This window comes from Xiphophorus hellerii, chromosome 13, assembly GCF_003331165.1.
Source record: "Xiphophorus hellerii strain 12219 chromosome 13, Xiphophorus_hellerii-4.1, whole genome shotgun sequence".
In the NCBI taxonomy this organism is placed as follows: domain Eukaryota; kingdom Metazoa; phylum Chordata; class Actinopteri; order Cyprinodontiformes; family Poeciliidae; genus Xiphophorus; species Xiphophorus hellerii.
Window position 1 is genome coordinate 24,752,205 of NC_045684.1, and position 71,295 is coordinate 24,823,499.

General features: G+C 40.8%; 1 protein-coding gene and 1 long non-coding RNA gene across 4 annotated transcripts; one reads left to right on the plus strand and one right to left on the minus strand.

The window, feature by feature from the left end:
• Positions 1 to 32,112: 32,112 nt before the first annotated feature.
• On the minus strand, positions 32,113 to 54,384 carry khdrbs1b (KH domain containing, RNA binding, signal transduction associated 1b). 3 transcript variants are annotated; one of them, XM_032580372.1, is made up of 12 exons: positions 54,042 to 54,384; positions 50,127 to 50,248; positions 47,836 to 47,952; positions 47,382 to 47,528; positions 43,207 to 43,340; positions 41,916 to 42,156; positions 41,647 to 41,714; positions 41,312 to 41,370; positions 40,965 to 40,994; positions 39,449 to 39,642; positions 37,198 to 37,259; positions 32,113 to 33,975 (listed from the first exon to the last, which is right to left on the minus strand). In XM_032580372.1, the coding sequence occupies exons 1-10, from the start codon at positions 54,133 to 54,135 to the stop codon at positions 39,536 to 39,538; spliced, it is 1,119 nt and encodes a 372-aa protein (XP_032436263.1). In that variant the 5' UTR covers positions 54,136 to 54,384; the 3' UTR covers positions 32,113 to 33,975; positions 37,198 to 37,259; positions 39,449 to 39,535. The 3 variants fall into 3 exon arrangements, with proteins under 3 accessions (XP_032436263.1, XP_032436261.1, XP_032436264.1); XM_032580370.1 differs by having other exon boundaries at positions 32,172 to 33,975; positions 37,740 to 39,642; XM_032580373.1 differs by lacking the exon at positions 40,965 to 40,994 and having other exon boundaries at positions 32,172 to 33,975; positions 37,740 to 39,642.
• LOC116730851 (uncharacterized) lies at positions 35,084 to 46,234 on the plus strand. The gene is made up of 3 exons (XR_004341425.1): positions 35,084 to 35,206; positions 37,414 to 37,423; positions 46,222 to 46,234. It is a non-coding gene; the product is annotated as an uncharacterized LOC116730851 (long non-coding RNA).
• Positions 54,385 to 71,295: the final 16,911 nt, after the last annotated feature.

Genomic DNA, 71,295 nt, shown 5'->3' on the forward strand with positions numbered 1-71,295 from the left:
ACAAACCGTAACTGGTATCGACGAGCCGTCTTCACTTTCGAAGAGATCACAGACGTATCTACAAAATGAAATTTGAATGGCATTTCTAGGTGAATTTGTGACGACACAGAAAATCCTCAAAAATAGGGTATTTCCAGGATTTTTTCCATTGACTTATAATGGGGTTTTTTTCGTAGTTTTTTGCGAATTATGTCGCCACGTTAAGCCCAAATCCCACCAAAAGTAATAGCTGGAATGGCGTGAATTTTCTGCAGGTTTTGATACCTCATTTGTAGGTGTGCACGCAGCGGTATGAGCCGCATTAACGGTTACGGAAGAAAAATAAAGAAGAAGAAAGAAACACTTTCTCCGACAATAGTAATAGGTTCCTGCCATTGCTTTGCATGGCAGGCCCCAATGAGGTTCTTTAAAGAGAAATGACAACAAATTTTCTGTAGTTGATATTTATCAAACTGTATACCTTGTGGTTTTTCAGAAGGTCATGTAACATTAGCGGCTTTGTGAGTTTTATTCTGGTGGACTTAGGGCAAAAATGGCTTTTTGGATTGTAAAGGTCACAGATCCCTGAGCTAAATGGTGCAACGTTGTGAGCAATGAGAAAGTTTACTTAAACTACAAAGTAATTTAGCAAGGGTTAATTCAAAGTTTTTGCTCGAGTGTATATATACACACAACAGATGCTTTTCTGTTTTAAGGGAAAAACATTTTATCAAGATATACATTTTTGATTAAAACATTTGAGTTAGCACAGCAGTATTTCTACTGAAGGCTGATAAACCACTGGAATTACATGCATGCTTATGGATAGGTACAGTATAACATTAAAGTCCCTGACAGGCAAAGTGGATGACATTAGACAATCTAGTGTTCTGCTGTTTTCAGGAGAGCAACTTTGTCTTTTGTGCAATTCTTCACGACCTTCAACATGTAATTGGACGGTTCCCAACAGAGTGTAAAGTGACCAGGATGAGACATAGAACATCACCGAACGACAAGATCCCGGATACTATAAAAGTGGCGTAATCGAGTTCAAAAGATGACAGCCAGAAGCTTTTACATCCAGGGGAAAACTCGGAGAAGAGCAACTGCTCCTACACATCAGGAGTCAGTTTGAGCATCTGATCAGGATGCCTGTTGGGTCCTCCCTTTGGAGGTTATTCTTGGCCCGTCCAACCAGGAGGAGTCTCGGGGAAGATCCAAAAAAAGCTGGAGGGAATTTGGAATATAATCTTTCAGGGCTGGTAATACCTAGGAAAGTCTCATTGGGGATGACTAGGATATCATTCCTGGATTTCTTACCCTCATAACCCGATCTTGCATATGAGGAAAATGCTGGATGAACAGAAAGTAAAATCCATTGGATTCCAGTGAATGTTTCCTTGTGAAAATACTGACTGGGATGCCTCTTGGGCGACTCCCATTGGAGGCTATTCTTGGCACATCCCACCGGGAGAAAACTCTGGAGCAGATCCCAAAAAAGCAAGACAAACTGCGGAATAGAATTGTTTATGTCTTGGAAAGTGTCAGTAGTGATGTCTAGGATATTGTTTCTGGACCTCTTACCCCCCCTAACCTGATCATTCATTCATTCATGGATTGATGGATGGTGGAATGGATGTTTTCAGTGGATGTTTTCTTGTGCAACCACTTCCACAAGAGTTGATCGAACGCACACCTTTTCTCTCTGAAAACAGCCTTCTGTCCCATTCCTCCTCCACATCTCAGCAAAAGACCTTGATATTGCTTTGAGTGTTTGCCACGGCACATTTCCACGGCAAATCTACCGTGATATGCTTGTGCCAGTGTTGCCAAGTCCTCATCACTCATCGTGATGACTCACCAAGCAAGCCCGTAACACAGATGTATCTCAGCCACGGAACCCCAGGGAGTATTTTGAAAATCCTCGTGCATTTGCATCAAACAAGTGTCCCATTTAACTCACGTGCGAGGAGCAAACTAATTTCGATACCCTGGGAAATTAATTATCCTCCCTAGTTACTCATCATCCTCCCTGTGGGTCATCCTCCCTGCTAAATCAGGCAAAACAAATTGAATCCCGAGTCAAATCGTGTGGAAACATAATATGATATGCGATACCCACCAACTTTCTTGCTAACTATAATCCTCCAAATTTTTAAATTCCTCCCTCAAGGTTATTAGAATTAACACCCTGCTCATGCAAAATCAATGATCATTCGAGTTCACGGTACAAAAAAGTCGGCTCTCGTGCTCAAACAGAACGGCAACAAGTCCTTGAGGCATGCCATCTTCCACCCACATGAAAAAGTGCTCTGTGGTCCCACATATGTAAGCACGGGCACCCGAACCTTTGCAAAGCAGCTAAAAAGAAAAAAAAAAACATCCAATAGGAGGGAATGGATATGGAGGAACGCAAAATTTTAATCCTTTGACAGCAACTCAGTGGGGTCCCAGTGGTGGTGCAGCATCCGCCTGAGGGCACTGGTAAACGAATCTGTCTGCCGTCACGAAGGCAAATGAACACAGGGAGCTAAGTAAGGGAGCAGGCGGATGCGGCAGTTAATTTGTGAAATATATTAGGATTTATGAGGCAATGAAGTGTAAAGGTGTTTTATTACTCTCCCACTGCCATCAGTCCACCAGGATGGCAGAAATGACACTCGGAATGTTTCGGCTCCTTTTTTATTCGCTCCTCTCTGCTGGCAGGAAACAGGCATAATGTAGGGGGAAAAAAAGGGCGAACTGATTTTAAAAACATCTCATTTTTGTCAGATCCCAGATATTTTTCTTCCTCTTAAACTAGAAAACGTCATATTTTCTGCTTCGAGACGAGGCTCTTCTCCAGGTCAAACCGTTAGCCAGCCTGACAAAATATACCTGACGCTGTATTTGCAGAAACTTGTTTCCAATATATGCTCCACGAGTTGAAGCCACCATCAATATGCTACTCTGTGACCCCCGGCTGAACCAATCCATGGACCAAATGCTACTGATCTCCACAAGCTATCTGGAACACAGCATAAAAGGGGGATCTGATGGGTGTGTGTGACTGTGGGTGTGGACACACGTGTGTGTGCATGTCCCATGGGACTGGAATGCGAAGAGCGGTTTTACTGGTTCAGTGCATCCTGGTAGAGATCAAAATCATCTTGAAGTTGTGTGAATGAGGTCACCAAGGAGGGTAATAAAGAAAATAAGTCATCTTGGTGGTTTGAGGGGGTATATGTGTATATGTCTCTGTGTGACTCCATCTTTAAAAAATGGTTATATAGCTGGATTTGATCATTAGTGTGGTCAGGAATGGCTGACTTTGTCCCTCAGTGTGAATATTTTGGTGATGAATGAGTTGTTTATTTTGCAAAATGCAGTAATATCTTTGGCAAGAGAAGCCAAATTTGTGGAAAACGGTCAACAAGAAGGACATAAAGTGCATCAGAACATTCTTAATTGTCTCAATCTGTTGGTTAGCCATGGGATTTACTGATGGAGCTAGGAAGGGTGTATGGATATCCAGATGCTGTCTCTCAAGACTGTACTCTGATGGCCATATGTTTTATACTCACTAAACATCATTCATATGTTTCAGACTTTTACTTAGTTATTTAAACTTTTCTTTTTCAGGTTTTTACACTCAAATATAAAAATTACATTACCAAAAATATTCACATCCCATTCTTAATCTATTAGGTTTATCCAGACATTGGCCCAAAGTTTACAGCTTTAAGAGCTTCAGCTGTTCTGGACAGGTTTTCCACAAGGTTTAGGAGTGTGTTCATAAGAGTTTTATGTCTTTCTTCCAGGTGTGCACTTGAGAGGTCAGACACGGTTGTTGGACAAGTTGGATTTTCTCAAGGTTAACACTAAGAGTGTTTTCACATCTGATAGTCCGGTAGACTAGGTTTGACTGGGGACCAAAAATTACATTTGTTTCATTTGTGGTTGGTGTGGTTCACTTTCACACTCCATTGTGTGAAACGAACCACACCCTTAGAAAAACCTGTTTACTCCCTTGCACGTGGTCGCACCAATAACCACTGAGAAGAACGATGCGAAAACCTCAGAAGACACTGAACTCAACTGCCTTCTTTGCAAAACGTAAACAAAAACGTAGTGACATCAGATTTTAACGGTTGTAGCTATTATCTTAGACAAAAGATCACAAACCATTTCTCCCACTAGTGCTAGACTAGCACGTCTGTTTTGGTTGTATGTACCCAGAATGCCATGCGCTATAGTTCGCTTCCTACTTTTGGACTAGTCTCCGGTCTGCATATGCATTCGAACCGGGCCAGAGTTACCTTCAACCAAACAGAGTCCTAGCTTATAAGGCGGACCAGAGTTCACATTTTTGGTCCACATCAGAGTTTGATGCAAACGACTTTCTAGGCAAATGAACTAGAGTTTGATTAAAACGGAGTAATCAGGGCTGGTGTGAATGCAACCTACATCATTCCACAGGTATTCTACTGAAAATACTTTTTCGGATGACTGTGGATCAGTGGTAGTTGTTTAGAAATTGGAAGGTTATAGGTTCAATTCCACCTTACCCTTAGTCACATGTTCATGTTCTCCTGACCAAAGCACTTAACCCAAAGTTGCCCAGTGTATTTGTGAGTGTGAATGGGTGACTGTGGCTTGAGTGGTTGGTAAGACTAGAAAAGTCCTATTATGGTAGTCCTATTACTGAGGGCCTGAGCCCAACTCCTAATCAAACACCATTATCATCTCTGCACCAAACTTGACACTTGACACAGAGCAGTCAGGCTCCTAGCAACTGCCAAATTAAAACTCACTTGCACTTGATGTAAAGTTTGTATTCAAGCTGTAGGGCCATGCTATGTGTTCTTTAGCTAATCTGAAACCTGATTTAAGCTAGGAGGCTATTGCAATTAACTCCACAGAAACTAGGTGACCTCTACCTGACCCCAATTGGGGATTTCAAGAGCCCTTCCAATCTGAGGCCAAGTTGATGCCATTCCCAATCACTTCCACACAGTGAGCATTTTCTCTTCTTGTAAGTCTAAACAATGCCTGAATGGCTCACAGGCATCCAGACTGTATTTGATTGGTATTTGATTCAAAAGTTAATGTTTTTCTTTCATATCTAAGATGTTTATTAGAAGTCTAAATATAGACTTGTTTTTGTGAAGACTGACTAGCATGCAAGAAGAAAGAGAGGAACAATTCCAAGCCTAGAACTCCTGACACCTACGTCACCCATAAATAAGAAAAACAATGCAGAGGATTAATATTACTACCGCAACATAACTGAAACAAATTAATTTAGTTAGATATATTAAGTGAAGCTGCTTACTTTCAACTTGGAATTAGAAATGCTACATAGATAGCTAATGGAGGTAAGATACAGATTGTAAGATACATATTGTTTATTATATCTCAATGGAATCTCATCTCAAAAAAAAAAATGTAATAAAAAAAAATCCAAACTATATCTTTGAGGTGCTGCCAGAATATTTCACAACATTTCATTTTGTACTTTTCTTTTGATTAATAACACTAGTTTAATGTATGAAATATTTTTGTTGACCTTATCTGTAGCTAATTAGCATAGGTAGGAAAAACTATCTATGATGATGTTTCTTCATATTCTCTAATGTAAAAGCAAAGAATGCATCTTTTAACCTCAACTGCAGGTGTTTGAAAGAGCAATATCTCTTAACTTTAAACTGATGCACTTGAAGTATGGTAATAAACTTATTGATCTAAGCTATGGCGAACAGAAAACCTAAAGAAAAATCAGCTTTGTAAATATTTTATTAGGAATAAAAAGTACATTCAGAGCACTTGCCAACCCCTGCAGCGCACATCTTTTTTCTTGGGAGAGCAACATTTAATATCAACCAAAACATTTTGCTTACAAGAAAAGTAACTGTGTTACCTTTGCATTTCCTGATATATGATACTAACTGTATACAGCAAAGCTGAGCAAAAACAAGGATTTATGTTCCTCCCCTGCTGTGGCTCTTACTTCCTCCTCATACATTTCCCGTGGTCCCAAGATAGTCAGGAAGTGCTTTTTCTGACTTCACAACCAAGCAAACTTTTAGCAGTTCCTCCACTGTCCCACGCTCTGGGCCTCACTGATCCTAACTGAATTTAGAACTGAAAAATGCATATATGTACGTAAATACATATAATAAATCAATATATATACTACACCAAATTATTTTGCAAGTGATATTTTCTCAGAGTTTCTTAAATGGTCAGTGCAAATGATGGTCAGTATAATTTTCAAGCCATGAACTATTACAGTATAAATCAAATTTTACTGAACAAAATTGAGAACAGTATTTTTTTTAAAACAAAATCTAAAACTCAAAATGCACTGTTCCAAATTATTATGCACAGCAGATTTTCTAAACACTTTATGGATTATAAAGAACTGCAAACGGTCATTCTTTGAATGTGCAGCATTGAGTGTTCACATGTACTAAAATCAAAAGCTATTTCAATCAAAAACATCTTAACAGACCAACTTACAGTACATGATAACATAGGACCCCTTCTTTGATATCACCTGCACAATTCTTGATCCATTGAACTTGTGAGTTTGTGGAAAGTTTCTGCTTGAATTTCTTCGCAGGATGTCAGAATACCTTCCCAGAGCTGCTGTTTTGATATGAACTGCATTCCACCCTCAGATCTTCTGCTTGAGGAAACTCCAAAGGTTCTCAATAGGGTTGAGGTCAGAGGAGGATGGTGACCACACCATGAGTTTCTCCCCTTTTATGCCCATAGCAGCCAATGATACAGTGGTATTCCTTGCAGCATGAGATGGTGCATTGTCATGCATGAAGATGATTTTGCTACTGAAGGTACAGCTCTTCTTTTTGAACCATGAAAGAAAGTGATCAGTCAGAAAGTCCATATACTTTGCTGAGGTCATTTTCACACCTTCAGGGACTCTGAAGTGGCCGACCAATGATTATCTCCCCATGATTTCAGCCCAAATAATGACTCCACCACCTCCTTGCTGACGTCACAGCCGTGTTGGAGCATGGTGGCCATCCACCACGAATCCACTGCTGCGTCCATCTGGACCATCCAGGGTTGCACAGCAGTCATCAGTGAACAAGTCTGTTTGAAAATTAATCTTCATGTACGGCTGGGCCCACTGTGACCATTTCTGCTTGTGAGCTCTGGTTAGGGGCCCAATAGTAGGTTTATGCACCGCAAGCCTCTGGAGGATCCTCCACCTTGAGGTTCCAGAGGCACCAGCAGCTTCAAATAACTGCTTGCTGCTTTGTAAGGGCATTTTAACAGCTGCTCTCTTAATCCGATGAATGTGTCTAACAGAAACCTTCCTCATTATGACTTTATTTGTACAAACCCGTCTTTGTTCTGAATCAGTCACAAATCTCTTCACAGTACGATGATAACGCTTCAGTTTTTGTTAAATATCTTAATGTTTTCATACCTTGTCATACGGCACTACACTATCTGATGATTTTCGTCAGCAGAGATCCGTTCTCTTTCCCATATTGCTTGAAACCTGTGGCCTGCTTAATAATGTGGAACATCCTTCTTAAGTAGATTTCCTTTAACTGAGCTCAGCAGACAAACTAATCAACCAGCTCTCTGAAATTAATTACAGTGATTCAAAGAGCCTTGACACACAATGCCGTCTATAAATTTAATAGCACAACAAAAAATTTAATCTTTATGACACTTAAATCCAATTTGCATAATAATTTGGAACATGGTGTATTCTGCTTGTTTCATTTTGATTTTAAAGACAAAAACAGATACTTCTCTGTAGCAGAATGACTGTAATGTGAGCTTAGTTTTGTGTTATCTTGCATTACTGACTGCAGAATGATGCTGTGTTTTGAGGTTTGAAGGTTTGTGAAGAAATATCTCAATCCTATTTTTCATTGACCATAAAACTTGTCTTGTGTGCGGTGGACATAATGAGGATAACAATAACTCTCTCAACAGGAATTCTGGTGTTTCAGCAGTTCCCAGTTCACAGGAACTGGATCCTAAATTGGTTAGGATCCTCTGGGATCCCTGAGGATCCTAACCAATTTTCTCTCACTTGGAAGGTATTCAGCAGGGGAAAAAAAAGGGATCCCAGATTCACGTCACAAGCTGTTGGAATAATAAAAACAGACTATTTTTGAGCTTTCTGAATGACCTTCCTGAGCTCTGACTTCCACCCTGCTTAAAAATTTGTGGACTCCGCTTAAAAGTCGGGTCGATCGGACGAGTCAACTGTTAAGTCAGTGAGTAGACACGAGTATCAGGGGTGATTCATGACAGCAGAAGCAAAAGTTTAACACGATGCTAGCGGGACGTGCCGGTGCCAGGATCCGCGGTGCGAAGAAAGAGGCTCTGACTGAAGGTACAACTGAAGGTGTCAGGGAAAGATTGGGAAGATTTTTATAGAACAGACCAAAATGGGCAGAAATGAGTTTACTGACTGGCAGCTCAGGTTGACGCGGAGTTAAAAAGACGAAGCTGGGATGGTTTGGACATGCACTACAGTAGATATTTAGGATAAAGGGTGATGAATATGGAGCTGACAGAAAATGGAAATACACAGGGAACGTTGCTGCCTACGCTACATCAAGAGTGTTCGTATTCATGAATAACAATTTGCTTTTATATCTTGATAATCCACAACTTGGCTATTTTAATCTAAAAGTCATCCTCTTTGGCATGGATTATTGTTCATATCAAACCCATTGCTACATCGAACTTCTTGAGCTTTACATCACATTCTAATGTTACTCTCTCATCAAAAACGTATCTGTAGTGTTGCTTTGATTCTTTCATGCATGTTTGAGAAATCCATTAATGTCCCATGGCAACCATTCAGCTGTCCAAAACGGCTGGTTGGACCTAGCCCCGCCTTCGAGGTGCAGCTCCTCCTTAGAGCTCCTTCAGACTAGCCAGCAGCAATTAGCAAACACCTGCTGGAACTGCGCATCTGTTGCACCACATGATACGAGCTACTTCTCAGAGCAACGCCTATTGAAAACGTTGCTAACGGATTAATAGAGGAGTCATGTTGTGATGATTTCCTGAAGGTGGAGTTAGGAGTTTCTTAAAGAGACCGAGGTCAAATTTCGAGGTGTTAAATTAAAAATAAAAGTTTCTTTTAAGTCATTTTTTTAACAGGTTTTTAATTGTGTAATAAAATGGCATTGTGTGGCTGGAAAACACATAATACTGCCTCTTTAAAGAAAAAACTAAACTGATTAATACTTGTTAATCATATAAATCTAACATAAATGGCTACCACACATGTACCGTGCATATCTTTTCTGCTTGTGCAATGAGTGTTTACCAGATGTGTGTGTGTGTGTTCTCTACTGCCTCATAACTGCCAGCGCATCAGGCCTGCAAACTTCCCACCCAGTACGGAGTATTTCATTAGCGGCCAGCAGGAGACGAAGGAGGTAAGGAACTGTACCTGACCCGAGGAAATGTCGCGTCGAAGAACAGCCTCACCAGTCGGCTGGGCTGCTGTTGTTGCTCTCCAACACGCCAGCGGTTCCAAGGAAGACAGAACGGGGATGATTGTTCTCTTCGTTTATTAGGCCACCACTTAAAAACTGTGCCTCTTCGACATGCTTGATCATCTAATGACACCTAATTATGAGGCTGGCTAATGACGGGTTCTTGGAGGTCAAGGCGTTGGCTGGCCGCCGTGCTGAGAAGGATTTTTTAGAAATACAGAGGTAATTATTGGCAAGAGCTCCCCTCTCATTAGAAACGCTCTGTATCTGAGCAGTGCACAGAGAGTGAGAGGAGAATCTAATTATCGCCCTCTTCTCACCAACCCCTCCGCGACATCAATACTCCATTACAGCACCTTGTCCCCGGAGCGCAGACAAACTCCCGACTCCCACGCATGTGCGGCGACCGTGTGCACGTGTAGCTAAAACGCATGAAAGTCATTAAAATGACACACTTTGTGGTATTTGCCGCATGTCGGCTCTGAGCGTTAGAATCTGCAAGTTGAAGCGACGTCTTCTCGACTTCACATGACGACAAATTTTTGGGGGAATAAAATAAAACTCCCCAAAAAACTTTGTTGAACTTAGACGTTCCCCAGAGACGAATTCCGTGGGAGTTTCCGTTTGGATTTGGATTATAACGAGGTGTTCTGCTGAAAACAAATGAAAGAGCCCTGACAGGATTTCATGCGACTTCACTGGGCCAGATGGAGCTCGACATGGAACAGCAGCTCTTCATAATTGTTGCCTTGGCGCAGATTCCTCCCCCCCCCCCCCCCCGAAATGACGAAAACAGACGTGCCTGATTTCAGGCCGAATCTCCTGCAGAGTTCCAGGAAATCTACGTTATCGCAAACATCTTTTAGGAGGATGGGGCAAAATGTACTGCACTGTACAGGGAAATAGTTTTTAACAATGTTCACAAATTTCTATCTGCAAAGGAAGGACATGCATTTGCACACACACTACCTTAGTCAATGCTTCTCAGAGCCAGTTTCAATCAGAGCTGGAAGATTTTTGGGGGAATATCTCAAATTTTGCACTTGTAGATAATTTTGCTTCCCACTCAGCTTTACAGAATATCTCTACCTCAGTCAGATTGGATGAAGAACACCAGTGAACATGAATTCAGTGGGAATGGTGTGTTTAGGGTGATGTGAGGTGTTAAAGTTGTGAATGTATGTCAAAACGCTCCCGTGTCCCCTTCATAACATTTTTTCAGGATTTGGGGGTCCACCGATTCATGGGTTTTCCTATTAAACAAAACTTCTAATTATTCGTGGATAATCTGTGTATTTGCAAATTTATTCGTAGATAATATCAAATATTCAAAAGAAAACGAAGCTCGGGAAAGCGGAACTTGGAGCTACATTTAGTTTCACTGCTGGTGTTTGGCCGTACCTCCAAGAGCAGAAATGAGGAAGAACATAAGATGTTAGCTTCTGCCGTAAAACCCCCGTGAACACCACAGGCACTTGGACCATTTCTTCTTTTTCAAACTCAGTTTTATTAGTTTTGTGTTTTCACAAGACGGTACGTCACATTGCACAAGTGGAGGAGAAGAAAGAGAAAAATAAAAAATAAAATTGCCGCTGAACCGTGTCACAACAGTCTGATGACTTACCTACAGTCATAATGGTCACCAAACATTTACACACAAATTTGAAGCCAAACAAGACAAGCAAAGCTAGAAACTATAGTGATAATAAAATGCATATTGACACAGGAGGAGGATGTTCGCTAGCTAGGACCTGGTGAGATTGATCACTTTGTTAGACTCTGTCGACTCATCACAAGTGGAATCAGTTCTTTAGGTAAACAGCTGAGTACACGATGAAATATTGCTAAATATCCCTACAACCGTACATAGAGGAGCACCCTAAATAACCATTATATAGTGGTTTGTTTTCATAAAAATGCATTTCCTAGTCAATAATAACAATTTGTCACAAAGTTTGAAGTGTGATTGAGTTAGAGCGATGGAAGACCAAGGAGGAAGGAGTCCTGAGCCACTGCTGATCTTGATACAAAACACAACGTCCAACTCTTTAGAAATCGCATCCCAAAATCTTTTGATCCGTTTGCATTGTCAAAAATAGTGGTGAGAATAGGTTCTAATCTCTCTTCCACATTTACTGCATAGGGAAGAGGACTGACGATCCATCTTACTCAAGACGGTGTAATATTTTCTCTTGTCTCTTCAAAAATCCAAGTAGAGAGAAGACTTTTTGCGAGGTACTATAATTCCCACCCAGTTGACCAAAGCACCTTTTCAACCCGCGGCCCGTCTCAACATGAAGAATTTGTCACGCTCCATCTCTTGCAACATAATAGCTGACTGACTTGTAACGAGCATCCCTTAAAAAGCAGACATTGCTACAGAGGGTTGCATCAGTCTGTGTGAAGTTGACCTGCTGACTTGCAGCTGGCGGGCACGAATCTCTGCAACGGCTCTGCTTTGACGTAATTACCTGTGATCTAACCGAACGGTCTGGGAACAGCTAAAGCCAGGCTTTGTTGTGGACTAAAGTCAACTCTTGGACCAACTGTCCAAAACTGTTGAAATAAATGAAATATCTGTTGTTTCCGAGTCAGGACAGTGCGTTTTATAGGACTCTACTGGTTGCCTGGAAGGGTGAGAATACGTTAAGTTGTGTTGATGTTAGTACCTCACCACTGCAACCGATCAGCCATAAACTCAAATCAAGTGCAATACCATTTAGATATTCACAGTAGTCTTTAACAAAAGTTCGGACCAAACCTTAACTGCCTCCTAAATTTCTGTGAACATCGCTAAAGTAGCATTTCTGTCACCCTGGCAGAAAGATCGAGGCTAAGAGTAATTTGTATTGTCTTAATTACAAGAGTAAAGTAATATTACGAGAAAAAAAAGTCACATGAGAATGAAGTCATAATAATATGACAAGTAACAATAATCTGAGAATAAAGTCATAAGACAACAAAGTCAAAATGTTTCGAGAATAGATGTGATAATCCAAGAATAAAGTCACGTTACAAGAAAAAAAGTCGTTCCATTACGAGAATCAAATCGCACAACAAAAAAAGTCGGAATATTACAAGAACAATGTGAAAACATTACAAGAATAAAGTCATAGTAATATGAGAATAAAGTCATAATGTTACCAAAATAAAATCATTGTATTTGGTGAATGAAGTATTAACTTTATGGGAATATAACACAAAAAATTATTAAAAATAAAATGAGTAATGTTGAGCATCATATGAATTTAGCTTTGAAGCGTCTCATTAAAACAACTTTTTTCTAGTAATTGTATGACTTGTTTTGTTTCTATTTGCTAATGTTATGACTTTATTCTCATAATACAAGGACTTTACTCCTATAATTAAATAAGGATAATTCCAAAATTAGCTGGTGGAAATTACAAATGACGAGCTATGTTGCTTTCACAAGCGGGTGTTTATTGTGTAAGTGTAATTCAAAAAGAACATTAGCCTCGCCCTACTCCATCATACAGCAGTGATAGCGATTCCAATCACTAGACAAATCAGGCAGAAGAAAGACTTGAAGGTTGAAAAATACCAAGACCTCAATGAGGAGGATGCTGTGAAACTGAGAAGCCTCAGTTCAGCCTGCGGTCTCCTTCGCCACATGAGCAAACTTGAGATTGTGAAAATACTGAAACATTGACTTCGGCAGATTCCAGGAACAATCTCAGATTTCTCTCCAGTGGGAAACAGTTCTAGGAAGAGCGAAGGCACTGCAGAGGACCTTCAGAAATTAATAATATGGTGAATTATATGTTGTTAGATTCAATTTTTCACTTTCAAGAGCCACGTTATTGGGTCTAGTTTTTACAATTCTGGGCGCGCATTCCGAGTTACGGACCCATACTACAACAAGCTGGAATAGACTGCAAAAATAGAACCAACTAAGGATGAAAAAAAGAAACAGAGAGCAGCAAGAGCAGCTTTGACTAAACAAATAGCCATAATGTAAAATTCCTTATCTTTTTGTCTTTCCTTTGGCTTGTTGTTTGTTTGCATTTTCTTCTAATTTAATACTTGTGATTTTTGTCGTTTCTGAATGAATATGATTAATTTATGTCAAATACCACCACAGAATCTAAAACACAATAAAAACTCCTAAAGTGATTTTAAAAAGACTATCACGCTATTTAATCTGATGCTAATAAATACATTTTAGAGCTGTAGTTGTAATACCGTGATATTTTTACCTAAGATTATCATCCTGGCATAATTTCATACCAGCCCATGCCTGGCTTCCTTGTACACAGTAACATATTTCCTTAACTACATATTATTATTTAAAAGATATTCCACTTAGAGAACTTTAGAGAGCAAACGAATCCAGAAAGTTCTGGTGAAAAGCTTTTTAGCAAGTTCCGTTTTCCTAACAGGCCCCTAATGTATTCCAGCTCCAGATGGCTGCGTTGACATTTCCTCCACAGGCTTTTACAGGAGTTGTAAACAATTGATTTTTCCACCGGCTTTCCTCCAGCCCGGCAGGAATCTCTGAATGCAAAGTTGAGCAGAGGCGCAAACTTCCGGGCACATTAATTATTAAGCACTTAATTAGCGCAAGCATCCCAAAACAATGCCCAATTATAATGACAAACATAATGGAATGTTTGCTCCATTTCAGCAGTGGACAATAAGCTCAGACTCGTGAGAGTTTGGGCAAACGCACAGCCAAATGGAGGGAAAATACAGATGGAAGCGAGGAGGAAGATTTGTTGAGAAATGGAAGAAGATCAGATGGGGGTAGAAAAAGAAAAGTAAATAGCGTGCCATTAAGTTGTCTTTGGCCCTGGCTTTTAATTTCCTCTCTCAATGTCTTCTCCCTTTCATACATCTCTTTTGAAGCCTGATTCCCCGCCTCTCCGCCCCCCACTTCCAATCCTCCCTTCTTTCCCCGGTTCTCAATGTCTTCCTCTTGTAGTTCTTAACGCTGCACTGCTTGGTGAAATGGGTATTATTTATTTATGGTCAGGCATTGTCTGTGTGCGTGGGCTTAAGTAATATTCTTCTAAGCTGTGCCACTATAATAGAAAGCCTCGTTCCTTCTTATGTGCAAGGGATGAAAGACGGGCCTCGGAGCTTGCTACGGTCCCCAAGTCTGAATACTGACGATTCCAAGGCGGTAAGAGAGCGAGGCGGAAGAGCAGGGAAGCTTTGCGGAGCTCAGCGTGCTTTCTTACACTCTACAAAGAGGACAAACTCACACTGTCTCTCTTTTAAATACATGGCTTTTTTATATACATATAGAGCAGGGGGGGGGTTATTTTTTTTTATCCCACCTCTTTATCTTTGCTTGTATGGCCCTGTTCTCTTTTCTAGTCCAGTACTGTAGGAAGGGTTTGCTGCTGAAAAAGTTTTGGTGCAGCGAAGCAGAAATAATTCATTCAATACAAGGTGTCTTACCTTATTAAATCTGGCTGGTGTTTCCACCTTTCAGAGAATAGCTTCAGTTGTTTTTTTTCTTCCACAGAAGGCATTTTTCCACCTAAAGTTGCTTTTTGAAGCAAGTAACATTGTTTTGTACAAGAAGAAAAAGAGGAATTTTTAATTTTGCTAATTTGTTGTCATGCGAGTGCTCGTGTCAAATCAGAAATTCAGTTTGAAAACGGAACCTGTTTCAGCTCATTGGCAAATTTTCCATTGGCCACATAATTGAGCATATTGGAGTTACAAAAAGAAATTTGCTTAATGGGAACACTAATTTTGAAAAAAAAACAAAAAAAAACTTACCTTTTATGATAAAAGGTTGTGGTGCTAGGAGGAGTTACTTAATGGATGCATCAAAACTGGTATTTTTTGAAAACTGCAATGGTAATCCTTTGTTCGCGTCACATGATCAACAACCGGATGTTACGGATCCGGTCGTTGATCATGGTGGAAAGACAAAGAAGGTATTAGGATGACGGGGCGGCGTGTTTTTAATGAATTATCGCGAGAGCTAACTTATTTATGTGTGATCTTAACTGCATTTCTAATTTAATGGAAACACCGCAATTGCGAAATTGAGTTTTTCCAACATTAGCGCAACATCCACAAAGTTTTGCATACATTTGTAATAGAAACACTTTGGCCTTGGCTTGCAGTGCCTTGAAAAATGATTCATAGACCTTTGACTTTTTCTATATTTTGTCGCATTACGGAAAAAACTTTTTCTTTCAATTTCCAGCAGAAACGCCAAATTTTGGAGCCTCAAAGGTTTCTCTTTCAGGATTTCCCTCTTTGTAGCTCTGTCCTTCTTTCCATAATCTCAAACTGACTTCCTCGTCCTTGCTAATCAAACGCAGGTCACCACATAATGCGATACTTTTCATCTCATCCGACCAGAGAACCTTCTTTCACGTTTGCTGCGTCCAAATCTTTGAGGTGTTGGTCTACCAAATAAAAATCCAACAGAAAACACTGCGGTTCGTAGTTGTGACGTGACAAAGAAGGAAAAAATGCTCAACCGGGATGAAAGCTTCTTCCAGGCTCTGTATGACAGTAACGTTGTAAATAATAGCTGACTTCAGACAGCTTCTACAGTATTGATCTGTAGCTCTGACACCACTGACATGGACCGAGCACTTACTCAATCATCCCAAACTTGACAGTTGGGACATTTCTCATCAAACATCTGTCAACCATCACCTCTCCATCAACTGTTTGGACCACTCAAGAACACACCCTTTTTTTTTGTGCTATTTTACAAAAAAACAGAAACCGATCTCTAGTGAGTCCGGAATAAAAAAAAAAGAACGCATGAAACAAATTTATTTGAGGGATTTAAGTATATGAATTTAACCTCTATTGCTCATTTCACTGCATTGTCCATCAGCTTCTCCTGAAACAGATAGGATGATGAGACACAGACCAACGCATCTTCAGGAAACAGAAAAACAACAGAACAATAGCCGTGTCATGGTTTGGGGTTTAGCACCAACTGTAGTAAGGTTGGCAGTAGGAATGTCAGCAGTGCAAAGACTTAATATCTGGAATATTCATATTCTTCCCATACCTGCATGTGTTGTCTCAAGGTCTTCCGCTAAATACATCCACTCTGGATAAACCGGTGGTTATAAGTTGTTGTAAGTGAAGGTGCATTGTCTCATCTGTCTGTTTGTCTTGTGAAGGATCTGTCCAGGTTGTGCTCTGCCTTAGACAGAGAGATGCAACTGTATGGAGAAGCAAAGTGTGAAAATGTCTGAATTTTACAAATAGAGCTATTGTTCAGCTCCAATTTGGTTGCCACCAACATCTTTCGAGGATATTTCTGGTGGCTATTTGATGACTTTTTTGGCAGAACTGGTAAAGTTCTTTAAAAATGTCTGGTATTCTGGTCCTGTGCTCTACTTTTTTATCCGTAGATGAGGTCAGGACTTTGGGAACACTTCAGAAAGGTCAACAAAAACCTCAAAAGACATTCCCAAATAGAACAAATTTACCATTGTCTTATTTAAACTTTATTAGAGTTGAACACACTTTTCCAATTGGTCAGGGTATTGGTCAATCCGATGATTGCCAACCAACCAACCAACCAGTCTTTGTCTCTTCTCAGTGAGACATGCCTAGAAAACCTCCAGGTGTGTTGGAACGGGGACACATCTAAACGTTGCAGAACATCTGCTCAGACCTGTGCTCAAGAGAAAATGAAGGAGTGCTGTATCCAGGGTCTTATTTTTTTTGTTATGACACACATATGGCCATAACTGAGGGTTGGATCATAGACAGACCAGCAACTCAACTGCTTCACGTTTTGACTTGTGCCTTTCTTTCACCATGACAGACAGTAGCAGTGCCTCAAGTACTCCAGACCAGGTCTCCATCTAACCTGGTCAGATGGACCTCCATCCTACTCTCCTCTCAGGAACTGGTTGCAAAGGTATTTTAACTGCTCCAGTTGCAACTGAGACTGACCCTGTATCTACAGGGGTTATTCATCTTTTTCCTATGGAGAACCATCACATCCCAGCCCTTTGCCACTTAGCTGTGAACTCCTCACACCCTGAAGATTCCAACAGATCCCTTATTCACTTCTGCAAGAAACAAAGTTAAGACCCTCAGGCAGGCATGTCCAAAGTGTGGCCCGGGAACCATTTGTGACCCTTGGAGTAATTTCATGCGGCCCCTGACCGCAGTTAAGGAATGGTAAATGTAAAGGGCTTTTTCAGTAGCAATTCACAAAATGAAACACATTTTACAGACCATTAGACAAAGATTGATGTTTTTAGCATTTAGCCTTTATGTTTGTTCATTTTCTTTATGTTTTTCATTTACAACTAAAATATGACATTTAAGATTAGAATGTCACATTTCGTTTGTTATTTTTGCATTCTAAATTTCTGCATGGAGTTGTACCAAATTAAAATACCTGTTGACGACCAGATGAATTTGAAGTTGGGGGGGGATTATGATGAAACTTTCACATTCTATTCCAGTTTTTTCCGTACTTGTTATTGTTGCTCTATATAATTAGCAGGGAACATTAAGTTCCAGTCTTCTTTAGGTGCAGCCAATCGGCCCAAACTGGCATTTTGCTCCGACAAAGATGTGAGCTGTGGAACGTAGTTAGGAGCCCACAATCTGTTGCTAGAGCAATAGCAAGGCTGTGTGGGTGTGAGAGCAGAACAGAGCAAGGGAAGGAAAACTAAACTACCTAAACTTCCACTCTCATAATCAACCCCTCACTCTGAAAGCACAAGCTTCTCCTCGGAATTGCCTGAAATTTCCGTCTCTCCCCAAGCTTCCATCTTCATCCCGGTTTCTGCCACACTAGGCCTAATGACGTCCCATGTGACAAGCGCCGGTTAACCAGTCGCCATCGACACTCGCAGGCGCACAACACACACGCGCACACAATAGACTACCGCTGCGTACAAACTGTACGTACTCTTACATTTCTGGCCAGCAGCTGGCAGCTTTGCCAACTGTGTCCCCCTGAATTGAAGGAGATAGGGGCGGAGGGGAGCAGATGTGACTATTATGCCTGACAGGTCTGAAGGAAGAAAACAAAAGCCAGCAGGCTGTTGATGGTTTATGAAAAGGATAGAAGTGGCAAAACAAGTGGCTGACTCCAGCCTTTCCTCCAAGGAATCACACGGATTTATTTTTTGCCTGGCACGGCTGTGGCCACATTTTTAGCGCATACCGAGCAGGTTGCATTCCATTACCTCAACAATGCCTCACCGATCCCCTCACTGCTACCTCTCCTCTTCTCTGCAGGCGTGGCCCCTGCTGTCAAGCCAGAGGAGGAACTGCAGTGAGCTGCTTCTTTATACTCTTTGCAGAGGCTTTGTTGGAGAAAACAATGGAATTACCCTTTCTGGGAACACATGCGATAGGACAACATAAAGTACTTCTTACTGTGAAGTAGAAGGAAAATTGATGGCTTGTTAAGTGTGGGGTACTTTTGTTTCCCTTTGAGCCACTGACACTTTGAGGAACTTAGAGGGATGCACGGTGATGCAATTGCTGGCAACATTGCTTTGATGCAAGAAGGTCCTAGGTTCAGGTCTCAGCCAGTCTTTCATCCCGTTTCATTATTGGGTTCCTTTACGTCCAACAGTCCAAAAACAGAGGATGTTAGGTTGATTGGTCTCCTTTAATTGCCTTTAAGAATCTTGTTTATTCTGTGGTTTATGGAATGGTAACATGTACAGGGTGTACCTTGCCTCTCTCCTGATGATCACTGGATAAGCACAACTCCTCTCCCAGGCCCTAAAAGCTGCAAACCTTAGAAGTTTAAATTTCTGCCTATTCCAATTGCAAAATTGCTCAAGCCCAGACAGATTTGATGAAAAGCATATGTGAAAATTACATTTCAACTCTTGCCAATCTATATTTAAGTCTTTAAGTCTTTGACTTGGCGTCCAAATTCATGAATGTGCCCTGATTTATAAAGCATTCCATTGTATCTCTGAATGTATGTTTTTTACTGATGTCGTGTTGGATGAGGATCTTTTGTCAATTTTCAAGTTTCAAGTTTCCTGCAGCATGTAGCGTGTTGCCTTCGAAAGCATTGGCTTCTGTTATTTGGCCATCACCTCTCACCAGTTTCCCTATTCTTGTCCACCACAATGTGTCACAATGGGAATGATACGTCTCTTTCAACGTTGGCCAGATTGAAATTGAGCTTTGGATCTCTGCAGCTCCCCCAGACCTGCCATCCATTTATCGTCTTCTCTGAATAATTCCTTTCCTTTTTGAAAGGTAATTTTGTGTACAACGCAATTTGCTAAATTCAGCATATTTACAATATTGTACTTTCATTAATATGCACTGTCCCATTTAAATAAAACGCAAACTGAATTATGCCATTATCAATGTATTACTTGAAAATCGCCTCAAAACAACATAACTACTGGGAGAATTTATAGTCCAGCAAAATTTGTTAACTTGAAAGGCCTACAATTTCATACTACTTTGTGCTCAATGCTGCCATTAATATAAGAGCCCTTTATGCTAAGCCTATGAAATTCTGGCTATTATTTAGCTTTAACAGTGAATTTCGCTGATCTTGGTGCTAATTTAAAGAATAAAACAAACCGAGCTTGTGGGAACTCTGCAGCACCTTGCAATACTCACAGTTTGTTATGGAACTCATCCAATATATTACATTTTAACAGCATGTACCAGGAGGCAGTGTGTGCTGTAAAGCTTCATGATCCTTTGTCTTCCCCCGCCACTCATTTACAGCATCGTTGATCACGGAACGGGCTCTATTCCAACGTTACGCGACTCGCACATCTCCTCGACGACGCGGGCGCGCAGATAAAGAGGCCTGGGTTTAAATTAAAGCTGCGACTGTTTGTGCCTGCTCAGCTTGTGAATATTAAGCGTTCGAATCCAGTGCTGTGCGCGAGACGAGGTGTGAGGGCACAAGTTTAGCTGAGCTACAGCGGTTTATAATAAATTCCCCCCATGAGGCATGACGGCCAATAAACACACTGTACATGTAAATGCTAAATGATCAAGTGAGGGTATCTCTTAGTCCTTGTCATCATCCATCATATCCTGTCACTGTACTGCATTGTGTGTGTGTGCATGTGTGTGTTTTTATAGCGGGGTAATACCAGTGTTTCCTCACCGTTTCATTAATCTTTAGGTGATGGTCTTATCTGCAAGCAGGCTCATTTCCTTTATATGGAGATTAAGGCAGAGTCATTAATCTCTTATCTCATCAGATGCGCTGCTCCGACTGGAATCCGACGCCGCACTGAAGTTGCAGCTACAATCCACAATGCCATGCATGCACAAAGACACCGACACACACACGTATACTTGGCCGATTAATGGGTAATTTGCATTGTGCTAATCTGCAACAAGGCTGTAATTACATCAAGTTGCAATGGCACAGCATAGTTACTAGACTACTCTTTACAAGAGAAAGCTTGAGGGGCTGTCAGCATCTATAAACGGAGGAAAAATACTGATTTCTGCAGCAGTTTAAAGGGCCTTTTTTCTCTCATTATAACGCAGGCTAACAGTTTATACCGGACTCTATGAGCAGAATCTGACTGCAGAAGACATACACTGCCTGGCCAAAAAAAAAGTCGCCACCTGGATTTAACTAAGCAAATAGGTACAAGCCTCCTATTGGATAAGTACTGCATAGGCGATTATCTTTCAGCTGGCAACAAGTTATTTAACCCCAGCTGATGCAATGAGTAACTCCTCATTTCTTAAACAACCATGGCAAAAGACACATCCTGTGGTCGTGGAAAAGACGTTAGTCTGTTTAAGAAGGGTGAAATCATTGACATGCATCAAGCAGAGAAAACATCTAAGGAGATTGCAGAAACTACTAGAATTGGGTTAAGAACTGTCCAACGCATCATTAAAAACTGGAAGGATGGTGGGGAACCATCGTCTTCTAGGAAGAAATGTGGTCGGAAAAAAATCCTGAATGATCGTGATTGGCGATTACTTAAACGTTTGGTCAAATCAAATCGAAGAAAAACAACAGCAGAACTCAGGAGTATGTTTAATTGTGAACGCAAAAGCATTTCCACACGCACAATGCGAAGGGAACTCAAGGGGTTGGGATTGAACAGCTCTGTAGCCGTAAGAAAACCTCTAATCAGTAAGGCTAACCAGAAAAAACGGCTTCAGTTTGCTAGGGAGCATAAAGATTGGACTCTGGAGGAATGGAAGAGGGTCATGTGGTCTGATGAGTCCAGATTTACCCTGTTGCAGAGTGATGGGCGCATCAGGGTAAGAAGAGAGGCAGGTGAAGTGATTTACCCATCATGCCTGGTGCCTACTGTACAAGCCTGTGGGGGCAGTGCTATGATCTGGGGTTGCTGCAGTTGGTCAGGTCTAGGTTCAGCAACATTGTGTGCCCAAAGACTGAGGTCAGCTGACTACCTGAATATACTGAATGACCAGGTTATTCCATCAATGGATTTTGTCTTCCCAAATGGAACGGGCATATTCCAAGATGACAATGCCAGGATTCATCGGGCTCACATTGTGAAAGAGTGGTTCAGGGAGCATGAGACATCTTTTTCACACATGGATTGGCCACCACAGAGTCCAGACCTTAACCCCATTGAGAATCTTTGGGATGTGCTGGAGAAGGCTTTGTGCAGTGGTCAGACTCTCCCATCATCAATACAAGATCTTGGTGAAAGATTAATGCAACACTGGATGGAAATAAATCTTGTGACACTGCAGAAGCTTATTGAAACAATGCCATAGCGAATGCGGGCTGTAATCAAAGCTAAAGGCGGTCCAACAAAGTATTAGAGAGTGTGATCATTTTTTGGTGGCGACTTTTTTTTTGGCCAGGCAGTGTACATTACCCAACATCCACCAGCCTATTAATACCACAGCTTTTACAGTCTTCAAGTTTAACTGTGTGTCGTACATGTAACACCTCTGAATTTCATAGTTTCCAGCTAAGCCATTAAAGTCAGTGCAAAGTGCCTTTATTTGTCCTCAAATTATTTGATTAAACATTATTTATCACAAAAATGTCAGAAAATAATTTTTTTTTTTTTTTTTTACCCCTTCAGGGGGTCTTTTTTTGTGGGCTCTAGTGTCCCTTATATGATAGTAGGCTGACAGGAAACGGGGAAGGAGAGAGGGGAAGACATGCGGCAAATGTCGTCGGGTCCAGGAGTCGAACCCGCGACGGCCGCGTTGAGGACTCAAGGCCTCCAAATACGGGTCGCGCTAACCACTACGCCACCACGGCACGCCCCAGAAAATACATTTTGATAACTTTATTTTCCTGACTTACTCATATGATGTTACGATAGTGACCGGACAACAGAATGTTGATATGGACTCATGAGAGTCGGGGACAGATTATTCAATTGTGTGTAAAGTTTTTTGGCATTTATGGGTTGACTAATTTGCTCCTACAGTGTGCATGAAATGTGACTACAGCAAGAAAAAAAGATATATAAAAAAATGAAGTGGCAACTTTAAGTTATAATTAACATACAGTATTGTTTAAAAGTACAAATCCTCTTTGATATTTTACCCTTTTATTGACGCTGCAAATCAGTCAGGATGACCTAAATTTGACTTTTTATGACAAAACCTTTTTGACAAAGACAGCTAATTTCTAAAAAATAATGAATATGAATTAAAATAATTTTAAAAACATATAATTGATTGTATAAATATTCACCCCTATCTTATTATGCATTAATACACTGAGTGGAAAGAGTCCTAGCTCTACCACAGAAGAAGCCTTCCTATGCAGTTTCGCTTGATAACACATACCTCTTTACTACTCCTATACGGCTGCTATTGACAGCCGTCTGGTTTGGTTGTTTACAGCGCAGGCAATTTCCAGTAAGCTTCGTAACGTTGAACTGGCACACAACATACACCACGGCCAAACATTAGAGATAGGGTGAAATTTAAAACTTTCAACACAGTCCACTCTTCGAGGGAGCAATCGTTTCTCAGTAGCCGAGAGACCAGACCCAGTGGACAAAGCAAACACCATAAGAACAAGGAGCTGGATTTTACCACGCTACCACAGAAGCTAACATCTACAGTCTTCTTTATTCATCACAAACGAAATGGATGTAGCTCCTATATAAGCTGCTTTACAGATGCTAGCTAATACCAAGTCAACTGGCATTGCTCCCAGGTATTCCAGTTTCCCGAGCCATTTAGAGTACTTCAGATATGGGGTTGATGATTATCTTCAGCAGTGGTTGGACAAAAGCTAGGGTATACCCTATACAGATCATCAGTTTATCGCAGAACAAGCTGTGTTTCCACAGACTACATAATTACCATCAATTTGATATTTGCTTAATGGAAACACGGCAATTAAAAAAAAAAAAGGTCTTGTTCTTTGATAGAAAATTCTGGACCAAAGATAATGTTTTCTTTTTCTTTTTTTTTTGACCATATTGAAATCGGTTTATGTCGCAACACACAAGTCGTGATCAACAACAGGATGTTGCCACTGGGGCAAAAAAAACACCAAAAGATGAAGACGATAGGAAGTGGTAGGAGGACGACGGAGCTGCATGTTTTTAATAAAATAGTAGGTAAACAAACTTATTCACATGCGATTTTAATTACGTTTAATTAACGGAAACACCACAATTTCGAAATTGTGTTTTTTGACATTAGCGGAATATTCACAAAGTTTTGCCTACATTTCAAATGGAAACAGCTAAACAGACACTGGACAAACAACCATCCACAAAGACAATTTAGACAGACCAGTTAACCAAACAATCATGTTTTTGGACTGCGGGAGGAAGCTAGAGTACCTCCCAACTCAGTCCCCTGGGCAGGATTCAAACTCAAGACTTTCTTGCTGCAAAGCAACAACTACTCCACTGTATAGCTGCCTGTAGCCTCAGTCAAATAAAAATAAAATGCTGATAAATAGACTGTTTAATATGCAGAAAGCAAACATCTTAACCATGACTGTACTGGTTTTCACCTCCTCTTTATAAAACACAACACTAAGATATCGCTGACATTTATGCTCACACCTAATTCTGCCACAGCGAGCCCTTAATGTTATCTGAGGTCACCCTGGTTTTCTGTTTTTGCACTATAATAGTTTAGTTCAACCATCTAAATGACAGTTAATGACAGCGGATACTTTGTGTCCTTACATCTTAAAAGAAAAAAAAATAGACTTCTGTTACGGCCCGGCATTAAGATCCCATGGTTTTGCAGGAACAGGTTTTATAACACAGAGACTACATTTGAAGTAATCCATCAGCTCCTAGCTAAAGGGCCAAACACAGAGACGAGCGCACCCCCACACACAAACAAATGCACACACACCACCTTGTCACAAGCCTTTTTAGAGCTCTAATCTGAAATGAGAACATGCCCTGGGTCACACTGGGGGAATGGAAGTCAAAATACAGAATAAAAAAAAAGAGGAAAGATGGAGAGGGGAATGAAATGAAAGAGAAAAGCCAAAGGGGAGAACGCAGAGATAAAAGGCTGAACCAGCAGAGAGGGAGAGAGGGAGAGAGGGGGAGATGGGGCGGAGGAGCAGTGGCAGCCAGAGCAAAGCCAGTGGGGAACGTGGCGCACACGGGAGGGTCAGAGGTGTGAAAGAGTTGTGGTTGGGTGTAATGCCTCACCCTAACCGAAGCAACCCCCTCCACCCACCTTCCCTTTCCCTCCTGTCCCTCCCAGCAGCTATTTAACATAGAAATTGATTTAAACAGAGGGTGAGATATCCGCTGTGGGACCGGAGGACAGGTGCCTCCAGTCAGCAGAAGAGAAGCTAATGAGAGGTGAACGAACTGAGCGGCGCTAACAAGAACAGCAGAGGGAACGACGAGACAGGACTGTGGGGGTGGAGGGGAAGAAGTAGGGCGCTGGAATTTTTAAAGTTTGTAGTTTTTGGAGAGTATTTATCAAAGAGTCATCGAGTGGTCGGATGGTGATGTAGGTGGGAATGGATGTTGGGTAGCAGTCAGCCTCTGACTAAAGACTGTTGCTGTATGACAATCATGACATGCTAACAGCTCAATATCCTGACAGCACAGAGAATATTTAATCATTGAAGACAATGTAAGTTGTAGGTAAGTGCTGCTAATCCATCTAATTTGCTTTTGCTAAACTACTTTCTGGTCGAATGTCCAGAGGGCAAAGACGGAGTACGGGATGCGATCATTGTTCGTAAGGATTGATGGAAGAGATAGTACGAACATTTCTCCTCTCTCTGCTCTTTGGTGTAGCCCTTCAACTAGGGTAGACCAGCATATATCATGCTATATATGATAAGGCATATATAGCATGATATATGTTATATCATGCTATGACATATAGCGTAATATGTTATAGTGTCTATAACATATAACATAGGCACTTCATGTCAGTTGATGCCGATGATTATTGATTAGTTCTTTTGTTTTAAATATCTGGCACACTGCCACACCACTCCTGTTTGAGAAGTGTGCAAACGACGTTAATTTTCTGAGCCATTTTAGAATTGTAGTCTGCCCAGATAGGGTTGAAGTTCAGCAACGGCAGCGGAGGAAGTGAAGAAAGTCATTCAGTCGGTGTTGAATGACCGACTGTTTCAAATATTGAGCAATTAAGGTCGGACTAAGAGGAAGTTTTTTCTTCGCGGTGGGGGACGGTCCCCTACCGCGACCGTTTAAAGTGCACACAATTTTTGGTAAGCTTCATCAAGCTAGCATATTACATACTTACAACACAGCCAAATGTTAGCGATTGGATAAAATCAGATTCAATCGTTTACAATTTCAACAGAGTCCATGCCTCCAGGAAGCAATCGTTTCCCAACGGCCTCTGTACAAAACAAAGATTAGGACAAGGATTTGGTTTTTACCAGGCTATGATAAATTAAAAACAATAAACAATAAATCAGTGACCAAAATCTCTCGATTCAGATTAAAACATCAATAACCCCAAAAGCACTAACCAGGTCTAATTTGCCTCCTTATTTAGTAGTAGGAGGTTCCATAAAATTTTTTTTTAAAAACAGTCAAATCTCAGGTAAGTATCAATGTTAGAATCACTCTGAACTCTTTTCCTGAACCGTTGGTATTTCGCCACCATGTATCTGCACACTCGGCGCTGCCACGGCTGACATTAGAGTCAGCACCGTCAATATTTTTGACAGGTGAACCACTGCAGAGGCACGAGGAGGACGAGTAGGGCTGGCCGGAGCGCCTCTCCTTGTTTCAACCGTCGCTCTGAAGCCGAGCCGTATGTTCATTAACGAAAAGCTGGACTTCAGGAAAGGTGTGCGTCCTCATTGATCCCCTGCCTGTCACTCGAAGGACAGGAGAATTCGACACGCCGAGTTGACTCCCGTACGTGCCCGTTTGTGAATATCAACGGGATTAGTGAAAGGTCTGGCTGTCAGGAGAAGTCAGACTGGAACCTGCGCCGAAGAACGGGCCGGCTTGCTCTTTAGGAGTAATCTCACATTTTGATAAATGTTACTTAGGAAACACGACAGGTATGGCATTTTCTGGTTGGGTTTTCTAAGATCAAAAATCCTCCCCCAACCTCTCTGAATCTGATGCGTTTATGCATTTAGACTGTTTAGTTGCATCTTCAAACAACCCAAGATGGTCACACACATTACACACACGCTCCAAAGTGTCCAGTCTTGCACTGCAGCATCTTGTACATACTCCATGGCAACCGTTTCAAAATGAAGATTCGTCCACTTTATATAGTTGGCCTAGTTTGTGTGCCGCAGCCCCCGCTGAGCACTGCCATCCAGGATGACGACTGGGCCCTTTGCAGACTACACTGAGAAGGTGTGTGTGTGTGTATGTGTGTATGTACGTCTGGTAGAGTGTGGGGGAGGTGGGACAGGAAGGAGGGGAGTGGCGCAAAATCCCAATGCAAATGCCAACATTTAGTCTTAAAAGTTATGTGTTCTACTTTGCGAAGCTTTCAAGAGACCCACATAAGAATTTATAGAGGCCTGATTTTAAGCTCTGGAGTGCTGGAGTTGCAGACTTCAACAGTAGATGAGGAAACAACTGAACATGCTACATTATTCTAGTGAAACAGAATAATGGTGGTCCTTTTCTTTCCCAAAACCCCCATTTCTATATATAGAGATACGGTTTAATTTCTCCTGAAAAGTGACTCGGATAATAATAGTTGTCCAATATATACTTGTATCCCTTTAGTACAGAACAAACATACACTGCCTGGCCAAAACAAAAGTCGCCACCAAAAAATGGTCACACTCTCTAATATTTTGTTGGACCGCCTTTAGCTTTGATTACAGCCCGCATTCGCTGTGGCATTGTTTCAATAAGCTTCTGCAGTGTCACAAGATTTATTTCCATCCAGTGTTGCATTAATCTTTCACCAAGATCTTGTATTGATGATGGGAGAGTCTGACCACTGCGCAAAGCCTTCTCCAGCACATCCCAAAGATTCTCAATGGGGTTAAGGTCTGGACTCTGTGGTGGCCAATCCATGTGTGAAAAAGATGTCTCATGCTCCCTGAACCACTCTTTCACAATGTGAGCCCGATGAATCCTGGCATTGTCATCTTGGAATATGCCCGTTCCATTTGGGAAGACAAAATCCATTGATGGAATAACCTGGTCATTCAGTATATTCAGGTAGTCAGCTGACCTCATTCTTTGGGCACACAATGTTGCTGAACCTAGACCTGACCAACTGCAGCAACCCCAGATCATAGCACTGCCCCCACAGGCTTGTACAGTAGGCACTAGGCATGATGGGTGCATCACTTCACCTGCCTCTCTTCTTACCCTGATGCGCCCATCACTCTGGAACAGGGTAAATCTGGACTCATCAGACCACATGACCCTCTTCCATTCCTCCAGAGTCCAATCTTTATGCTCCCTAGCAAACTGAAGCCTTTTTTTCTGGTTAGCCTTACTGATTAGACGTTTTCTTACGGCTACACAGCTGTTCAGTCCCAACCCCTTGAGTTCCCTTCGCTCAAAAAAAAGCATTTCCACTTCGCATTGTGCGTGTGGAAATGCTTTTGCGTTCACAATTAAACATACTTCTGAGTTCTGCTGTTGTTTTTCTTCGATTTGATTTGACCAAACGTTTAAGTAATCGCCGATCACGATCATTCAGGATTTTTTTCCGACCACATTTCTTCCTAGAAGACGATGGTTCCCCACCATCCTTCCAGTTTTTAATGATGCGTTGGACAGTTCTTAACCCAATTCTAGTAGTTTCTGCAATCTCCTTAGATGTTTTCTCTGCTTGATGCATGCCAATGATTTGACCCTTCTTAAACAGACTAACGTCTTTTCCACGACCACAGGATGTGTCTTTTGTCATGGTTGTTTAAGAAATGAGGAGTTACTCATTGCATCAGCTGGGGTTAAATAACTTGTTGCCAGCTGAAAGATAATCGCCTATGCAGTACTTATCCAATAGGAGGCTTGTTCCTATTTGCTTAGCTAAATCCAGGTGGCGACTTTTTTTTTGGCCAGGCAGTGTAGTTGTTCCATTATGGATGTAATTTTTAAAGGTGATATTTGTGGTAAATCTTTTCACGCCTAATTGATTTGGATCAAAGACATTTTTGCAATTAGCCACGCCTCCTGCTTCATAGCTATATAAATAAATGCATAAATAAATGAGCCGGAAAATGGTAGAGTGCCTTCTCCTGGTCGGGTGGGATGTCCTGCCGCTAGTGGAGGAGTTTCAGTATCTGGGGATCTTGTTCACAAAAGAGGGAAAAATGAAGCAGGAGATCGACAGATGGATTGGCGCAGCGTCTGCAGTGAAGCGGGCGCTGTGTCGGTCTGTCGTGGTGAAGAGAGAGCTGAGTCACAAAGCGAAGCTCTTGATTTACGGGTCGATCTACCTACCCTCATCTATGGTCGTGAGCTTTGGGTCAAAGAAAGAGGTCATGGATACAAGTGACCTAAATTAGTTTTCTCCGTAGGGTGTCTAGGCTCTTCCTTAGAGAGAGAAGCTCAGTCATCCGGGAGGGACTAAGAGTAGAGCCACTGCTCCTTCACATTGAGAGGAGCCAGTTGAGGTGGCTCGGGCATCTGGTTAGGAGGCCCCGGGGAAGACCCAGGACAAGCTGGAGGGACTATGTTTCTCGGCTGGCCTGGGAACGCCATGGGGTTCCCCCAGAGGAGATGGCCCAAGTGGCTGGGCAGAGGGAAGTAACACACACTCATGGAAGACTACATAGTAAGTCACTCATGCATCAACCTTTTAAAACTGTTAACAGTAGTAACTTGACAGCTTATTTTCCAAAAGATATATAGCTTACAAAGTTTTTTGATGCAAAATTTGCAACAATATTGCTTATATTTCAGCTTGTTAGAAGAGATGAAAAGTAAAGCGTCACAGTAAATAGGCGCCGTCTATTTCCTGGCCCTTTTCTGCGCGCTAGTTACTTGCTCGCAGCGGAGTAGCAGGGCCAGACCAACAAGTTTTGTTTGTTTTTAATACGAGAATAAAGTCATAATTTTAGAACTATACACCGAACTGCGTTACAATGAGAAATACTGAGCATCTTGTGAAGATGTGGTAGCCATCTTCCTTACAAATACAAACGTCTCCTTAAAATGTGTTTTTAGGGAGACACTTAAAAACACATTAGCATCAAATTATCATCAGAGTAGTTCAATGACATAACCACGGACTTGCTGAGCTGGTCATGTCAGCTCTTAATAACTGTATTGAAGCCTTCCCCCCACCCCCATTAAAACAATTTTTTTCTCATAATTTTACACTTTGTTCCATCTTTAGTCTGTCAATTGTACAACTATTCTCATGATATGACTTTGTCCTTGTATTAAGAAAAATATATAAAGATTCTCGTATCTGTATGATACTTTCATTACTAACCTCTGCGGCCATTTTTCTTTTCTCTGTCACAAACTTTTCCAGCTCTCTTCTCTGGAGGTGGCTATGTTTCAAATAATTCGCGCTTGTATCTTCCTTCGTCAGCTGTTTACGCCATTGTGCTGGTTCAGGCTACTCTTTCTGCTGGCTTCAATAGGCAGCCTGTTGATTCATTCGAATACTGCTGCCACCTAGTGGCCGGAGGGTTTTTTTTTATCAGTCAAGCATGAATAGAGACAATAATAAAGTCCTGCTTCTCGTGCCTCCTTACACGTCACCTATTGACTGTCATAACCCAAGCGTGCTTGAGCTTATGCCCAAACATTATAATTTTTAAGGATGTTTTTTCAAAACGCTTGGTGACCTAGTCCTGGACGAGTCAACAATGCCTTCTTGGAGTAATTTTGATAGGCCAAGACCTTCTGGGAAGGTTCACCACAGTTTCATGTTTTCTCAATTTGTAGGCTGATATATGATTGGCTGATAGGTGCCAGCGACTTTGCTTCTCATCTGTTCTTGAATTTGGATGCCTTGTGAAGATGTGGTAGAGGAAATGCAATTCCAGGTTGATTAGCAACCCGGAGACTCAGTAGGGTTCCACTGTTGACAAGCCCCCCAAAAAAGGAGCATTTCCTTTGAACTGATTTTTTTCCCAGTCCAGATAATTTCAGATTGTTTTGTTTACTATGTTATTGGGGAAACTATTTGTATGTATATTAATAGAAGTGAACCAAGTTCTTCACAGTGAAAAGTGAGACCACCTGTCTTACCAATGAACAGCTACTGTATATGGTTGTAAATGTTGGATACCTTAAGGCAGTGGTCCCCAACCACCGGGCCACGGACCAATTGGTACCGGGCCGCGCAAGAAATACTTCCGGATCTTTTATTTATCGGAGTCGATACTTACAACGTGCGCACCCCCCCTCCGCTAAATATTAATTTAGTGCATATTTTCTTTGCAATTTTATGTTTGTTTTTGAGGTTTATCCCAAATGTTTAATCATGTTGTAGTACTGATTTCACAATTTCCTTGCACATAACAGCTCAAAAAGGAATAGGTCATAAGAGTCAGCTAGCATAAAACGTTAGCAGATGTAAAATATTACACCCTAAACGATGGGGATCAAGCAAATTTTTATTTCAGGCTGACACTTTTTAAATACAAAATGAAAATCAGTCATTTACGTTACTGTGACATCTTAGTCAGATTTAGGTCTGGACTTTTACTAGACCATTCCAATTAGCATGTATTCTGTGTTGCATACCTTATTGCAATCTCTTGTTTTACCTCCAAAAGGTCTTTGAGGTAAAAGACCTTTATCCACTTCGCTACACTAAGGATGGGTTAATTTGGGGACATTAATTTTAGAATATTGAGCATAATTTGGATTAGTACTGGACTTTGACTTGGCCATTCTACTGCATGAATAATAATCATCTTTATTGTCCACAGATATGGAAATTTGCCGTTTGCTTTATATTGCGAGTTAAAAATTCTCACACTAAAAAATAAATAAATTACAAAGTCACAATCTTTCAAACCTACAGGTAAAACTTCACATCTGAGCAATGGTCAAGTTATTACACTTGGGATAAATAATTTCTTATTATTCTCCCAGCATCCTTTGCTTTGTGCTGATATTTTAAACTTCATCAATTCCTCTCCGACTTTTGTGCTGTGCTCCTTGGTCTCCATTTGTTCTCTGATGTTCTCGAACAAACCTCTGAAATCAAACTGAAAAATACTTTGAAAAATACTCCTCCTGTAGGGGTCTGTATCACAAATAATCCAAAAGAGCCTCTGACTGAAGTAAACAGCTGGATTAATGATTTGACTCCTGAAAGCTGCTTCAGAGCACCTTTATTTAGGTACATTAGAGTAAAGTGGGGTTACCAAACACAAAGCACTTTTGAGAGTTTTATTTGTAAAAGTATACAATTTTCATTCCTCTTAGTTTTACACTTTTTGTTTAATACATAAGATACAGACATTTGCAGCTGGAATGCAAGAAAAAATATATATGAATGTTATACCAAATTGCAGGTTTGGATCTTGGCAGCACATTAAGACATGAAAATAAACTAACCTTATTTTTATTTATTAGAATTCACAATTAATAAAGCCGCTGACCTCCACCTTGTATCTTTGAGACTAGCATTTCTTTTCTCCCCATACCTGGTGTAAACAGTGCGCACACACAGACACAGTATTTATTAATAGAATCCATCCATATAAATCTTCAGAGGTTTTCCTGCAGTTCCCCTGGACCATCAAGGACACCAGGCATGAGGCGGGCATACATTAAGCCCCCCTCCTACCTCCAGATTACCGCCCGTCCTGCTGCGTCTGGAAGAGAGCTTCGCTGTCACCTTTTTTTCTTTTCTTTTTATATTTAACAGGCATCAGCATGCGATGTTCTTCTGATGGTGTGAATCCGTCAAGGCCAGGGGGAAGCGATCCAGCTGTCCGCTCTGCATTTTAACACATCCCACCCTCGGCGAGGCGCCGCCGACCCGTCGGACGTGGGCAGAGAGGAAAAGCGACGGATCCGCGGCCTGGCTCATATTCAAAAGTCTACCTTTCATCGATCGCCGCCCCGGTAACGTTTACTTTCCTCTCCGCCTTTATGCTTCCTGACAGTTTGTCGATTCCCAAACGAGACTGCCTCCACACCATCACTTATCTGGCATTAGATTATAGGAGACGCGAGGATCATTACTCGAGACGTAATAGCGCATAAAGACTGAAAAATGGTGTGTTTTGGATATGGCTCCATTGACGTTTCATCTCCAGTGATGTTTTTTTTTTTTCCTCTTCTCTCCCAGGCCTGATGTCTAACGTTCAGTAGAGGCTTTTTCCAATAAGCCGAAAGGAGCTAATGCTGCCTCTGACCAGCGGATCAGCGCCGGGAAATTTGTTTTCAATATGGGAAAGTAGAGTTTTGACCTCTGAGTGTAACTCGGCACCACGGGCTGCTGTAATGTCATGAGTGATAATGGCTGAAAACGGCAGATCGAATCAACAGAAACATGATGGAAGGATGGATGGATGAGAGGAGGATGCCGGTGATGACTGTCTTTGTTTCCCCTCCCCACCTCCTCTTTTCCATCCCGCTCGACGGCTCAGTCGTCTCGATGAATTCTAACGATCTGGATGTGAAAGTGCTGAGAACAGGACAGCGTCTGGATGCGAAACGTGCTTCTGCGTTGGCGTGGGACATCTCCGGATTCACGCCCTCCCTGTCTCAAACTGTTGAGTATCATTTCCTGCAACGATGAGGCATGAAATTTAAAAACCGATTCCCTAATAATAATGATAATAATTTTTAAAAAATGTATTCGAAGTATGACTATGTGCCTGAGTCAAAGCCAAAAAAAGCGTTTCAGGTCGGATACAGGGGGGTTCATGAAAATTAAAAACAATTTCACGGCGTTCTATATAAAGGAGCGCTCATTTTCTGCTACATTAGGCGCCAGAGGAGGGAAAATGTGAACGGAAGCATTCGAAAGTCTTCGAAGATAAGAAAATCATTACACTAATTCACCAGTACGACTCAACAGTTCACAGAAGGTTCTTCGTGTTTCTGAGGGACAGCTTCTGCCTTTGGCCCCGACTCGGCGGCCATCTTTGCGCTCTTCCCTCCCCGTCGGGATGCCCCTGAGTTTCATCTGACCACCTTCTTAACGGCGACCTGCTCCGCTTTCTCTGCTGAAAAGGGGAAAAAAATGAAATAAAAACAGGGGATTTAGAGATGGGAGGTACGAGATGCCAAGTAGGAAAAAAAAAAAAAACTTCTTTATAAGCTGCATTAATTAGAGGCATTTTTCCTGCCAACCTGCACAGCTTTTCTACAGTAGCTAAGCAACATTTTTCTTAAGCAAGTTGTGATTAAACGCAGGTCTTGGGAACTTTGAATAAACTACATTACATTACTACATTACTTTTTCAATTAACAGTAAATGTGCAGACGGAGTGCAAAACGCCAGACGTCTAGTAAATCAAGGACATATGCGTTCTATATGTTAGACATATATAACGCATGACGGCTAACCCACCTGATATGATTCATTAACAAATAGTTTTCTTAAAACATTAACCTTGAAGTCTCATTATTTTTCAAAGCAGTCGCTTTTTTGCCATTAAAACAGTATTTAGAGCTACATCTCAGACAGGAAGACATCTATTGTTGATGTAACACGTCAACTCAAGGCACTTTACAAAAAAAATAGTTCATTTGATCCAGTCTTACATTTTCCAATTGATTCTAGTTGATTCTGGTGGGTCTGCACCATGCAAAAGGCACAAAACTCAGAAAACGTTCAAAATCCGGACCTCCAGCATGTATTTTTTTGCTAGCTTGCAACCTCCACTTCCTGTTATTAGTCATACGCAGTGTCTACTCTGGGCAAAATTGCATTTTGCATAACCTGTTAGCTCAAAATCCTTACGACAATTGGATGAAGACAGTTACTGTAAAGGAAAAACTCCCCTTAAACAGGAAGAAACCTTCAGCAGAAGCAATACCGGGCTCAGTGTGAGCGTCGTCATGCTAAGACTGAATGTGGGTTTGTGAATCCCTACTTAAATTGCAAGTTGCACTAAAAAAATAAAAATAAAAAAAAGCCAGATGAACTGACCCAGTGGTCCATTCTATATTTGAGGAAGTTAATGGCAGCCTGGTTAATATCAATATCATATCACTTATTTATCATCATAGTCTGAGCCAAGTCATTCTCAGACTGTTGGTCAACAGTTTAACTTCTTTTCTAAGTGTAGCTGATGCTACACTTAGCATTAGCTTCAGGGGACCATTCAACATGTTAAAAACAAAGTACAAACACATTTATGTGCTTAGACTGCGTCCTCAGATGAAGGTATCAATAGCCTTGTTACTGTGATGCCGTGATGAGTAAGACATTGAACAACTATAAGAAGAAAAGTACAATATTCTGGTGAGATTTTTGTTGAAAGAAATGGTATTGATAAAGTCTGAACGCAGAATAGATAAAAAATGTCAAGTATCCTGACCACACACAATTTCATGTTTTGACAGAGCCATTGGCTGCAGTGGAATATACAGTAAGTGGTAGTATGCTAGGCTGGTGAAGGGCATTAATTTCTTTTTTTTTTCTGCCATATTTCTCATATCAGCCATTTTTGACAGAAATCATAGCATTCTTGAGTTACAAGCCCAAAAGCAAACACTGTAAAAACAATTCCATATACCCTTAAAGAAAACAAAAAAAAACAGGCATTCAATAACAAATCAAACTGTGAACATTGCTGCTGCTGTCTCATCTTTACGCTCCGTTCAAGGTCCAGTCTGGACATCATGAGAAATCCCATTCCCTTTCTGGACTCTGAGTCCCCCCGTTGCTCCGTTTTCCTTGCGTCGGCGAGCCTACGTCTCCCACTCCTCTCATTAGTCACCTCCCCTCATGCCATGGTGACGCCGGCGTCATGCTGCCCCTGCCTCGCTCAGGCTGGCTGAGGGGAGGAGAGCGCCCCGGCCACACACCGATTCACAACCACTGTCAGAAGCAAGGCCGCTTCCAGAAAGCTGGGCAATCATCGGAATCAGCAGAGCTTTGAAATGCTGTGAACATGGGAGATGTGGAGTAACGTTACAGTGGCTAAAAAGCCCGCGGGCGTCGGGAGCACACTCTTTTACGCGAGTCTTTAGGGGAAATGGAGATGTTAAAGGACTACACTGGCGGTTCTGATTTATTTAAACCCCTAAATTGCAAATATTATGCTTCAGAGTTTTAGATGGCCGACAGAAATATGGGTTTTGGATCCACAAGGCTATTTCAAAATTGAATTTGCTATTCTAGTTGAGTAAGAGACATAACAGAAAGCTAGTTCCTCCACGGGATGAATAGTAGACATGACTGATTTTGTTATGTTTCAACTGAGGGTGATGCCTTTACTGCATCGTTTATCATTTATTGTAAAAAACATTTCTCGCTGTGTGAAGAAGTTTGACTAATTGTTGCCATTAACTTTAGATACAGATAAAAACTGACTGAAATGTTAAGTCTTACTATTTTCTGCCATGAAAAAGTGGGGTATAATGGCACAAAAAAGTTGACCGACGAACACAAAATCCCTTTTTTTTAAAAAAAAAACATGCATCATTTCACTTAATGTTTTATTTGACTGCCATGTAAAATCCCCCCCAAAATAAATAGAAGTTTGTGGTTGTGTGACAAAGTGGTATAAATAAATCTGAAGGCCTGTGAATATATTTGCATGGCAGCCAATTTCTTGAGTGGGACCAGTGGAAATGATGAGGCCTAGCATGCTAGCATGTGCTAAAACAGCTAAAACTGAACAGTGGCCCATGGGACATTTCACATACTCTGAATGATATGGTGTTAATTTTATTCAAATGAGAAAAAGGGTTTCTAGTTTATCTATATTTACTTTAGATTTGTAGTACATATAGCCACATCTTTTCAGCTACGTTTGCTCAAAAGTACACTTTGTTACTCTAACAGCAGGAGAACGTGACCTATGACCTATTCTTCTTTTCTGAATGATGCTAATGATATTGTTGTGGGCATTTTTGTAACTCCGTGTTTAAAATGAATCATTCTCGGGACACTCTTGTACAACAGACATTTGATGTTAAGTCGTTTAATCCTGGTTAAATAAAGGTTGAATGAATGAATGCAGAGCAAAAACTACAAAAAAAAGAGAAAATCTACACCATAAAAATTAAAAATTGTAGCCCTGTCTCATAATAATGCAACAAACATTTGTTTCGTTATGATTTACATGTCCCTATACTTACAAACATCTGACTATTTTGCTCATTTCAATAAAAACTTCCATCTTTACACTATTGATACATTTTAAAAAACATGCATATACAAATACATATATATATATTTTTTTTTTACAGACAGCATGCAGCAGCAGACTAACCTGAGGGCTCTTTGGTCTCCAGCAGACCGTCTCTCTGGATGCTCAGTGACCAGTAGCCGTCCCTGAAGGAAGGACAAAGCGCTAATCAGTACCTCGTCTAAAAACGCTGGGAGAGAAATAAAAACTTGAAACATATCATGCAATGTCTACAGGAAAAAGTAAAATCATGCAACTCACTTCTTTTTTTTTTTTTTTTTGTTAAAGTTAACTCTACAGGTGAAACATTGTCAAAAAATCCTACAGTAAACAACCTTTACACAGCAAAGAAAAAGTAAACAGCAGAAGATCTGGACACAGATTTGGCTCTGTTCATTTTTAACACTACCCTGACATATTTTGATAGAAAAAAAACAAAACAAATTATTTTTGTCCATTAAAAAAAGTGTATGATGTTGGAAGTTACTTTTTTTTCTCCTCTTTACTTTTGAACTGAATTTTTTTTGTACTCATGATTGTAAGAATTTTTTTTTATGTCAAAAGGTTTATGTCAAAGGATAAAACACACTAAGAAATTAATAATTAAACATTTAGGGTTAGGTTACCTTTACAGTGGAGTTGTCTAGGTTATAAGCATCCTCTCCATTGCACTGCCATTACTCTCTACTAAAGTAGCCATCGAGCCAGCATCGTTCATGACAACGAGGCCTAGACCTGAATGGTGGTTTGAATTCAGTTAATTTTCAAGCGGCTATAAAAGCAAATTCTCATTGACGATTACGACCACAGGTATAAGGATTGAAAAAGTCTTATACATACCCAGGCATTCAATGCTTTAGAACTCTATACACATTAGGAAGCTATCCAGGTTATTTTAGAGGTCTTACCTCTGGCTCCTTTTTAAAAAGTATAGAAAGAGAGAGAGAGAATAAGTTGTGCTCTTTTGATAATCAGTCAAGACATCATTTAGTACGGTTAAAGCCTCCAGACGTCAATACATTCATTTAGATTTAAAAAGCGCTTTTGAAGAAGGAAACAAAAGGGGAAAACCAGCTACATCTGATTGCTCGTTTAAAACCATGTTGTTGATTTTTTTTTTTTTTTAACAGGACAGGAGACAAATAAAGCCAGTTAAGGTTTCATAAAAAACAAAAAACTAAGCTTTATTGACAAACTGCTGCAAAAAACATCTTTTGGACAGATTTAGTAACCTATTTAGCCAAGCTTACACATGGAGCATAATGCATTTTTAATGGAGAGGGTACAGATACTTGTGGCAGAGTAAGTACAATTAGGATATTTTTAAAATATGTACAAGAGTTCGGATTGAGCTGCAGGATCCCTTCTCTACAGGAAGAGAAGACCCATGTGGAGATTTTTGTCCCAATCCTTCTTTTTTTTTCTTTCCTTTTTTTTGGACTTTGTGCATGCAGTTTGTATAGAGTCAAATCACAATGAAGACCTGAACTGTGTTTAAATGATCATTTACCAGCCAGATTCTCATTAAAAATAATTATTTTATTTTTCTTTTTTAGATAAAAAAAAATGAGGATATGAGGACAGTCCATCTCAACAGTGTCTATTAGGGCTATATTTCAAAACTCTACGCACAATAACAAATATTGCTGCCTAAGGCTAATTGAACAATTGTTTTAGAACTATTTAAAAACAAACCATTATAGAGAATGAATTGCACCGATTCCATTAACTTTGCTTTAGCCTTAAACTTAATTTAGGATATATATTTTTTGGTATTGGTTTAGATATTACAGGATTTAAAAAGAAAGAAAGGGTTAAAAGGTCATTTAATAATGGGCTATATTAACAGAATTTTGAAATGTAGCCTAAGTGGGAATCTGCAACTGACCCTTAACAGGTGCTTTATATTTAAAACAATTAAAACTGATTCTTTAGACAATTAGTTCTTGAGCCACTAATTCTACGAGAACTAACTATTCCCAAACATTGAGAAACAGAAACAATGCAAAAAAGCCAAAGGGGGGGGAGAAAAAATATACAGCAGGAATGGGGGGAAAAAGAAGAAAATAATCAAAATGGAAGCTTCACAAGGTGCCCACGAATCCTCTCTGACCAATCGGAAAGCCACTTTGGTTGGCTGGACAGGAAGTATGACAAAAAGAGGGTGGAGAGTAGGGGATGGGGTGGCGTTTGTGGTCAAATCTGGAAAAAACAGTTCCAATTTCCAGTTCCCAATTGGCTCTGTCGGGTAGAAGTCCAGTGAAAGGGGGAAACCAAAAACAAAAAAACAAAAACAAAAATAAAAATACCAACCCAAAGACAAACGGACAATTACTTTTGTCAGGCTTGTTAAAGCGAGAGCTGCCGTGGTAACGGGCGATTTATCGGGGCAACACTAAGGGTGGAGAGGGTCCGTTTCACTTCAGTACTGTCGGTAGGGGTGCTCCCGGTAAGCCGTGCTGCCGCCTCTAGAGGCGGGAGGCGCTTTCCCTGGAGCCGTCCGCTGGGTGCCGTTCCAGTCGTCCTGGGCTGGACAGGAAGTAGATGGAAAATAAAGTCAACATCAAATGGTTCAAGCACACAAATGGCCCTTTAACACGGGCATGGCTCCACTCTACACGGCTACAAGGGGTTTCTGCTAGCAACGGCTACATGGTAACAGTTACCTATTAGGAATCCAAGAGTGAAGAGTTAGCCATAAAACATCAGAAGACTATTGGTCAGTGGTTGGTAGTGGGTGGAGTCACTCTGGGTGATGCAACCAGTGAGTGATTCCCAAACAATTTCCAAAAACTACTGAGCAGATCTGGAGTTTTTTAGCAGACTGAGCAGAACACACGACATTCATAACCCGTGCATGGTTCGTTATTGGGTTTTTCCATTTCAAAACAAAATCGCAAAAAGGAAATGAGAGTTTTGTTTAGTTTCTTTTCTGTTTTTAAAACCCAAATGAAAAAATGTCCATCCATAGTTCAGCTATCTAAATCCAGCTATGCTGTTTTAATATGTAGCGATCTTGGAAATGGCACAAGTACCAGAAGAAGAGTTTGTTCATGGTAAGATCATCAGATCTCAAAGACTCAACGACAAAGTCTCTAAATAAGACACACATATCAGTGGTGAGTCTTGGGCCGTTTCTAAAGTGCTAAGTGAATACGTAACGCGCCCAGAGTTTGTGCCATAATTTCCAGTTCCAAAAGGTGCACTAACAAAACCTAAAGCAGGTCTTAGCTTGAACTATTTAAATATACATAAAGGGTAGTCTTTTTTGTAATATGTGCATTAATTTAGCTTAAGAAAAAAAAAAAACTACCTAATTTGTTTTTGTCATGTTTCAGTTTGGAAAAAAAAGAAAAAAGAATGAACCATACACAGATTCTCCATGTCAACCGTTGTGTTGCATTTGTCATTGCGCTACTTTTCAGATTCTGGTGGTCGCCCACAACAACCTCACTGACCAAAGCTGCTTGGTGGTCAACAGTAATGAAAAACCACCTGAACTGGGTAGAGTGGAGCCAAGTTGAGAAGGGCCAGAACAGAAAAAACCCCCACCACCAAGTCAAGATTTACAGCATCAAATTTGTCCCACAAGAATTTTAGGTAAAGTTCAGAAGGAAGTTATGGAAGATTTTTGATATAATGGGCCAATTTTCAAAGTTAAGTATTCAAACATTAACTGGAAGGAGGGCAAGGAATCCAGGAAAAGACAAATGGATTGATGGACAGTTTCTTCTTTTATACTAATACAATCAAGAAAAATAGACACAGAATTTCAACCTGACACCAGACATTATTCACCATAATCCAAACAAGTCACCCACATATATAGCATTTTGTAAAAGGTTTCATACCCCAGGGGCTTTGCCACATTTCCTCATGTTCTATCCAGATACAAAGTGAACTACAGTTAGAAGCTGCTGTGTTCACATGAGACCAACATTAAACTCTTTGTATGGCAGAAATCAAACATTAACATGATTTAGGATCTGCATTCTAGTATGCCACATTTCAGATTTCCATTTCTTAAAAACAAAACTGAGGATTTTCTTTCTACACTACTAGCAATACTGTTATGGTCTATTACATAAATTCCAAATAAATTACATTCAGGTTTATACCAAGGCTCTGCACCAGCTTAGATTTTTTCACTGGAACTAAATGACTAAAGTAAACTCAGCTCATAGAAGTCGGCTCTTACCGTATGACTCATACGACTCGGTCGTCTCTCCGTGTCCGTAGTCGTAATACTCTGGTTCTCTGGTAGTTGCAAAAAGAGAAATGAAACAGTTGAGAAATGAAATGTTCATCTCTGCATAATATCACTAGCTGCTGACTGCAATAACCAGGGAGATGATATTTGTCTTTTACAAATGAGCTCTAATCTCAGTGCTCCATTAGACAACATCTGAGCTCAATCGAATCTTCCTAAATTCCACATGAAGAACTGAAATTGTACTTCTGATGATTCCCGGTGTGATGCAGAGCCAACGTGGAAAAGCAGGTGAAAACCAGAGAGTCGTCTGATTCACTTACGCCTGCGGCTGGCTGTAATAGCTGTCGTAAGACTCGTAGGCTGTGTCTGTGTAGCTCTCGTCGTAACCCTGGAGACCAGAAGAAACAGAGAGAGATATAAGAGGGGCTTGTTCACCGATCCTGAGTGTCAAGATGTCCCTGGAAAACATCCTGACAGTAAAGCTGACATGATCCCTTATGCTCACATCTAGAACTGCTCTCTAGCGCGCCATTGACTTAAAGCCAGCTGTTGGAAAAAATTAGGAGTTGGAGGATTGGAAACAACTTACGTATTCGTCGTAGTTCTCTGCGCCGGCACCGGCTGTGTGCTGGTGAGCAGGGGGCGGAGCCATCCTCTGAGGCGGGCCGCCAGCCGGGGGTCTGGCGCGTGGTGCCACAGCCCCTCTGGCGGGGGCAGCGGGAGGTCCTCCTCGGCCTGCGGGGGCGCCCCTCACTGCTCCGCCCCTGGCTGGGCCTCCTCGAGTCACACCTCCTCTGGCCGCAGCACCGTGAGGAGGCATCCCCCTCCCCCTGGAGGGAAACGAGGGCAGAGTGAACACGCATGGCTTTCTGCATGAGGGGAGAGCAACGGTTCAATCCAGCCAACATGTCACTTTGTTATCTGTTTAGGACCTTTTAAACGGACTACTTCATTTATTTTCTTCATAGAGAAAGCACATTATATAAAGTAGCATTATTGTTCACATGGTTTTGATTTTTAAATGTCGGGGTAGCAGGATACAGATTAAACTCACAAATGTAACTTCACATCAAATTTGCAATATGAAGCGTTTCAAAGGTGGAGGAAGGAACTAGTAGCTAACTTGCTACTGTTAGCCAAAGGTAAAATTAGAATACAAGCTAACATTAGCATTTACCATATTTCAGCTTTTATATTTTATATTGCAATCACAATCATAATTTTAACTTTGCAATAGAATGCCGTTTAAAGCACTATATATGAAGCAAGTTATTATTAGCCTACTTGCTACTGTAACAAAAATTAGAATTTTAGCAAATTTGTTTTTGCATCATGAACAGAGTATATTGCAATCAAAATAATCAACATTTTTACTATGCTATTGTTGCAATATAGAGCTGCTTAAAGCATATATGGAGCAAGTCGTTGTTAGCCACTGTTAGTTTAAATTAGCATTTAAACTAACATTAGATTTAAAGCTTTTATGTTGTTTTTTTATAGTGAGTGTGTATTACGGTATATACTGCTTATATTACAATAACAATAATCAACTTTTTATGTTACCTTTCCAATATATCCAATATAAAGTTGTTTAAAGCTTTATACAGAGAGCAAATTCCTTACTAGCTAACATGCTACTGATAGCCACTATAGTAAAATTAGCATTTAAGCTAACATTGGCAATTCAGTGGATTTTAGCTTTTATATTGGCTTTTTTATATTGGAGTATATTACTATATATACTGAGTATATTACATTCCCAGCAATCATAGCTTTATCATGTTAACATTGCAATATAAAGCTACAGAGATGAGGGAAAATGCTGCTGTACATATGCCCTGAACCTTATAATGAGTGTGTAAACAGGGCTGCCCCTCTACCTGTGTGCTCCAGCAGGGGGGACACCACGGCCCCTGACAGGCATGCCCCCTCGGCCTCTGCCTCCGTGCTCCTGGCCCCCGTTCAGGTAGCTCATCTCCATGAACTGGCCCTGGCAGATATCATCCATCATATCCTGCAATAACACACACGCAGCAGAAAAACACAGAAAGAAACCGTTAGGCGCATCAGTACCGCACATTGGAATGTGACTGTGCAAAAATCAGGAGGAGGGGGGGGGGGGGGGGGGGGAGAGAGAAAGGGGACTTGAAACAAAACAAGGGCAAAAAAAAAAAGAGGATATACAAGAGCTTAGAGCAAGTGGGGGGAAAAAAGCCTCTGTGCCAGTGACTCAGACTGTTAAGGAGAGGAAGAACAGGGAGGTGGGGTGGGCTGGAAAGCTTCCATCCACACTCCATCCCTTCATTCCATCATGCAGAAAATGTAAATTTCATCTCTCTACACAGCCTTGACAAGACTAGTGTGACTGCATCAGCAGCTACCTTATTTTATCTGCAAAACAATAAGTTGGGCTGAATTAGTGAAGCGGCGTGCCTGAGCAGCGCAACTCCAGCGATGCGAGCTGCTGGGTTTTTTTTCTCTCTCTCTCTGTGACCCAATCAATTCGTGTTCATTCATCAACCCCAATGCAGCCTTGTTAAAGACGGATCTGTAGACATGTAGCGCTGTGGACGGGAACACTGCGGCAGTGATCTGCTGTGGCATTTACAGCAGTAAAATATGAGGCTGCACAGATGCTAGAAGGATGTCAAATCCTCGGAATACCTGAACACAAATAATGGAGCTAAAGGACAAATTTTCTCCAACACAGCCTCACGTTTTCTATAACCGTTTCTCAAACTCCAGCTTTGTTCCACATGACAGCCCGACAGATTACAGGCTTTAATTGTTGTGACAGGTGCTGCAGGGGACAGCTCTTTACATGACAGCAATACTAACGCTGCAACTAGTTCTCTCGCTTATTCATCTTGGTTTTCTTCAGAATGAGTCTGTTGTGGCACCCTGCACAATAAGAGCCGCCTTGTACAACGGCGGGGGCCCGTCGGCCCGACTCGCCCTCGTTGGATTGTTACGATCCAGAGCCAAGCCCGACATGCAGACCCTCCCTGGCTCGACTGTAGCAGATAGAAACCAATAAAGCTGGTGTCAGCTCTGTGTGTGTCTGAGTTGGACATTTTCAGGCAGGGACTTTGTTGAGCGTGCAGTGATGGACAGACATGCGGGCACCGTGCTGACACGCCGAATGCAGCCCCAGTTCCTCCTTTTGAAGCCGATTGCTTCACGTGTCTGGACTGTGCCGTGGATTGTGTTTGCTCAAGGTAAACACCCACTCCATTTTCCCCAGCCTGTCTTTTCCCACCTAGAGCTCTTTCCATCTATAATGCAGCAAGTCGCCCTGGTAAGGCACTGAAGCCCTGTACGAATCAGGTTTGCATGCAAACAGCTTTCAGATTCCAGCGATCAGAAAAGATGAGGAGGAATCTGAATAAAAACACATTTTGAAAAAAAAAAAAAAACTTACCATTTTTAGCTTTTAGAGAAATAAAATATAATTTAACACTGATGTACTGAGCAGCCATATTGGTATGAGGCAGGGACCAATATGGGATTCTCACTGTATGATTATGTAATATGCAATATAATATGAATTATTTTCACATTATAAAAAGAAAACGTATATAATTCAATTGTTTTTAGTTCTACTAGAGAATCAGCAATTATTCCTACTGCTGATTATTTAAAAAATGGCTGAATTTTCACATTTATAGCAACTGAAAATATTCGCCATCAGCTGAAGAATTACACTCTTCTTCCAGCCTATTAACAGGCAGTGCAGAGAGGCAGCAGGTGGGGGAGGGGCAATATTCTGTAAAAATAGAAATAAAAACCTCCAGCCATTCTGCAATCTTCTCTGGCCTGTGATTAAACATGACACCTGCAGATTTCTGAAACTCATATTTAAGACTTTTAAGACAATCTTAATGCCACCTTGAATCAAATTTATGACAGAAAAAAAACTATAGATGTAGGGAATGTTTTGGGGGGACTCTTGCTGCATTATAATCAAGAATAACAAAAACTAAGAACCCAGCTTTGTGCCCAAGATGAAGCCAAAAAAGCTTGTTTGCTAGCTAGCTACCTTGCAAGGATGTATTAGCAGCTAGTCATTGGTGGCCTCAACCGCCTCGAGTGACAGGATGCATTCAAGATGTTTGCATGCGAGTCAAACTTTTGACTGCCAGAAAAGCCCCATGAGAAAAACAAAAAACTACATAGAATATTCCAGATTAAATGGTCATGCAACAACATTTTAGACCTGTGACTGACATATTTAATGCCAACTGGATTTTTATGAATTCAACATTTTTAAGGCCTTAATTTTAGACCTTAAAGGATGTGCAGATTAGAAAATACCTTACACAGTAGAAGCACTGTTAGAGCTGAGCAAAAATATTGAACAGCAACACCATCGTGTCCAAAAACAAAAATTGCATATTAACAGCTAGGCCATTATTTATCAAGTGTGACGCAATTAAGCTCTGCAAGGCAATTCTATCTGCAGCCAGTTGGATGAACTAACTTGGCTTGATGCCCATAACTCATACAGGACTTGGAGGCCAGGACGCTGGAGCTCGTTAAGAGTCTTAGGGACACTGAGACAGTGGCAAAGAGTGAGGAAAATGTGGGTTAATCACATCTGGTTATATTGCAACCACAACATTTTTTGTATCCATTAGTAGATTCTTAATTTCTAAAACCTCAAAACTGTAATCACTTTGGTCATATGTATCATATTTCAATGTCAATCTGGTCAGACATGTTGACTTCTTGATCTTCTTTTGTGTCTTATTTTCTACCAACTAATTTTATACGCTGCAATTAAAAAAACAGTCCTGTTGATTGATGAGCCCAGGCTGGTTACCATTGCTAGCTTATTTAATATAGGTTATGTACAGGTTAATTCTTTAATGTCAAAACCACACAAACAGCAAGAGAGGCTTTCTTCCACTGAATGAAGCAGTAACTCTACACCTCCAAAATGTTTTTGAGCTACTACACTTTCCCTCCCCTTACAAAGACAAATTCTGGGATTTTTGGACACATCAACAAGGACCAGCAAGATACGACTGGAATCTCTTGCTACATTTATGATGTTTAATCTAAATATTTTGCTTTAGATGGAGCAGGGAGACAAAGAATATCAACCCAGACTTAAAGTCCTTCCACTGGCTCCCTGTAGCTCAAATAGACTTAAAAAACTTAGTTTATAAATCACTGAACAGCTTAGCAACACAATACACTAAAGATCTGCTGTTGTATCAACCTTTCAGACCTCTCAGGTCTCCTGGTTCTGGTTACGCTGTGCATCCCCAGAACCAGAACCAGAACCAAACAAGGAGAAGCAGCATTCAGCTTCTATGCACCACAAATCTGGAACAAACTTATAGAAAACTGGAAAACAATCAAAATACTTAGTTCCTTTAAATCAAGACTAAAACCCACCTGCTTAAAGCTGCCTATAAGTAGCACTAACATTAACATTAATCAACATGTTTGATGTACATTTTCTTGATTTTCATGACAGCATTTGACAAAATGCAACATTTATTGGTTATTTTGTTACTGAATGATGTTTTTATGATGTAAAGCACTTTGAACTGCCTTGCTGATGAAATGTGTTATACAAATAAACTTGTTCAAAGTAACAGAAGCAATAGATAAGACAGTTGGATTTAGTAATGAAAATGTTATTTTAAAAACAAGTAGGAATACTTACAGCTGTTTACAGTGGAGTTTTTATTCCAAGTCATCACAGCCTGAGAAACACCTGTCTGCTGAATGACTGTGCTATAACCAATGATTGCAGACTGAATGGAAACCTTACAGGGCAGATGTGGCTACAATGTAGCTCAGCACCAACAGGGAATGTGTGTATTACTGTAGTTTAAAGCGCTTTGGCGTCCTTAGACGTTTACAAAGGTATAAAAATACATTTCAAATTTTAGGTTTAGTTGGACAAAGACAAGAAAAATAAATAAATAAATAAATAAATACCAATAATAATAATAATAATCTCACAAAGAACAAAAGTAAAAAGTCGGAGGTCAGAGGACCAGATAATGGAACGCTTGTAGCTTGGGAGGGAGAAACTTACAGGAAACAGGAACTTCTTGACCTCCTCCATGGCGTGCGCCATGCGCAGGTAAGCGTCCGGCACGGGGGCGAACACCTCAATGAAGACGTGCAGCTCCATGGACAGGTGGGCGTACTTGGGCTCGCCGCCTTTCCTCAGTTCCTCCTCCTGAGATGAGCAACATCAGAGCAGTGTCAGCGAGCCAGAGGGGGCGCAGCCTTACTCAAATATTACATGAATTATGCAAGCCGTTATCACATTTCATCCACCTCGGGGGCAGGAGAAGGGGTGTGATATTGCTGCTTTTACAGAGCCCAATAATCACACCGAAGTGGAAAGGTATCCTAAGCCAGATGTGCAGCGTTCTCCTTTCCTCGGCCTTACATTTGGACTTCCTGCAGGTTAGCAACATCTGGCCTTCTCCTCGTGGGAAATCCAGATGTTTTGCCATGTCGGCTACGAATGTGTGGCGTACCTTGGCTTTGTCTCTCATGGACCCCTTGCCCAGCACAGAGATCTTGGCGCCGGTCTCCTCCTGCAGACGCTTGATCGTGTTGCCCTGCGGTCCCAGGATCTTCCCCACAAAATTGAACTAAACAGAGCAACAAAGCGGAGCAAAATTAGCCTGACAATCAAAGTGGGGGCCCCAGTTAAATACCAAGAGATTGAGGGAGCAATCACTGTCAGGGGGCTCTCTGCTAAGACACACACACACTGCAGACAGAGTCGATATGATCCCCTGAGGGCTGGAGCGATGTCAGCTGCTATCATCCATGCACCGAGCCAGACTCTCCTCCTGATCAAAAGCTGCAATCTTGGTCTGAACCGAGTCATGACCGTGGATTACAATTAGCTGTCATCCACCACCGTGCTTAGAGGTAACAGATTTTTTTTTTAAAGCAGCTTTTTAAGAAGGGAGCAGTCTCTGCTTTGATTTCTGAAGCAGTTTTGGCAAATGAGCTCCATCATCTTCAACAGTGGTACATTATGTACCGAATCGAACCATGTCTGGAAGATCAGACGGCCGTCACTCCCACACAAGACACGCTCAGGCTTCATGTTGATCCAACATTCAATGGAACAAATAAGGACAATAATAATGTTTCTAGGGCTGAAACAATTAATCGGATTAAATGTGATGAGTCGATTATTTGAATAATCGTCAACTAAATTAGAAGTCGATTAATCGTTATTTAGAGTATAAAGACCAAAACTAAGGAAACTTTGATGAAGCAGTCAGAACAGAAATTAAGCCAAAGCTGTACAAAAATACATACATTTTTCATTTAAACAAAAATGTTTGTAAGCTTTACTCTGTTCTTAAGAGGCGCAGCTTTAGCTTCACATGGTTTGAATTACATAAAAACCATTCCCAATAAGCAAAATCTGCAGAATGCACCCATTTTTTCCCCCAACTAATCATCTGAATAATCAATCACCAGAAAAGAGATCGTTATAATAATTTGATTACTAAAATAATTTAGTTGAAGCCCTACTAACATTTCTGAAACAAAATCAGTACAGCCAACATTTAAACCATCCTTAGCATCTCATAATATTACTGAATCAGTCTGTTTTCTCTGGAGGATATACTGTAGATACTGAGCTGATCTCAGATTTTCAAAAGGCTAACACTGAAAGCTCAAAGAAATAAATAGAGCAGCTTTGCTGTAATATGTTCAGCCTTCCTGTTACTTCCTCTAAAGATCAGCTCTTGCTCAGTTTGATTTCTTTAGAAAAATTGAGACATCTATTCATTCAGTTGCTTAAAAAAATAAAAACTGACCTTATTTAACCACCTTATAAATACAAAACAATGGCGATCTTGAAGTCATTCTTCAGTACTTCTATTAATGTAAAGAGTTCTCATCCAATTCTGGCCAACAGTACATTTCTTAATGCATATATATATATATATATATATATATATATATATATATATATATATATATATATATATATATATGCACTAATTAAGAAATTAGTTCTATCCAATGTTAAAAAATAATATTTACTTTTAGTGCTTAAAACTACATCAGAAAAAATTTTTTTTCCACAAGTAGGGCTTTTATGATAACTTTTGCTGGATGATAAATTGTCCCAGTAAGTATTGCAATAAACGATATTATTGTTGTATTGACATTGTTTTCATGCAATACATTGTTAATGGCACAATAATGAAAGTTTGCCCTCAAATATGAACATACTTTAATTTTGTAAAAACTTAACACTTAAGACATTTAAAATAGTCAAAACACACAACTAAACAAAAAACAATAAAATGAAAATAAAAATCCCTCTTGCAACCAAAACCATAATTATGATGTCTGAACATCATAATTAAAACTGCCCTTAAAAAAAACTTTTAAGGGCAACAATTAATTGCTTATTGAGACAGGCTTCTCCACAATTAAAAATTTCACAACTGCTGAGGAGTTTCTGTATCTTTAGAGGGGAGATGCTACTCTTATGAGCCTTTTATTCTGAGTGCAACAGTTTAAACACACCCACTGAACTGATATAGACTAATCCACATGCAAGGCTCAACTTTAAAGGAACAGCAAGATCTGAACATGGAGGGAATCAAAATTAACCTTTTGGTCCATTTGTTGTTTGCGGTTATAGTCAGGAGTTTAGAAAGCCGAGGTCTGCACCAAACTGGGAAGCTACTGAGTAACACTTGACTTTGTGAAATTGAAACATACAAAGCCACGGTGGTCAGCTGGTAAAATCATTTGGAGGCTGTTCAAGAGCAAAGCGTCTCACCTTTGGGTACTGTTTGACAGGTATGAGCACTCGCTCCTTGAGCTTGATGTTCTTTGTTGTGAAAAGGTCCAGGTAGGTCTCTGTCTCCTTCTTCGGCTCTCCTTTCTGCACTCTATCGATTTCTGGAGAGGGGAGGAAAACTTTTTTATGCAACCAAACCGTATCGTTTGTATCGAGAGGGAATTATGGACATAGAAGAAAAAAATATATAAAAGAGCCACAAAACAGTTGAAAGATCAAACTTGAACCAGATAGTTGACAGTTTTACAAACTTTGGTCTAGAAATGTGTGAGAAATGAAGGGCATATTCAAAAATAAAAACACTACTGGGGGATTTTGTAATATTCAGCCTTGTTTTAATAAAGAAACAAAATCCTGGGTTAATTTGCTGATGCTTATCGAATAAGAAACATGCAATCGTTATTTTATTGTTTAACATTGTCATGACAACCCACATTGTTCTCATTACAGTGAAGCCCCTGTATTTGCATGGTTCAGGAACCAAAACCGCTTGCAAATAGCTAAAATCAGCAAATGCTTCAGACACCCTTTAAAAATTAATAACTGACTATTTTAATAGTTCAAACACTGACTAGAACTTAATATGCATTAATAAGCACAGTGGAAACCATCTTAGCACTACGACAGAAGCTAACATCTATAGTCTTCCTCATCACCACTCTTGGGGCTACAGCCAATCAGCAACAAGGATAGGCAAATGGCGCTCCTGGATTGGCTGCTACGTGAACACCGGCCAATAGTGTGTCCAGTAGCAATGACTGCGTATTTCAGGTCCCACAGAAGCATTTTTCTTTTGAATGTTTTAGAGAAAAATCCACAAATAGGTAAATTTTCCACAAATAATTTGAAGTTCTACAAATAGGTGGACGTCCACTCTGTCTTCTGATGTTGTTGCTATGGTGCATTAGGATGTTTGCATGAAAGACAGTGAAAGTTCTTCCAAGTGATATAATATGCATTTCTACGAATTACTGACTTAAATACCACCAACAAAATATTGCACCCAACCAGTCCTTGCACAAATTCATATTGCAGATCAATATGTTGTTCCAAAATTGTTAATTTTATAGATCATTTCATAATTGTAGTTGTGGGTAAGCAAAATTTTAAAAGCATTAGAGTATTTCTACAGACTCTTCAATGTAGAGAAACGATACTTTTCTCTGAAAATGGCTTTTGGTCTGTTGGCGTGGTGAAATAATTAAAAACAAACACTTAAAGCTGTTTAAATAGTTTATGGACCCCTCATCCCAGTTTTAAAGGAACTAAGGTAAAATATTTAAAAAGTAAGATTTGATAAAAACTCAAAAGTAAATCACAACTTGCTTACTTTCCTTTCTTGACCCTCTTTCCTGCAACTAGTCTTGTCACCAAAACAGCTTTAGCTGAAAGGTAAACCAATGCAATATGTCTACCTATATAAGGATTTTTTTTTAAAAACTACATTTTTTAAGATAACATAACACTCTAAATAATTTCAAATATCCAACATAAAAAACATTAATTAAAATGGATTATGAAGTCACTGTTAGAAAAATTGCATTTTAATTCAATTTTTGCACTGGCAAAGGCACTTTTGCCAGTGCACTACCTGCCACTGGCAAAAGTGGCAGGTAGTGCAAACTGTCAAATGTCTTTTCAGCAATATTACAGGGGAGCATCTCTTTAACGACTGTTGTTCAAATGATTGCACTCATTCTAATTTATCGTTCCCTTAATTGACTTAATGCTTGTGACAGACTTACCTGCAACACGGCAAGAACAAAAAGTACCTCAAAACCCCATCCAATGCCTGGCACCCACCGGTGTCACTTTTCCCAGTACAGACAAGAAGGCTGGATATTTTTCCTTTCCAATGTCATTGGACAAAAGCGTCCCATCTAAATCATATCCCATCTATGCCCATCCCACTGTTGCCAATTTAGCAACTTTGTCGCTATATTTAGCACTTTTCAGACAAAAAGAATCGCTATCCGCCAAAATTGGAAATGGCAGTCCAGGCTGTTTTAAAGAACGTGATCGGACAGAAACGTTAAAAGTTCAAAAGTAAAAAATGTTGTGGTGCACCAGTTAACTGGCCATTAACATAAAAGTGAAATTTGCCAAATAAATAGTGAAAAATACTGTATTTCTTGAAGAGACACTAATTATCAGTTGGAATAAGCCAATTGTTCCATCATTGGGTCGAATATTTAAAGACCACTTTCAATATTTAGGGTTCCAGATTTTACTTTTTCCCCAGACTTATCAAACAACATGACCAGATTTCTGTCTCAAGATTCCTTAATTAACAGAATGTACTTTAATAAACATCTTTGTTTTATTGATAGTCTCTCTTTGGGATCTTCACTTGGATACAATAAGGACAATCCCATTATTTCTTACATTTGTGACAAATTCAAAACTTCTTCATATCATTTTTCCTGTGTCCTACCACTTTTATGGTCACTTGTAAAACCATCAGTAGTAAGCATATTAAAGTGATGTTTAGTCAAAATAAGTGAGGTACTGTAACAGGACAATTCACCCCTTCATTCCCACAAGAGACTTTGTGCCTGTGTAGTGAAATCATTCCTTATTAGTTTATTTTGCAATAACTACTTTAACAAATCATAAGAGATAAGTGTTTGTATGTTATCTAAAGACTTTCCTACAATCTATTCATTTAGTTCCGCTCCCTGTTTGGGCTGACTGAAACTTGGCTTGAAATCCTAACAACTGACTGACAGAAAACAGCCCTTAGCAAAAACACTGCTCACATTTGTATGCATCATAATCACATTTACTTACAGTTAACTACAAGTAAATTAGAGAAAATATGAACTAAATACTCCATCTGGCACAGATCAATTTAGCACCCAAAAAAGTAAGGAGGAAAACAAAAGTAGTCCAAAGAAACATAATGGGGAATATATATGGCTTTATGCAAAAATATGTTTTATTTGATTCGAACTGCCTCTATCAAAGAACATGCAAAAAAAATAAATAAAAAAATTCAGTGTCAAAGTTTGCGTGATCCAATTAATAGAAAATGCAACCAGTGCATCTCTATTAAAATTAATCTTTTTATTTTTAACAGCATCACTGCTATGACCCTGCAGAACTTCATCATATTATATAATAATTTCAATGTACTGCGTTATTTTAGGGTATTAAGAGTTCATTTTCTTCACTTGAACAGAAGTTCAAACATTTAAAAAAATATTATTTTTTTAAATACCACAACAACATGAAGTTACATAGAGACCAAAGTGAAGAACTAAAATGGGCAGAGGGGGGTGTTTCCACCACGCAGGAACGAGAACAGCAGTCCCAGATCCGCCATGGCTGCCGTCTCTGTACAGAACGGCGGCTCACACCGGGACCTGGAGCTCATTTACACCTTAACAGAGGGCCGAATCTCGGCTTTCAGATGTTGGGGTTAGCGGTGTCCTGGATACTTGACTTATATCTGTACTCTGCTGTTCAACAAAGCTGGCAGACACGTAGTGAAACCAACAGAAACACAACGACGAAGACAAAGGACGGTTTGTCTGGGAGCCATTAAAGTTTGCAAGTTTAAACTCAGCACGAGCCTCCACTGTGTGACCGACATCAGTGACTACATGTCGCAGCTGCGCGAGGGGGAAACGGAAATCCTTCAGCTTGACTACATGGAAGTGTGCGACGCTGCCCGAGGTTTAGGTTATTTTCTGTTTGAGTCATAAGTCATTAACCGCCATTTATCTTCACCACAGAGCTACAGGAGCCCTCCGCGTTAGCGCTGCAGTTTTGGGGGGGCATTCTAGGTCTTGTGCCAAAGCACACTGCGCTACAAGAGTGCAACTGTGTTCCTCTGCTCCCTCGCGCTGCTAGTCAAAGCACACGATAAAACACAAATTAGTAGTTGTCTACCTGCGCTTAAAAGTTTCATAGCGTGCGTAAATGACGAGTCCAAGCTGTCTTTCTCCGCCAGCAGTTCGGGGAGATATTTATCGTCGTTCTCCATCTTGTTGAGTTCGCAGAGGCAGTCGGTGTGGATCGTGGAAGATGAAAAAGCGTGGGGAAAACTCCAACAAGAAGACAAAAAAGTAGTCCGTTTATGTTGCTATGTCGTGCCGAGTATCCCAAGAGTAGACGGGGCTTCGCATATGGCTTACAGTCGGACGGCTCCGCGCTTTGCCTCGTATTGGTTCCCTTCGCAGGCTGACCAACCTCTTCTCGGAAGCGCGGACTCGTTGGAAATGGGAGAACAAAAGCAGTGAAGGGTATACGACTCCAAAAAGCGGAAGTGAGCTCAGAGGGACGTGGTTCTCTGGTCTGACACCGCCTACCGCGCGTTCACTGGATTACAAGAAAGTTGAATATGAAAACTGTCTTAAGGCGGTAAAATCTACAAACACTTGATTCAGAGAGAAATGAATCATGAAAAGCTGCATAATAATTCTTTATATAGAAGTGGCCAATAGGGGCGCCTCCATAAAGTTTTGTACGGGTGGCCACAATCATGGAGGTAGGGAAGATTATCTGTGTAACACTTTTCACTGGGTTATTCAAGATGCTTCATAGAAAAATAAACAGACCAATTAACTGGTTAATAATATTGGCTATAGTGACTGTAAAGGACTACAGTCATTCTGTGGCATAGAATTAAAAGGTTGTGTATCAGCATGTAGGGGTAAGGAATATTTTTTTTATATTCTACAGAGAAGCATCTACCTTTTAAATAGATCGGCTCCTTCAGTAGCTTCATATATGATTGATCTGACTTAAGAAAACAACAAAAACCAAATTAAATTTTTTGCAATTCTATTTAGGTATTTTGCTTTGGTAAAACTTCCAAACTTTGGCACAACAAAAAATGTTTAACATTTATTTGTTGTTGTTTTTCAAACAACCTAATTGCGTTTTAAGAATTATATTCCAAAAATCACCTGACTTGTTTGCATATACGTTTCTAAAATAGTGTAACTCTCTTAGCTTTTGACCTAGATTTTCATCCTGGTATCACATCAAATCTGATACAAGCTCTTCCAGATAACAAAATTTGTTCTGACATAAAACTGTTATGCTTCAATGTAAATATGATACAATCATTTAAACAAAAAAAAAACAACAACAACATACTTTTCAATGCTTGTATTTTATCATAATTTGTGTTTTAAGTGTTGAACATATTTTTTTGGAAATTAATCTTTAAAACAAAGTGTAAGTTTATTCATAATTCTTTTTACCTCTGTCCAGTTTTGTTTTCACAATGAGCCATTTTTAATATATGTCTCATAGCACAATAAAACACTGTGAACCAACACATCAACGAAGTATAGTTCAAAAAGTAGTTTTTTTTCTTAGTATCTTTATTGATATTTGTGTTCCATAAATACAATTACTAGAAAATATTATTAGAAAAATATTTTCTAGTGTGATTAGTCGAAATTGATTTTCATATTCATTGAAACGCATGTATTGTTGCATGTGGCCTTTATAGGATTAAAGAAGTGTGAAAAACATGCCATATGATGACAAACACGCTATCGATTACTGAGTTTAACTCCAGATAACAGGATATATGGAGTGTGCATCACTTTTGACTGAGGCTCTCTACTGCCCCTTAGTGGTCGTCAGTGAGCACAACGACAAAAAGGATGCAACCGAAGGTTCTCCCCCTAAGCAGAGGCAGTCCTTTTCTTAACCTAATCATCCATTTTCCTCTCCTCTCACCATATTGATTAAAATATGCTTACCTGTGAGCAAAGAGCTTTTTGAGAAGAATTACTAGCAGAAGCATTTCAAGGATTGATTTCTTCCACTCAGGCACCTGTAATGAACCTGCCTGCCTGTTCAGTGAAGCACGCCGGGTCAGAGGTTGGAGCTGGCCCTTGCATACAAAGCAAGCGAAGGTCTTCCCTCCATGTTGGGCCTCTGGTATAAACAGGGGCATGCATTAAGTGCAGATGGTTGCTCCCTGAACAAACAGCTGAAAGCCTGCAGGTCATTTGTCAGTCCGCTGCCAGAGTGAAAACTATTACAATCGACCGCAGGTGTACCAGGGCGTGCATCTGCTCGAAACAAATGAAGGCAAAAATTGTCTGCAATAAACACTTACAGGAGAGCGAAGACCTATTCTAACCATCAGTGCTCAGCTTGATCTATCTCTGACCATTACTGTGTTATTAGTGTTGGGGGGGGTTGCAAGGTTGTTCTAGCTCCTCTTGTCATTGACAGAACGAATTGCCTGTGAGCTGAATTTCAATTGGCTCATAAAACGAAGACTTACTTTTCTTGGCAGGTGCAAAGGTTCCGACCCGATAGCTTGCACTCTTGCCTTCTGCCTGTGTGGATCTTTGCTGTCCCCCAACATATAGGTTCACAGTCTGGGGTAAACAAGGGCAGATGGAGGGAGCTAACCGCTGGGGTTCCATTTGTAGGCAGCCGCCTCCACTCCAGATCTTTATTACCATTCCTCATGCCCCATAGATTCCAACAAAAAGGCAAGAACTCAACGTGCCTATAGAGCTCGCCCCTCATTAGAGCGGCATTTGGAGCATCAAGGGAGTACGAAACTCCCTCTGAAGTACAAATAATAAAATCTTAATGGGTTCATATGGCATTTGTGACTGGCAGTTTTCACAAACTGCAAATGCAGAGGACTTGGTGTCAAGAAACAGGCTTGGGGGAGGGGGTCTTTTTTGCACTGGCAGGTGGATGAGAGGTGTACCCACTCACTGGGCAGGTCATCAGTAATTCATATGCCAAAAGAAACAAAAATGCCATGCACACACAATAAGGGACGTTCAAAGAGATCATGTAACCTAAAATAGATTTTTTGGGGGGGTGGTAGAATTAAGCCAGAGTTCCTGGAGATGACCCACCCATGAAAGTGCAAGGAGATCATGTAAACTATATTCAAGAAGGCCCTGCAAGGATTCAAAGCAACACTGCTTACAACTGTGCTACACAAAATATACAATATTCAGAGGACGAAGTAGAGTTTTGCTTAAGATGTAAGTACATCGAACAGTACTTTTCTTAAAGTAATAGGTGCTGTGACAGAAGGAATAATCGGTATTCCATACAATGTCTTGATCAGCAGTAATGCCCATCCAGCAGTCTCTTTTCTGTCTCCGCAGACAGTGGGTAGTAGTTGCTCATTTGTGCCACAACATCTGGACATGTGGCAACCGAACCACCACTTTGTAATGTTGACGGAAGAATGACAGCTGCCACTGAAGGTCGGTTCGAAGTCCTGAAGCTAACAAATCCAGCCTTCCTGTCCAAGCAAACTGCATTACATGTCAGTAAGGCCTGTCTACCAGCAGTACAACCAAGAACTTATTGAAAAACAATGCTATATTTCTCTGTGGACATTTGCTCTTCACTTAAATCTTCATTGTCAGTGTTGTGTAACAAGTGCAGTGCCACATAAGTTGAGGCCGCTCTCTTCTTTTTAGACCACACTAAAAGAGTAATGTGTATGTTTTTTCCCCAATTATCTTACCCTTATAATAACAGCACCAACATTATATACAACCCCTGCTCCATAACAAGCCACTCATCATTTTATGTAAATCATCTAAGACTTTACCTTCTCTCTGATAAAGAAAGAAGGTAAGATAAAACTGCTCATTGTAGTCAACAGTTAAGACGGGCTGTTGTGAAGATGAACACTGCCAGTCTTAAATCTTAACACTCTCTATATGAAGTCCAGCTTTGTTTAAGTGGAAAACAGAGATACCGAAAGAAGTTGGACTTTCTGTGTTATGCATGGTGCGACAGTGGCCCATGGATAGAGCGCAGGAACATTTGCACAAAGTATTACAGTCTTTTCAATTTGACATGAACACGTTTGGGAAGCCGACAGTCAATCGGTCAGCAGACAGGGACTTTGCTTGGCTTTCCCGAACATATATTGGCGGAACGTAACCCAATAGGAAACAATGACACCTTTCATGATAGTCAACTTTAAAGAGAAGGTTTTTATCTCCTGCAGTATATTTCCCTCGGTCAACGGCAGCCTGGAAATAGAGATAAAGTGGAACCAGTGGTGGGACAAATAGAAGGAAAACAGGAATTTGTAAGCTTAAATCTTCTTTTCCACGCTGTGTCAGCAGAGGCTTTTCCTTTGCCGGAGAGGTTTAGGCAAGAGGGCGAGAGAAAACGAGCAGGAGAAGGTGGCTGGGCTCTGTCTGAGGGACACGCTCAGTTTAGCATCGCTACAAGACCAGGAAAACCTTTTATTCCCCTTGAAAGCTTTCAGAATTGTCACACCTGCTTAGGACTTGACCAGCACTCCCCCCTCCTCCTTGGTCACCCACACCTCTCCTGTTCTCCCAACGCCTGCCTCAGCTCCTCACAGACCTTTTCACTTCCTGTCCTTTTGGGTGATCATTATATTGACCGTCTGTGAGAAGACTCGGTACCGCAAAATCAGAAAGGCACAAAAACTGACGGCAGTTAAAATATCACTTTACCTCATTGCTAAATTAGAGATTACACTAATTTGCTTTCGGTGCCTATTACCTACAAAAAGTGCTCACCTTTTGCCAAAATTTGTTAAATTTATGTAAATGAGAAACATAAAAAGTGACAAATGGACAATATCGTATGTCCAATCCCCTCTACTGAGACGTAGACTCAATTACAGCCCCAATCTGTGCAGATTCTGCTAAAATACAAAATAGAATATGAAAGATCCAACATAAATATTCACTTGGAAGCAACAAATCCCTTGAGCCTGTGAAAAAAAAAATCCATCTCAAACCTTATTTATAATTGAGCAGCATTACATTAAAACTGCATATATTCCGGAGTCTTAAAAAAACCTATCAACTTCAACTTCTGAAAGGAAGGGTAATAGCATTTGACTTAAAGTGTGTGTGAAGTTTTATTTTGTACCCTCTCTGTACCATCTATACTTTTTTGATGAACAATTTGGGAAAGAAAAGCTCCAATATTTAATGCATTCTTACCTGACTGAACCAGCTTGTAAAACTACGGTTCACAAGTCGGATTTGCCCTTTAATACTTTGGCGTTTTTAGAAAGCAAGACTTCGTAATAACGCAAGTGAAAGCAGAAATTCCAACCTAAAGAAAACTAGGAAACTCTCGGTGCTTTCATCAACAGTTTCCGGTTTCAGACGAGTCTAGTTTGGTTGCCTAAAAAGTTTAGTTCACTCATCTAAACCGTCTGGTTTGTTTGCTAAGGTGTGGATGCGCAATGGAACGCCTCCTAAAGATCCAGGTCTCGGTTCGGCTGATGTGAGTTCTGGTGCGGTTTGAACGTTTGTGAGGATGCCTAGTGGACTGGAAACTGCTCCACAAACAGGAAGTGAACCATTAAGCATTCTGGGTAAATACAACCAAAACAAACACGAGAGACTAGCTCTGAAGAGAAATACTACATCCGGTAAAATCTGACGCCACTCCATTTTTGTTTACATTTCATGCGCTCAGTGTCTACTTTGGAGGGGTTTTTTGTGTCACTTCAGTGGTTTTTGGTACACTGCCCCCAACAGGTGAGGAGGGGAGCAGATTTGTCCGTTTGACACGGCAGCTAAAAATGTAACAAATGTTGCAATTTTAGTCCACAATCAAACAGAGTCTATCGGACTATCAGGTGTGAAAATACCCTATCTCGGAGAGTCGCAACACGATTTCCATTTCTTTTCTTTCCTTTTATGCACGTTCAGTTTCCAACCCTCACCAGCCCCACACTTCTAAATCAAGCAATCAAAGTTCTGGCTTCTCTCTTGTCTTTCTCTTCTGTCCTCTGCGACAGGTGGTCCGTCACAGTCAGAGCTCATCTCCTCTGCTGTCTCTGTGATACGGCAGCATCAAGCTCAGCTAACAGCCCGTTTCGTTTGTCCAGCTCTTGTCCTTCCAGTCGCTTTCCAGCCGAACGGCGCGCAGATAGCACAAATGCTCGAAATAATCTCCCAAACCAAAGCAGGATTTAGCGTTCACCTTTTGCCTTATAATAATCCGAATCGCATTTAGACCTTCAAAGGCTCTCTGCCGATTGAGACCGTTGGCCTTTCTTTGCTTTCAAAGCTTCGAGGGAGAAAAAAAAAAATCGACAGCCGAGAAGATTTTTTTTTCTACCTAGTCCCTTTCACCTGATGCCTACCTTTAAGGCCACTTAGCTGAATAAAGTCATAATTCATCCAAAATTCACTTTTTAATGATCGGAAATGATCTGCCTCTCTTCAGAGGCTTTTTTCAAAGCCTCTGTTCTCTAAAGGTAAATTGGATGGGGGTAGAAGAGGGGAGAAGAATACCCACCTTTGAGCCGGTTTTCAGGGTCGCCTTTGATCGAGGGACGGGCACGCGCGCGTCCAAACACACACATACATGTGCATCTGTGTGTGTGTCATAAAACATGTGCTCATATGCACAATAAGCAAAAACAGCATGTTCTTCAGAGCCAAAGATTTGAGATCAAAAGCAGACCTCGAGATTGTATGTGTGTGTGAAAATGACAAACTTTAGCTTTTCACTCCATCAGACAGAATTTGAAAGCAAACTTGGGGGCTGGGTGGGAGGAAACCCTACCTCCGCCCCCCCCTCCCCACCTGTTTCATCCACTCCTGCTTCATTACCTTTCCCTCAGGTAACATACATTAAAAGAAGACTGTTTCCGGTAACTGGTTCCCAGTTGGTTCCCAGTAACTGGTTCCCGGTAACTGGAACGGTAACTCAGATTAATCACGATTATTCTGAAATAATCGTCAGCGAATTTAGTAATCGATAACAACATACTTAAAGCAGTAATTCAAAGTTTTAGCTCAAGTTTAGTTAGAATTCTGTGAAATAAAAACATCTAGAGCACTTTTTTTTCTATCCAATTACTAATCAGTTGATCCAAACTGTACTGACAAGTCACGGGCAGGATGGGCTGAGCTTTTCAGATGTCGATGTTAGAAATATTTTGTAGCTGCAGATGCACGTCTTGCTACAGATGATCAAGCGTACACCACAGGGATTTTACGGTGTTGGATTTTGTTAAATAAAATGGTTTTTTTTTCCTCATGTAAAAAAAGGAACCAAATTGTTAATTTACATCTTTTAATGTATTTCTTATTTGTATAAAGTATACTGAAGTGGGCAAATGAAAAGTCTGTGCCGAATTTTTCTGTCCAATTAATCGATTGTCAGAATAATCAACTGTTGAAATAATCATTAGTTGCAGCCATAAGTAGTCCCAGCTAGTTCTGTGATTTGTGGAACATGCAGCAAATACATAAGAGGAAAACCTGAGGCAGAAATCTGAATGAATATCTGTCTCTGCATTCGATGAGTAGCTACTTCTTAAAGTTAAATAATATTGAACATCTTTTCACGTTGCTGTGACGTCGCATCGAACTTTGAAAACCAGGTATCCTCTTTCTGGATCTTCACCTGCTGCTTAATATTTTCCATTTTATTTTAGTAGTAAAACCAACACAAACAACATCAAAAACCTATCATAAAAGTCAGGGTGTTTTTCTGTCGTCTCGACCTCTCCTGCACCACAAAGCTCTGCTCAGTTGGGTCAGGCTCGACCCCCCCCCCTCCGCCCTACCCGCTCACGTCAAGGTCAAGGTCACCAGCTCCTTATTGGCTGTCGGGTCATATTTGTCCAACGTGGCTTTTTTGTTGAAAGCCTCCACGCTCAAACACTCCCAAACACTGCCCAAGAGAAGCCGAATTAAAAACGCGCTCAAACCCGAGCTGTGGGCGAAGCGCAGGGCGGGGGGGAGTCACTCTCGACTCGAGCAACACCTGCATCCCGACACCCGGCCTGATGAGGCGTGATGTGTGTCTGCATCGTCCATTCCATTGCTCAGCCACCTGAAGTGTAGCCTGCGGCACAGGGGTCAGGCTGCAACGTCCGACCTCTGAAACCAAGCTGGATTTTCAGTAAAAAAAAAAGAAAGAAAAAGTGCTTTTTGCTACAATCGTCTCCCAGGGTTCTGATTTATTATAGAATGAAAGCGCGATAAATTCGAATGGGTTACTGGAAGTGACATAATGTGACCACGTCTCGTGCAGAACAGCAGCTGTGTTTCCATTGGCCATAGAAATGGGCACATTGAAATTAAGAAAATAAATTAGCTCAACGGAAACATGCCGAGCTTGGAAAAACTCACGTTTTCCCAACAAAAAGTCTTTGCACTAGGATCAGGTGTTTATTTGGTCATATCAAAACACGTGTGTTTCACAAAACTGCGCGTCTCACGAGTCGTGTGACTAACAGCTGGTTGTTGCTACTCTTGAAAATGTCAACAAAAAAAGATAAGTGATGGGACGATGATGGTTTGACTTTGTGTTTTTCAGACAATGTCCATAAAAAAATTGTGCATCATTCCAATGAGTTGAATCCGTTGCTCTTCTGTAAAATGGCAGACTACAATTTCCCCAGTACGCCGCATACGTATCAGCTCCCAAGTACAAGCAGTTTGTCGCTCCAACGCCTGAATGAGACGCCGACATCTCCAACGATGGCTGAGCGCTGAAATGTGAATGTAATCACATGTAACTGTTTACGTCTCTCAAATGACTCAATGACTTACTGTGTAAATAAGTTTATTTACGTGTGATTTTAATTGTGTTTCTTATTTAACGGGAACACCGCAAATGGGAAATTTGATTATTATTTTTTCGACATTAGCAGAAAACCTGCAAAGATTTGAGCACATTTGTGATGAAAACACCGCTAATGTTTTCATGAAAAATTGGGCAGCATCGCTAACGGGGCGTCGGAATGAACATCTGATATGGACAAATCAGAATCAGAACATTTTCTTAAACTGGGCTAAACGCTATCAATTACCTTGAATGTTTCTCTGCCAGGGTTCACATTCAACACGACTTCTCTCAAGCTAGTAAGTACTCAAGCATTCACGTGTCCATATTTAAAGCACTCGTTGCATTCATTCGTCATTAAATCAGAGGAATTTTGTAGCAGAATCAAGGAGGAGCTGGGTCTCGAAGGCGGAGCTAGGTCCACCTAGGCGTTTCGCACAGTTGAATGGTTGCCACGGGAGACTAAAGGATCTCTTAAACATTTGTGAAAGAATCAAAGCAACACTCCAAATATGTTTCTGATGAGGGAATAATAATACAACATGATGTAAAGCTCAAAAAAAGTCGATGTTACATAACACCGCCCCTTTAAATTCCGCAGTTATGCCAGTTTTTGGCAACTTCTGCTCTCCTCTCACCAGCCTGTATGTCGCAGGTCATTTATAAGTTACCTTCTGGCAACCACACTCACTTTATTACACCGATACTGCTTCAGTAACCCCCCGCTGCCAGGAACACGCCGCCACAAAGTACGTGAATTCAATCACCTTTAAACTTTTTTTTTCCTCCCCTCCAGTTTCGACCATCAACCTTGTGAGCAAAAAAAAAAAAAAAAAGACTCAAAAGTCCATTAAGGTATTCCACCCCTGCCGTTCTTCTCTGCTCGCGGTTCCGAGCGCGATATGAGCCGAGGAGTTAATAAGCGTATTAATTACCTGTGTGGAAGGCAAAACCAGCTCCCAGAGAGAACCCGGAGCTCGATCTCCCTCCCACGCATCCCCATCATCAATGTGCCGTTTTAAACGAGCCGCGATTCAACACCTCCACCCCCCACCACCACTAATCTCCCTCCAGCCACGTCCTCCAAGGTCAGCCGAGGTCTTTCTGTGAGCACACTACCTCCTGCTGGAAGTCTCTAAAGGCTCTCCATAATGAGAATAATTAGAATATCCCAATGTCAGATAGGACGACTCAGGACGCGGAGAGTCGAATTTTCACAGGAAGTACACTCGCTCCTCTGCTGGGTTCCTGGGGTTTTCAAGTGAGGAAGTGTAAAAAAAGAAAAAAGAAAATTCATGTATTTTTTTTTTTTTTTTTGCCGGACCACATCTCGGGACACACATCTGTCGGTCGCACCTCCACACGCCGTGCAATAATGCGATATCTTGGACACGTCTGGAGGTGCGTGTGGCCAGCGCTCCGAGCATGCCGGGGCAGAGGTGATTTTCAACAGAGAGAGCTCTCCGGCTGACTCGACCGATGTCGGAAGAGCGAGAAGCGGTGGCTCAGTGCGCGCGGTGTGAAGAAGAGGTCAACACAGGCCTGCTCACAGGAGCAGCAAAGAGCCAACAGACGAGTCAAGCAGACGGCAGATTTTCTAATTCTGTAGTGCGGTCGTCTCCTACGGATGCAGCCGATGCTGCTGAGATCATTAAATTCTATAGGCTGTGTAACATTTAACCAATTATTTTTCCTTTACTAAATCATATTCTACACCTCAGGTTATCCAACGCACAGGTTGGGAAGGAACTACGAATGGTAGCTACGTTAGGGAAGTGCTGGTCTCTTCTTTTGGAAAGTTTTGGTCATTTCGTACAAAGTATTTATTTATTTTTTTTCAATTAACAAGAATTATTTCATGGATATTTCATTGTTTCCACTCTGCTGTCAGGGTTATACTGACTGACTCTTTTTTCAGTTTCTTTATTATTTCTTTTGCATTAGCTGTTCTACTCTCAATTGTACTGACCAGACAAATGAAAGTTGTTGTTTTTACATGTCTGACCAAGCTCATGAAGCTGTTGGTGGAATTAAATGTGCTGTACTGGTGCAGAGTTATCAAATCAATTTGTAATTCAGTACATTTATGCCTGTTTAAAAAAAAGGAAACGTTTTAAGTCAACTCAGCTGTTGTGTATCGGATCGGTATCGGCCGATACTAAGGCTCAGATATCGGTATCAGAAGTGAGACAAGTTTATCGATGCATCCCTAAAAACCAGCCCCTTGTTCTGCACTTCGCTTCCTACAGACGGTCTGGACTTTCGGCTATTGAGGAAAAAGGTTGCAAGCTGGAAGTAGTGAAGTTTTCAATTTTACCCAGTCGCTAACGTTTGTCCGTGACGTAACGCGCGCCTGCTATGAAGCTTACCATAAATCACTTGCGCTGTAAACAAGCATCCTCCACTGCAAAGAGAAGAAAACACCGAGCTGAACGAGGCGGCCGCTAATGTTAATTCAATATTTGGAAGAGTGGCCAACACTCTCTAACTATAAAGGAGAAAATCATTTTTTTAAAATAATTTCTTTAGGATTTGAGGACAGGCATGTTAAGAACTTCCTCAGCTGCGGAAACGTCCATTCCATAAAAGTTGTTTGCGAGAGCCTTCCGGGTGGTTAGCTCCGTGGCAGCGTGGCTCTTTGTCGACACAATGTGTTCCGAGTTGACGCCTGGCTCGTAGTTTGTCCACCGGTTAATTTGATTTGGGATTGAGGCCACGCATGCTTTCCCCTCCTCCTCCCCCCTTCTGCACGCTCTCTGCCTCACATCGATCTGGTTTTGGCCTCCGCCGAGAAAAAGGAGGAATTTAGCGCTTTCAGAGGAACATCCTGCACAAACATCGAGCGTCCAAGCAAGCCACGTCGATCCCTCACGAAGCCGCAAAGCGCCTGAGCCGCTCCAACTTTATCAAGCAAACAATGCAGACACAGAGGAATTAGTAGCAGGAAGGAGAAGCACGTGCCTGCCAGGATTTTTGGCTTTGAGTGTCTTTGCTCTCGGCCTTCTTTGGATCCTCCCGCTCTCATTTGCATTCACACGACTGAGCTGCGGTTATAAAATAAAATAAAAAAAGACAGAATGTAATAGGCTTTTTATAGTAATAATGTACAGGGAGGGCGTGGAGGGGGGATATTTATGTGATTATCGGAAAGCATGTGATGGTAAAAGGCCAGGAGTTACGGTGGCTGCGTCTGCATGCGTGACGGCTCTTTCTCACTTTCTGTACATCATCAGCGAACTGAGAGACAGAAATCTGGCATCTTTTACACACCAGTACACAGACTGAATAAATTCCCACACTAGACCACCCTGTCTTATCCCCACACACACACACACACACACACCCCATTATGAAAGAAAGCACACAAACAGACATCAGACATGTGGAAGTTTGCTGAGAAGTGAAAGTCGCCTAAGCTCTTGATCCTGTTTGCTGCTTTGAAATTTACTGAGAAATCTTCCATTTCAATCTTTTACACCCAGAGCTGAGCTCACGTCGAAGGAAGCTGCAGGAAAGGGCGACTTATCTTTTTCTTGGCCAGAGAAGAACCCTCTAAAGTGTCCTCATGCAGGTGATGTATTTTTTGGCGTACCCTGAGAGCAAGTGAATCCATAAAAAACAAAAGGCGGGGCCGGTAATCTCTGCATGTTCACGACGTATTTGAGGCTTTAAACTGTGATTAGTGGAGGTGCGACGTCTATTGGTTTTGTCTTCTTTTTTTCTCAAATGCAATTCTCGTTGAGCCTTTGATTAGGGTTCAGCTGGCATAATTGAACAGTCACACTAATTGTTTTCAGAGTTGACCAGTTTGTCTGCTGGAGTTCTTCTCCTGGTTTCTGTGGTTAATGTGCCTCCAGGCTAACAGAGCAAATTAGCAGTTGCGTGTTATAAACTGATGCAAATCATTTTAAAAAATGAAATAAAAAACAGATTGACTCCAGTTTTCTTTCTCTCCTTTTACTCTTGAATAAAGCTCTAAATGAACAAAGTGAGCCAGATTAAGGTTTGTTTTCAGTTGAATTTTAATTAGGTCTTCTGGTGATTATTTGTCCTGTTGTCCGTATATTTAATATTTCCAATATTTCTAATAATCCACCAATAAAAAATTTAAAAAGTCTGCTTTAGATACCTTTGGATGTTCCTTAACATACAAACTAAACAACAGAGGACTGAACACACATCCTTGAGGTACTCCAAAGTACCTATTTGTTAAGATGTTCACTCTAAGTGAGAATTTGTTTCCCTAATAACCTCAGCAGCATCCAAATGCTTGATCTGTTAGATATTTCTTGACTTTCTGTTCTTTACAGAACAACTCCGGAAGTCAAACTAGCTGATAAAAAGCTGGATAAGTTAGCTAGTCTTAAGTCTTCTGCTAACCTAGGCGCGCTAAGCGTAACCTCAGTGATGAGGAGTACTCTTTAAGTTTGCCCACAGTTTACCGTCTGTCTTTAAAAACAAGAAAAACATGTAGTGACCAAGGGAGCGCACTAAAAAAAACAAGAAAGGAAAGATTCTCTTGCATCGCATTAGAAGGATTTTGTAGCGTTGAAATGAGAAATTTCAACGGTTTCAAAGCTGTAACTGCAGGGAACCTGAACTTTAGTAGCATTGGTGTTTGGTTCCTCATACAGTAAATAACAGACCAAGATGCTTTTACTTCAAATGTCAGGCGCAACATTATAGAATAAAACTCTAAAAAAAACCTAAAAATCAGATGCTGAATAAAGGCTAGAAACATAAATATTTTTGCATACCATATTTTACCGTTTTTCATCCTGAAATCATCTTTCCATACTTTCCCAAAAGACCCTACAGTACAACTGTGTGCAGAGTGACTGAGCTGTAATAGTAGTAGAAGGCCTTTTTTTCCCCCATACATGCAATGAAGACAAACATGAAGGGAATCGAAACTTTCTCATTGAACCTGCAGAGCGTTACAAGAAGGAAAACTAACAAACCTGTTCTGGGTCATCAACTAACTCAAGGTCCAATTTTGACTCGTATTTCTACTTGCTTTTCTCAAAAATGGCTATAGTTTTCGTGTGCAGCGAAGAATGAAATGAAATGTGCTCCATTTTGATTCTGTCCTCGTCGTTCATTTGGAAGTGTCATAAGGACGCGACGAAGGCGGAAGAACGGAGAAGGCGAAAAATAGTTTTGGGTAACGTCCAAGCCCAAAACGGCAAGCTCTGCTCGGGAAGGAAAAGCAACTAATAAAAGCAGAAGTGATCAATAAGACGGTACAAAAAGAACTTATAATGGCCCGGTGCTGAAGACACACCGCAAACTCCCAAAAGTCTCTGGTTTCCACTTCAGAACCCAAAGCCTCCTCTCAGAATCTGGGAAATCTTCCTTGAAAACAGCAAGCTTCGCCTTCCGACATAAATGAGGACCTGGTGCAGTCGATGATAAATGAAGGGATTTGTGGGTTTTTTTTTTTTTTTTTTTTTTGCACTACCAGTTCAACGAATCTGAATCATTCGTCAAAACTGGGATGGGATTGGAGGGGGGGAGGGAAGAAGTGTCGGCACTTTCGAGAAATGGCTGTGCGTTTGATAGATGGCGGAGGGGATTTGGAATTTTTTTTAGCTCATTTAAGCCCGGAAAAAAACAGAATCCAAGCAATTGAGAGGGGGGGAACTTTGTTTTCAGACTTGAAGAAGAGCTTCACAAATCTTTTCAGTTTGATTAAATAGAGAAGCGTTTTGGACCGTTACACAAACGTACAAAGAAGGGCTATTTGTTTTACACATTAAATATTAAAAGGCGGGGGCAAAAGATGAACTCGTATAATCAAAAGCCCTTAAGGAGAAACAAACAAAACAAAAAAAAGTAAATGGGAAAAGCAGATAAATTATGGCAGCATGTACGACAGTCAGTATTTTTAGATCAGGAGACATATTTGATGTGTGTAATGTGTCATTGTGAAGGTGTGGCGGAGGCTCGTTCTGCTCTGAGCGATCGCTCCGCCGTGATATTTGATTCCCTCTCCTCCTGTTCCGGTTCTGCTTTTCTTTTCGGAAGAAAACCGTGTCAAATATTTCACCCAACTAAAGCAGGAGCGGATCTAATCACGCTTTACGCAGGTTTAAGAGCTGCACAGGGGAAATGTTTTTTTCTATTTTCAGACTAGTTCGACTTTATTCAACATTTTCACAGCTTAGTTTAGGTTTTTTGTGTGTGAGAAACTCTTGATCACCTTTTTTTATGAATTGAATTCTGGGTTTGTACATCCATTTTGTCACTATGTTTCATTATTTTCTGCATTTACTTGTATTCATTTTCTTATTTTTTTCTGGGGTTTGGTTTTGTTTTGTCGGAGCAGAATGTTATGCATTGAAGATCCAAAACGTAAAATTTGGCACATTTGCTGTATTAAAAGAACGTCGTCTGGTTTTCTAATTCTTTTGGGCTCGATTGAACAATTATGAGAACAAATTTCGAGTCACGTTTGATAAATAAATTCTATAAAAGCTGATTTAGGCGCTGTAATGTTGACTTTTCATTAAACGTCTTGCAGTAAACTTGGCTCTGTGAATACTTAATGTCGTACTTAACATTTTCCACTGTAAGAGAATGATGTTTGTAATCCTTATACTCGAATAAAAAGTTTCCATCTGCATCAACCACCTGTCCACGATGGGGCAAATTTGAATCAGTATTGAACTGCAGTTTGGGGGCCACACAGAATTGGTCAAAAGGTCACAAAAGGCCTCCAGACTGAGTGTAAAATAAAAAAAATGAATGTATTTTCCGTAATACTCACATTTCTGTTTAAAATGTTATTTTTTTATAGACACGTTGCATGCTACTGTTTACATCGGGAAATTTCTCACATGCGCACAACGCTGGGGGGTAAAAAGACGATTCTTTTACTTGCCGTCCATAACCGGGCTGCCGTGGTCCAACAGTTCAGTTAACAAAATAAAACCTGGAGATGTTAAGTGTTAGAACTAATTTAGTGCAGTGCGCCAAAACAAAGGGAAAGTAACGCAGGAAAAAGTTGTGAACAACTCGTACTCTAGTTCTTTTTCTCGATCTGTGTCGGCTGCGCTACACACAGACCCGCTGCCATGGCAACTGACAGACAACGGTTCCACCAGTGTATCAGGATTCAACAACAGACATTTCCCACAGAAAGAGCAGAGCACTCAGTCTGTTACACAATTAGTTTTCCAGGCTTGATGTTTAATTTAAACTAATTTAGCTCATTTGAACACCTGCTGTACTGATGATCTGTCAGAGAATCAGATCATCAGATTTTTGTTTTTTTTTAACTAAACCAAAGCACACCAAATCCCACAGCACATCTAGATGTTAAGGTTGTCAAAGTCATGCTAGCATAGCTACCTCACTAGCCCTCACTTGATTCTATTTTAAACAGCTATTAAACTGTTTTAGTTCAAGAATTTTTTTTAACTAAAACTATTTAATAGCTAGTAAAATATGATACCCTTGCACCTTGTTATCCACTTGTGGAGTTGACAATTGGTAACAAAGCACTGCGTCCCTTTTCCTTTTATATATTAAGCATAAATTTAAGATTTGGAACATTATGCTGACAACTGTACAGCTAAAACCAATGGTAGTCATCGTCAGTGAGCAGTCTGTTGCTGGGGCGCAACGCGCGCAACGTCACGTTTCAGCCCGTCTATAGGTCCTATGTAAATGTTGGAGTTTTCATTATCTGTAAGCCCAAAACAGCAACACACCCACACTGAATAGACCAGCAAGCCCCTTTCTGCAGAACATCCGTGCCTGCACAGGATGTGTTATGGTACAGTTTTGTGAACGCTGCCAAAAGACCGAATAAATAATAGACAACCAGCAGCAGATAAAGGTAGCGTTCTTCGGTCGAAATCTCCAAACGGAAAAGAGTCGGAGAATGTTAAACCTGGCAGAAAGCGCGTAAAAGGGTGAGCTGTAGAGTGAGGCGTCGCTGTTCAAGGGTCCGGTTTGATCTATTTAGCGGCCGGCGTTGGAGAAGCGTAGCCATGGGAGGGTTAATCCTGCTGTGGAGTGTGCGGAGAAGTTTTCTTTTTAACGAAAAAGAGGCCACGGTAAAAAGAACCAAAAAAAAAAAAACCCCGAAATGACAGCTGCTGGTTCGGTAATGTGTTGGATGTCTTTCAACATGAAGGACTTTTTTCTTTCACTCCTTTCCTCCACTCCTATCCCTGCAGAGGAGCGGGACGATCGAAGCAGAAAGAAGCCTTACAGGAGCCGGCGAGGGAAGTGAAATTGCCAAACGCGCACAGTGGCACCTTAAATTATTCAACTCCAACTGCGGATTAGATTTACTGGTAAAAACAAGAAGCAACTGTTTACAATAAACAAATCACAATTTGAAAAGATCATCACAATGAAACTTTTTTTTTTTCCAAATTCAACACAAAATTAATGACTTTATGTGTTTTCCAGGCACCTTGTGCCATTTTTTTTTTTTTTCCATTTTTTTCTCCGAAGAGTTTTTGCGGCGCTAGTGGCTCGTATTTTTTTCTACAGTATGCAGACAGGAAGGAGGGTGAGGAGAGGGGGGAAGACATGCGGTAAAGGTCGTCGGGACCGGGAGTCGAACCCGCGACGTCCGCGTCGAGGACTA

What these genes read in the sequence shown, in the direction of transcription:
- khdrbs1b (XM_032580372.1), bottom strand. Translation starts at nt 54,135, where the DNA reads ATGGAGAACGACGATAAATATCTCCCCGAACTGCTGGCGGAGAAAGAC. An exon ending in CCCCCTGCTGGAGCACACAG is followed by an intron (nt 42,157 to 43,206) that starts GTAGAGGGGCAG and finishes GTTTCCCTCCAG; the next exon opens with GGGGAGGGGGATGCCTCCTC. An exon ending in CGAGTCGTATGAGTCATACG is followed by an intron (nt 40,995 to 41,311) that starts GTAAGAGCCGAC and finishes GTATCTGGATAG; the next exon opens with AACATGAGGAAATGTGGCAA.